Below are 72,089 nucleotides of genomic sequence, written 5' to 3' on the forward strand. Positions count from 1 at the left end.
CCATCACCATCCTCATCTGATTGTAAGTAGGCAATCTAGTATATTATGAGTGGCATTAATCTGTAATTGACCTCACATTAAAGGGACACTATAGTCCTCAGAACCACTGCAGCTTAATAAAGTGGTTCTGGTGTCTATAGTTTGTTCTTGCAGGCTTTTAAATGTAAACACACACTGTGTGCAGCACTGGCATTAGTTCATATGGCAGATCATATGGGTGGGGCATTGCGATGTCACTGAGAGGGTGGGTGAGAGGGGGGGGGGCAAATCTTTATTTTGCCTAGGGCGGCAAAAATCCTTGCACCGGCCCTGATTGCGTGTGTCTGTCAGTGGGTGGGTGTGTGTCTGTGTCATTGTATGTGTATGTCAGTGAGTGTGTGCGTGTCTGTCAGTGATTGAGTGTGTCTGTCAGATTGTGTCAAATCAGTGAGTGTGTGTGTGTATGTCAGTGTATCTGAGAGTGTGTGTCTGTCAGTTAAAGTGTGTGTTAGTCTTTAATAGGAAGAGGTGCGGCCTTGGCAGGAAGGGGTGAGGCAAATTTAAATAAGGGAGTGCCCGAGTTCCGTCATGCCTAGGGCAGCACAGATCCAAAATACACCACTGCACAGCACACCCACATTTGTATGGATTTCACATCAGTCAGTTTATGCATGTCTGAGTCCTTTCCCTGCTCCCCTAGACATGTATCAGTATGCTTCAAAAAGTATTTTTTTATCAGGACAAAAAAACAAAACAATTTAAAGATCTGCTTGTGAGTATCCTATTCTTTCATATCTTAATTTGTTAATTTGTACCTGAGACGGTTCAGATTTTCACAACCTCTCACCGAGCAACATGAGTACCATTAACATTTAGTGGGTAACTTTAAGGTTTTGACTGCCAAAAAGATAACAAATTCATTAAATAGAAAACTGTTGCAAGTCTAATTGTGTGCACTTGGAACACTAATGGATAAGGATCACCACTGCACTGGCTGTGAATGGATATTTAATTTTCTGTGTCCATAGCCATCATTTAGCAGTAACTGCTCTCATTTTTCGAAAATGCAAAAATATGCAAATATTATGCAATAATATGCAAAGATTCTTATGGATTCCAGCAGTGAGTGCTACCCAACTGGCAGTCCCAGGGTTAACAAGGGCATATCATAATTAATAGTTAAAGAATTTAAAAAAAAAAGAACCGCACCATGCCCAAGAATTGAGGAGGAATTAATTTGTGTGCAGTGAAGAACAATAAACCTTGCTGCGTGGAAAAGCTCTGGAGATTATAACCATGTACACACTGAGGAAATGTCTTTATATAATCAAGCATCATCTCTACTTTCCTGGATGTTTTTTATTTCTTTTTTTTTTCTTGTTTGCCTTTTTCTTAACTGCCCTGGCATTTCAGAGATTTTTGGAACCACCCTTTAGATACCAATAAATTACTTGTTCGAAGAACCAAATGCTATCTTGAATGGAGTCCTTTGAGCCTCGCCAGCAAACAGGCAGTTAACCTTCTATCACCCGCTATAATGGCCTTGGTCTGGGAAACTGGTGTACCGAAAGGGTCCACCGTGCCTTTCATCTCTCTTAATGAATCCTAGCTCAGTTATTTACCAATGTTAGATTGCTCTTGACTTCACCTTTTCTTTGCACTTTAAAGAGTCTCAAGAGGGATCCACGGCAGACTCAACCGGACAGTGGATACATTTGGAAACCATTTTATTCCTCAATTACCAAGTGAGGCGTATGGAAAAGATTTGCACTCCCTCTGATTTCGCAAAGCAATTAGGCCGCCTTAGAAGCTTGGGAAGAAGTGACAGAATCCGTACATGCAATGGTTAATAGAGCAATTAAGTAGCTTGCTCCATATCCCAGTATACTTTATGTGCTGGCAAACACAGTAACATGTCGGAGGATTTATTATCTGTGTGCAAATTAGCTTTGCTATTTCTTTAATAATGCACTGAATGAAAAGGGGGGGGGGATGCAAGGCAAATAATAATGCACAATTTCTAGACAGAGTGTTCAAAAGGAGATGATTTAGGCAGATGTTCATTAACATGGAAGAGAAAGAACATGCAATCGGTATCTATTATTAAGAAATAATGACAATTAGCATGGCGTATTAAGTAATAAGGAAGTTGAAATGTAGTGTACAAAGTCATTTAAATGCTGGGGCATCAGACATCCCAGCTCCTGCAATCAAACTGTGTGTTTTCATCCAGATGAAACCAGAAAATGAATGTTAAAATTGAATTGACATTAAGGAAGGGGAAATTGAGAAAGTCGTAAGTTTTCGTGCTCTTGATTTTGTGATATCAGGAATATGCTTAATGCAGAATATGCTGCAGTCATAAATTACACAACAGCAATATCGCATGTCGCCACGGATAGCACTTGATCAGTCACTTGGTATTGGCTTTTTTAATTATTATTTATTTAGCACCAACATAGTCTACAGCGCTGTACATTAGTTAAGGATACATACACATAAAAATGACAAACCAAAGTCAGCAATCAGGGACAAGTGATGACCAACTGCTCGGACAAGCTTATGCTATTATATTACTTGCAGTTGTACTATCTTATAGGTCTTTATATACTCACATGGCATAACAGCATATATATATATATATCTATATATATATATATATATATATATATAATATACATAACTGAGTTCAACATTCCAAGTTCTGCATTACTAGACAGGTAGAAATGTCGAAATGTTACTCAGCACTGCAAGCACGGAGGGTCCATTGAACACTGTTAACATTTCTACTTACCAGGTTAAAATGTTCACTCACCAGTGACTAGAGGAGAAAGAAAATATTTGAGTACTGTATTTGTCAATATGTTCACCTTGAAAATCTTTGCCCACTAAACATTTCCCTCATTCCTCAAACATTTTCATTGACCTTGCCTGCACATACTTCAGAGAGATACTCATCTCTTGTATCTCGATTTTAAATTGAAGAACGGGTAAATACATCTCTCCTTAACATTTAAAGAGGAAGTGTTACTCCCTGGATTTTATGACAACGAAGCAGCTAAGTAGTAGTTGGATTTGATTGTGCAAGCAGGTTTTAACCACTTAAAATAGATTTATTTTCATTTTGGTTTACAGGCCCTGCTAGAAACACTGGATACAGCTTGTAAATTAGTTAACCCCTGCAGTGCCATATGTGTTGCGCAAGCACATGCACAGTACTATTGAAACAATGTTGAGAATGAATTGACTGGCACAGAATTTCTCCATTGAGGATGTCCATGAGACACGAGTCATCATGGGTGGGCAAAGGTGCTAATATATATATATGTATATATATATTGTATTGGCTGCCATTGTTCCTTTGGCCCTGTTAAATGCTGCAATAAAGGGTGCTTCTATGTACTGGGTAAAATTAAAGGGACATTCCAGGATGACATAATCAGCCATTTAGTAGGCATTACGTAAATAATGCACCTTATTAGTAGTAGACGTAGAAGTAGTAATTGTTAAATAATATAAAAGGTACCTACATCTGAATAGTACTCTTTGTAGCAATACATTTGAGGCAATTGGAAACAGCTAGTATCGCAAGAAGTCTTTACAAAAGTCATGCATCTGGCTTCAGGTAAAAAAAAAAAAAAAAAAAGTATTTCTAAATTAATTTCTGTATATTAGGAAAAGGCTAGCAGGAAAATAGGAAGGAAAATGGTAAGGCCAAAACAGAAAAGGCTAAACAGAAAGGAGAAATATATGATGATCCTAGGAAGTGAAGGGTTGAAAATGTTGGGAGAAGCTAAGAGGAGGAAAAATAGGCCAAAATAGATGGGAAAAAAGACAAAATCGGTACAGGAAAGAAAAGGCCACGGAGATAGAATGGCCAAAAACATATTACTACCCTTAAATCTTATGTTGATTTCCCATATGTCATAATGAACCCTAAGAACTTCTTAGATGTTCCTAAACCAATATTTCACTAAATCGAACCCAGTATTAGTACCATTATTCATATACATCATACCGGTTAAATAATACACCACAGGTCCACAGACAGGGGTTTAGCAGGTGCCCAGAATGCAAATATCTGACAAAAAATATATATGCTTGTGTTGTAGATCAATTCTTAAGATCTTCTATGACTTTGTATTTTAAACAGCAATAATCAAAACGTTGCTGAGATAGTATTTCATCCATGTCATGAGCCACATGCAATTTCAGATCCATCTAGACTCGTAGCATATACCAGAATATATTCAATATTGACTATGTATCAGCGGGAAAGCTGACTATTAACACTGAGCATTACTATTACCATCAAGTAGACAAAATATCTGCACGTTTTATATTACACTATAACGATATTCTTTTTTTTTATTATTGTTATATTATCTTTTGAATGTAACCTATTAATTTGTGGATAATGTACGTTACTTATTTTTATATTAACCTTGCACTTTTACTGTTTAGTAACATATTATGTAAAACCTATACATGTAGCTATCTTACCATCAGTGCAAAAAAAATAAAAACATTCTTCCAAAGCATCTTTCAGAAGGTAAAAGCTACAAATTCCTTCTCATCCTGGGAGAATCGGACAATGACTTACTGTGTTTGGAAGGACTGACAGCTATTTATCAAGGGCAATTTAAGAGATATATGATGTATGCTGAGGATTATATGTAAAGACGCTAATGTGTTTACCTATTGAACATATTCCATCTAAACTGCAACTGTTATGGACGCTGCCAGAGCCAACTATTTGTATGGATTTCACATTCTGTAAATAGAAGAAAGCTGAAAACAGTTTAAATAAATTAATTCACTGCATGGGAGAGTTGTGAAAAAACCATCTGCTGTGTACATATTTTTCACTTACCTTGGGCAATAAAAAATTGCTATTTATAATAAAATACAAAAAAACATTTAATTAAAATAGGCTTACTCATCTGACTTGCCATTTGTCTTTATTTTTAAATTTGTTATTGCTGTATTTTTGATAAACATAATAAAATCAGCAGATACTGATCAAATTTATAATTTTGATTAACTGTTTTATGCATACCACCCAGAATTGTTTAATCTTAGCATATCTATCTATCTGGGTTACATTATAGCTAGCTCCCAATATGTTTGTGGTGAGACAAACACAAATGCAATAAAACTCCCCACAATCAAAATACAAAAAAATATATACTATTTTGACTTATCTGCATATCTCAAGTTGGACTTTGGAAAGTCCTGCATGGCACGAAAATTGGAGAAACCATGTTTCCACAACCATCCCAGAGTTGCAAGCTTGACATGCAAATTAGCACATACATGCATTGTGTTTGACTTTGCCCTTTTCTGCAGGTACCTTTAACAATAGTCACTGTAGATGATTATGGTGTTATGTTCCTAAAGGATCAGTGATTAGAAATCAGCCACGGACTGTACAGTTTCAACCTTGTGAGTCTCATCAGCAAGGTGCTGGATCTGCTCTGGAAGTTGAAGCCTCTCTGAGAGTGTATAGCTAGGTGCCAAAAAGATTGTGATGAGATACATCATGGCAGACTCAGATTTTGCATATCCGTCCTTCCAGATAGTGGTTAGAGTTAGAATAATCAAGGTCAAAGGAATGAACTCTTAGCCTCAGAAAGAAACCATACTCAGTTATATTATTTTACATCTTGATACTGCGGTTGTCGTTGAGTTTTCAACAATTTACCCAAAAGAAAAACTGTATTACTTTGAAATTAAATGTATTACATTGAGCTGTAAATGACACTTTAACATCTATCAGTTATCAGTACACAGTTTGAACTGGGTCACAATTTTCTAAAATGTTGGTGAGAAAATTTGAAGTTTCGCTATTTTGGCCCAAAAAGTGCAATTCCCTTGCCAATTCTTAACAACATTAATTCAAGTAGGATTTTTTTTCCATTTTTGGGGAATTATTGGAAATGGCTACAATAGTTTTTTTTTTTTTCTTCATTTGGATCAACAGCATAAAAAAATGGGTTTAAAGGTTGAACATGATGGACTTTAGTCTTTTTTCAACCTAAACAACTCTGTAACACTATCAGGGTTACTTCAAATAGACTTTTAAATTTAAGATCAGAGTAGCTGAACGGAGAGTAAAGCGGACTTCGAGAATATTCTCATTTTGTCTGTTTTAAACTTAAATTTGAAATTCACTTTGAATTTATCTTGAATTCTCATGTTATTGAATAAGTCTGTATAATTAAAGAGAGCACATTTGAGAGGGTCAGCATCACTACAATTAACTCATTTTAATAGGCATATGGAGGATTTGCGGTCTGTGACTTTAAGCAATTAGTATTTGTTAATATTATTAATAATTCATGTTAGTGGATTTTGGAGATAAAATATATTTTAAGTTATGCACAAATTGCAATGAATAGTCTATTTATAACCAAAATACAATTAATTACTGTGAAAATTCAGAAAAATTCAATATGGGCCTTGATTTAATGTTTTTGGATAAGCTTTTCAAATTATTTTATATTTTTTGTACAAACTTTTCAAATGTGTTTTCTCAAAATATGACAATATAAAAAAAATATGTCATATGTAAAAATATATAAACACATTTTTAATATTTGTTTAAATTTTTTTTTTAAATATTAAATAATTAAAAAAAAAGTGTATCCAAAACAATAAAATAATTTTAAAAGTTCTTCTAAAAAGTTCTTTTTTTATTTAAAGGGTATCTCCAGTGCTAGGAAAACAATCCGTTTTCCTGGCACTGGAGGGTCCCTCTCCCTCCCACCCCCCAATCCCCAGTTACTGAAGGGGCGAAAACCCCTTTAGTCACTTACCTGAGGCAGCGGCGATGTCCCTCGCCGCTCTCTCCTCCTCCGCGACGCTCCTCCTCTCCATCGCGTCGGCCGGTGGGCGAGACTGATCCCGCCCACCGGCCGAGGAGACCTAATGCGCAGCAATGCCGCGCATGCGCATTCGCGCTCCCCATAGGAAAGCATTGAAAAATAATTTCAATGCTTTCCTATGGGGAAATGAGCGACGCTGGAGGTCTTCACACAGCGTGAGGACGTCCAGCGACGCTCTAGCACAGGTTTCCTGCGCTATGATGCAGGAAGTGACCTCTAGTGGCTGTCTAGTAGACAGCCACTAGAGATGGAGTTAACCCTGCAATGTAATTATTGCAGTTTATAAAAAAACTGCAATAATTACACTTGCAGGGTTAGGAGTAGTGGGAGTTAGCACCCAGACCACTCCAATGGGCAGAAGTGGTCTGGGTGCCTGGAGTGTCCCTTTAAATCAATGATATGATCATATGACTGTTGAAAATGAATTTGTATACATATTATATAAACAAATACAATTCAGTCAGTTCATTTATACATAAATTGATATCACTCATCAATTTTGAACATATGGCTCAATCGAGTGCTACTCAATGGTCAGAATATCTTACCGTCTATTGGTGGCGAGGAACTCACCCCATAACATTCTGTTCCACTCTTTGAAAAATACATAAAAATGGTGCGAAAACGTGGTCTTTTACTAAACAGATATGCAAGTTGTCCAACTCCAGTGAATTTGCTTCATGTGAACGATGTGCTGTTAACATAGAAAATGCCACTTTCTAATGGATTGGTTTAATTACAGACTTCAGAGCCTGAGATATGAATATTATGATAGAAAGGTTATTCACAAGAGAAGTCATATGCTAGAAGGATACTTCAGAATAATTGCTTTAATAGAAAGATAATTATATATGTATAACATTCTCATATTTTCAGCTAATCCTTTATGGTCGTCAGAGAAAGCTAGTTTTCCCCGCAGACGTGGCATTTCCATTACATCTAAAGAAGAGTATTGCTGTGTGGGAACAAGAAAGAAGAATGAGGTGGAGTCAACTCAGACCAAGGCTAAATACGATTATTTATCAACACTGATTACATGTATAGTAGATAATGGATTTATTAATGTCTTTACTTATATTCCTGCATTTTGAATGAATGTTGGGGGTGATCAATCGACAATGCTCAGTAGATATTTTCTTAGCTCTTTAATTAATTGGCAATTGAACAAATTCTTCATCTTATTCCCCCAGTGCACACATGAAGTACCTACTGGAATAAGAGGAAGAAAAAGTAACAAAAGAAGATTTAATAACTTATCGCTTGAGTTCCAAATACACCTGTAGACAACACGGTTACTTGGTAGCTGTCTACTATCTATAAGTCAGTCTATTACAAAGTTGCTGGTGATTTGCACATGGAGAGAACATTGATAATAGAGTTATTTTAAGCATAAAAACAACCACTACTGTAAAATCTTACCTAAAGCACCACATACTGGTTACTGGCATTGCCCAGTACCATCACTAAACTGTCCTTACTGAGATGACTTAAAATATATACAGATACAATTGCTGCAGTTATGTGCGTCTGCAAACTGTACATGTTTTAAGAAACCTATATGAGAGAAACTGTACAGCAGCTGCTCTCATGGATTGGGACAATTTGATTCATTCATGATATTGCATGGATAGAATACACCATAGTATATTAACCCCTTAAGGACACATGACATGTGTGACATGTCATGATTCCCTTATATTACAGAAGTAAAGAAGTAAGTTACCTGGCAAGAACATAGAAACTTCTATTATCATGCCAAATAGTTTCAGTCATGTCTCTTAAATAAACTACATAAAATTGATGGACTACATATATACCCATTGTACAGCGCTACGGAATCTGATGGCGCTATATAAATAATAAAATAATAATAAAATAATAAAACCATAAAACCTCCCCTGGGCTAGGGTTTAAAGGGAAACTCCAGTGCCAGAAAAACGATCCGTTTTTCTGGCACTGGAGGGACCCTCTCCCTCCCACCCACCAATCCCCGGTTACTAAAGGGGTGAAAACCCCTTCAGTCACTTACCTGGGACAGCGGCGATGTCCCTCGCCGCTGTCTCCGCCTCCGCGACGCTCCTCCTAGTGATTACGTCGGCCGGTGGGCGAGACTAATCTCGCTCACCGGCCGAGGAGACCTAATGCGCATGCGCGGAAATGCCGCGCATGCGCATTACGTCTCCCCATAGGAAAGCATTGAAAAATCATTTCAATGCTTTCCTATGGGGTTTTAAGCGACGCTGGAGGTCCTCACACAGCGTGAGGACGTCCAGCGACGCTCTAGCACAGGAAACCTGTGCTAGAAACAAGGAAGTGACCTCTAGTGGCTGTCTAATAGACAGCCACTAGAGGTGGAGTTAACCCTGCAATGTAAATATTGCAGTTTATGAAAAACTGCAATAATTACACTTGCAGGGTTAAGGGTAGTGGGAGTTGGCACCCAGACCACTCCAATGAGCAGAAGTGGTCTGGGTGCCTGGAGTGTCCCTTTAAGGAAAATGCACACAGATCATGTGACATATAAGAGGGTCACCGGGGTTGACTCAGAATTGCAGGACACGTCCTGGCTCCTTCTTAAATTGTAAATTAATTAAAGAGTTAAAGGAAATTCAGAGCACAGGTACATTATTTTTTTAAATCTTTGTTACATATATTACCGATTTATCTCCATTATACGCTATAAAAAGAATCACCTCCATAACAGTGTAAGCCTTTAATCATGATTTAACCCAGGCTTCCCCAAACTCCGGCCCTCCAGATGTTGCTGAACTACAACTCCCATGATTCTATGAATGAAATAGATAGGCTGAGAATCATGGGAGTTGTAGTTCAGCAACATCTGGAGGGCCGGAGTTTGGGGAAGCCTGATTTAACCCTTCCCTTACAATTTTGTTCTCTCGTTTACTTTTTTTTCTGCAAGGCTTGCTGATTGACCCACAGCAATAAAACTGCGATCTACAGATGCATCTCTGGAGTTTTGCCTTTTCATCCAAAAATATTAAATCACCCCATTACTATAATAATAATAATAAAAAATAAAAAAAAAGTAAAGTGTTGCACTTATCAGTCTTGGCAAGCTACACTATTTATTTCGGAGTGTAAAAAAGTGTTTAGAAAATGAGATGTTTCTGTAGCCAAACATCTATACTTCATGTTCACTGGAGTTACAGGGAGATTAGGATTGAATTTGCAGATATGAACCCCTAGCCTAATCAGATGGAGGCTTTCACCATATTGGTTTTCTGATCTCATTTTATAGTCCTTGTGCGAAGTACAAATGTTTAAATTCCTTGCAGTATATTAAACATTTGTGGTCCCTCTGCTGCATCATTAGTCTAGTTATCAAGCATCCCTTCAATAAAGTAATTGTTTCTCACATTATATTTATGCATTTCACACTCTAGTTCTATAATGTAATTCTTAACCTAGTAACTTTCCTTTTTCGAAAAATTCTTCCTTCGTATAATTTGTCACATCCATAGATATATTTGTATGCTTTTATCATATCTCTTCACCGGCATTGCACACCGTTCCATTGGCCAGTGATCTATAAAGTGAATTTAGCACCTTTCTTTCTGTTGCATATATCACATGCTATACAACTAATTAGCACCCTACTTTCTTTATCACTACCTATGCTGCATAAATTATATTCTAATTAACACAAACAACTCTTAATTGTCTTTCCTATAGTATTTATCTATTGTGCATTTCTTATAGAGGGTAAGTAGATATAAGAGACCAATATGTATGTTACCAACTCCTAAGCCACCACCTTGGTTACATTACCATAGGGGTCTCACATAAATTTGGGTGGCTTTTGACTTATCCTGCATAGTGCATTTATCCATAAATATTGTAATCACATACACTAACAGGTTATAAAATTTGAAATATAGAATTGGAAACAATGCCTGTGACCTTATTATCTAAGCAAAATGGTCTGTAAGTTTACAATCTCAAACAGAATATGGACAAATTAACGCAAAGCAGCAGCTGAGATCTGAAAGCTGAAGTTAAAGGAATAATTTAGTGTTAGGAATACAAAGATGTATTTCTACTACTAATGTGTACCCCCTGCCTCCTACTCCCCTCCCCCCCTCTACCCCAGTCCTCACTAGCATTTTAAAGGGTTACTCACTTACCCGATTCCAGCAGTGAGGTCCCTAGGTACTGGGTCGCGGTCCGCTTCCTCCGAAGTCATCCACTTGGGGTACCTAATGCACATGCGCGGCAATTGCCACAAGCTCATTAGGAATTCCCCATAGGAAAGCATTGTGGCAATGCATTAATACGGGGTTTTCTCTGATGCTGGACGTCCTCCTGCAGAGCGTGAGGACGTTTAATGCAATTTCTGGGAGACAGCCAACAGAGGCAGCCTTAGTACTGCAATGTAAACATTGTAGTTTCTCTTAAGCTGCAATGTTTTACATTGCAGGACTAAGGGGGGACAAGGACACTGCACCCAGACCACTTCAATGAGATGAAGTGGTCTGGGTGCCTATAGTGTCCCTTTAAACATGGAAAACATGTAAACAATTATGGAACTTTCGAGAGGATAATTTGAAAACATTCTTCATTATCTGCATATAGAACTCTTAGACATGCTGACATCACCCATCGGTTTTGTATTGGGCTGTCAGACCCTTACAGGCAGGCCTGCTTATGTCTGGTTTTCTAGGGGTGTCATTGGGTAACAGCATCAAGGCGTGTAATCAGGAGTCTTTAAAGTGGATATTGCTACCCAAATATGTATATCTATAGGTTTACGGTATTGGACAAGGCATGATCTCTCACTGAGTCGGGGGTTGAAGACAGAGGGGTAAAATTAGCAGAGCCTAGAACGTAATAGGGTAGAGTCAGGTTCCTCTTCAAAATTCAAAGCCCCTTCATTTTTAAACTTCCCCAGCTGCCACTGTATAACAGGGTTATTCTCAAAGATTAGACAACAATGTCATAAAACAGTTGATATTCATTATGTAATATTACAATGGAGTGTTTATTTTTAGCTATAGGCAAGTCTGACAGGGAGAGAGTTTAGGCTACATAATAGAGGTTTGCAGGCAGAATAGAAGACACAGCTAAATATTAGTAACGTATGTATACGTAAAGGTAGAATACATACTAAATACTTCAGCACCAGTTGTAGGCTAATCTCTTTCTAATATCACAGTTCTAACTAAACTAAATTGTCCTGAAGCAGTAAAAAAAGAAATGTATTTATGTGTTTAGTATTTCAATGGTAAATCTTATGACAGGGGAAGGTTTATGTTTTTTAAATTTCAGCGATGGTTAAAGTGAGAGGAAGGCACCTACACGTTTTCAGTGTTCTTGCAAGCAGTTTGAAGACTTTCCAGATTGTTAGAGTGTGAGATCTTCTATGGGGCATTTAAGTCCTACCAGTCAGTGCCAACAAGTCAACAACCTAGGGACCAACATGTAACAGCACAGTGACAGCAGATGGCAGCATTGAGGAACAGTTTTTAAATGACCAATGTTTTCTCCTAGACTGAAATTGAGATTCCGTTAATTTTGATGTCGCATTTGAGAGTCACAAGGCACACAAACACCAATGAAACACACAAATTCACTGCATTTGTCTTCTTTTTTTGTGTGCTGCACAACAGTACCAGTTTAAACAGTTTATCCCTTCAAAACACAGAAACTGTCTGAACTTGTCTTAAAAGACTTTTGCTTGTGTTACTACAAATTACAATTGTATACACTACAATATATAGTACAGATTAACAGAAAAAGGGGGCTAAATTATTGTAATCGTCTCGCACTTCTTGTCTGGAGCAAAAGTCAAGACCAATCCATTAATACATAACCGTCTGTGTGCCCCTGTAATTTACTTTGTGTTTAGATCAGATCTCCTTATTTTTGTGACCTTTAAACTCATCTTTCTAGTTACAATCAAAAACTCATATAACTCTTTGAGACAGCCTTACATTAGCCAGCCTTCAAATGAAAGATAACAATTAATATGCATATGAAAAAAGTTTATTGGAAAAAAAGCTGCTTTAACATAGAATCAATCAATTTTTAAACATTTAAATAATAAAATGAGTAATCAAAAACAATTAGTGAATAAAAGGAAAAACAGTATGACAAGGAAAAAATGTTAAAGAAAATAATACTGAATAAAAATGGCCAACAGATGGTGCTATTGTAACAGGATATGTAAAAATAAAACCATTTCTCAACCATTTGAATATGTTGCTCATTTAGGTCGTTACTAATGTAATAATAATTCACAATATATAAATATTCCATTTTTCTAAATATTTGTTTTCTGCTTACATTTAGTATTTTTTATCTTACCCTTTAACGTGATCATTTCAGTCTTTTATTAAAAGTAAAGACATTTTTCCATTTCATGCGTGGACAGTTCATCCCAAAGCCTTATCACATTAATGTTCTTAGGGTGCCAGAGCTTCTTATTAATTAAGCATAATGTGGTTGCCTGCAGGATTGGGCATTTAGTTAAGAAAACTGTTGCACTGGGATACATTTAAGGCCTCGGGAAAGGCCATTGAGGTACTAACTGTTCATTAGATTCAATTTGTCAAGAGAAAACAAGTGGTTGGATAACATGTAATACAGCGTTTTTATTAGATCTATGTAGATGTGTGCCTCTAGGAGAACCTTGTCCTCCTCCTAGTCATATATGTATCCTTCATTAAAACCTAATTGAAGAGGATTTGGTACCATCCCTCTGGTCATTTAAGGGTCAGAATTTTGTGTTCCTGCTACCATGTGTTGTATTTAGAAAATTAAGGTTATGAATTAGTTATATCATTTTTTTTTATTGGCTTTGCAATTAAGGACAGTACATTTCACCACTTATTTATTTGTACAGATGAAAAAAACAAATAATAATAAAGAATTGCAACAGTTTATTCCCCTCCGGAAACAGCTTCAAATGAGCTCAATTCTCCCACGGGCATTTTCAAATCAGTTTGCAATGAAACTATTAAGACAAGGGTTTGAAACTTGTATCCATAGCAGCCTGCTTTAAATTCACACATACCTTTAGGCGGCTTCAGCATCTAATTTAATACAACAAAATTAATGCTCATCTATGGGTTAAAATGAGATTCTGTTCTAGAGATTTCAGCCAGCTTGCAAGTAACCAACCTAGACTAACACCTAATGTTAATGGTACATCAGGAGTTAAAAAAAACATTGGGAAATGTTGACAATTTCTGGTAGACTATGTCTAATTTCTTGCCAGTATATTATAATGTACCTATGCCAGGCATTTCTCTGATACATACATAGAGCTGTCACTATAGAGATGAATACCCAATAATAGACAGCCAAGCAAGGAGAGAGACACAGGCAAATAATACACATAGATAGATCTTTCGATTTAGAAGTTTGTACTGTTGATCTCTTTGCACCTGGTTATTCATTTTTTGTTTGTTCGTTTGTTTGTAATCAACATTGTACATTGCTGCAGTATATGTTTGTTCTATAGTAGTAATAATATGAAGAAGAGGGATAAAAAGAAGAGATTTTTATGGTTATGTTACGGTAAATATTAGCAATTGCTTTTCGTGTGTATGGTGTGTAAAATTAGAGAGCAGCTGCTTCAATGAAATATTGGTTATGTTAGAATGATTACAAATAAATAATAAATCATTTAAAAAAAATAAAAATAAAAAAAGACGTTAGCATGCAATACCCATAAAAAGAAAAAGGTAATTACTAGAAAGTTGCATTGTAAAGCACTGTTAAAAAAGGCATGTTGGCAGTTTATATAAAAAAAAAAAATTTACACTTTAATCAACACATTTTTTTCACATTTATTAAAATGGTGTGAGTGAAAAACTAAAATAATGTACTGATATCTAAAGTTCTAAAACATTTCTTCAGTTACATAATGATTGCTATACTCTTAGAATGATGACCAAAGTGATATCTAAATAACTACGTTTATCTGTAGAAGGATGAATAAGTGCGAATACAGTACCAACACTAATATAGTACTAACATCTTGTTGTAAATGGTATCAGGGCAGACCCGTCATATGCGTGCACATGGAGTGCGCCAGGTATACTCTGGTATCCACTAATGGAATAGCGGTCTGTCCTTTCTGTCTCCTGTTTAGATCTCTATGGTCATGACTATCTCTGATAGTCTGATGACTCTCTCTCTGGTATGTTACTCCAGCTGTAACTTTGTAATTGGTTTGTGCTGCACACACCTATTTGTGCCTTTAAATGAATACCCACGCTGGTTTTGCTTTTGAAAGATAATACCTACATGGGCAAAGTTTATATTAATAAATATTCAGAAAATCTGCTTAGGTGACACGATGTTAATATCCCATTCAAAGTGTTTTAAAAATAGTCAGTGCTCTTATAACAGAAATTATATATATATAATATTTATATGCTCTGTAGAATTTGGTTACATTATATAAATGCCAGTAAAGATAATATACACAGACAAATAGAGTCCAATGTTTTAACTGTTAAAATGCATGAAGACATTCTATTCTAGAAGCACAGTCAGTATCATCTTAATAACCCTAATAGGGTGACGGTAGATAACTACATTCAGGCCTGCCATGCTATAGAATTGGGGTAGACACATAGATAATAACGGAGAGAAAATTCTGGGAATTATAAAACCAAAACAGCTAGTGGACCCAGGCAGACTAGTCAAGCTGAAAAGGGATAATGTAGGCTGTACAGGACCCAGGAACACAGTCACAAACTATATTAATCCTGATGTAGAATTTAACTTTTATCTCACAACTTTGTTAATTTGTGAAAAATTAATATTGATGAGCTGACAACCAAACAATACAGTTAGGGCAAAATAGCAAAGGTGGAACTTTTTTCAAAGTTTATTAATTTGGGCTACATTTTGCTATTTGGTTGTCAACAGGACATAGTCTTAAATTAGAGTAGCAAAGGTTTAAAAATAATACCATATTTCTTTACGGATAGGGTAGTGGACACTGGACTAGCCTTTCAGCTTAATGATAGAGGTTAACAAAGTGAAGGAGTTTAAGCATGCGTGGGATAGGCATAAGGCTATCCTAGCTATAAGATAAGGCCAGGAACTAATTAAAGTATTTAGAAAATTGGGCAGACTAGATGAGCCGAATGGTTCTTATCTGCCGTCACATTCTATGTTTCTTAGTTTAGTGAATAAACCGATAAGGACTCATAACACACTAGCTTCTGACTCTATAGCTCTGCAGTAATCATGACAAGCAAATACTTCCTATGAAAATATGATTGGATAGGAGTAACGCCATCCCACCCAACTCCACTCTCTTTAAAATATATACTGCCCAATATGCGGTGTATGGAATCTCTACTGGCATGTACATAAGCAGTAGGCAGTAAATCAGGGCACTCACAGGCACTGAATTGTTGCAAAGTGGAACAGAACCCTGTGTTACAAGTGATCAAAGTTTCAGTTCCCCCTGGGGTCTTGCGAATGGTGAATTTATTTACCGTATTTTTTGCTCTAAAATACACACTTTTTTTCCTCCTCAAAAGTGAGGGGAAATGTCTGTGCGTCTTATGGAGTGAATGTGCTCCTCTCTCTACCCCCCTTGGTCCCCGGTAGGTCTTCTACCTTTATTGTAGCGTGGCCGAGCGGAGCAGTGCGCACCGCGGTACAGGAGATTAATTTTCCTGTACCCGGCCGGACTGAAAGGGAGTGCTCTCTCAGTGAGCACTTCCTCTCAGTCCGGCCAGGTACAGAAAACAGAAGTCCCTGTACCGACCGCGGTGCGCACTGCTTCGCTCAGCCACGCTACAATAAAGATAGGAGACCTACTGGGGACCAAGGGGGGGAGAGGGGCACTAAGGGACGGGTGGAGGGGTGGTAAGGAGCACTATGGGACAGGGGGTGGGTGGAAGAACACTATGGGACAGGGGAGGGGAGTGGGTGGTAAGGAACACATTTTTTCTCTAGTTTTCCTACTCTAAAAACTAGGTGCGTCTTATGGTCAGGTGCGTCTTATAGAGTGAAAAATACGGTAAGTAACAAAAATGTTACAAATCACTGATTGACATTTTGATCACCAGGGTCATATATATATATATATATATATATATATATATATATATAGTGTGCATGGTGTTTGTAGTAACCCTTTAAGGAGACATCCACTTTATATGTTAAACCACATACGACTGATTTACCATTCTCTGCAATTATGTTATTAACATATACACCATTAAAGGTATTTACAGCTAACGAAATTGCAATCATCATCATAGTAAGTGCTTCCAACAATGAAAAGCTGGAGAACTAATAACAAAAGTTATTCACCCCCTCCTGCATTTTCTAAAATCAATATTGACTTAATGGCATGTTCCACCTGTGAAACACAGCCTTCACCTCCATTAGCAAGTTACTTTTGCCAGCAATTAATAACTGCTTGAATACACTATACCCAGCATGATTTAATAAAAGCTTAAATTAATATATAACTTAGAGTTCTCACATCAGATAGTACGAACCATGAAAAGCATACATCCATCAACTGGGTTTATTATGCCAGATAAATGAGTCTGCAATATAAAATTCTAGTTTGGAATTCTACTGTAAAATGATTCAAATATTGCATGCCCACCGTATAAAGATTATTAACTCACACATGTTAACTGGGGGGGTTCTATGTTTTCATATGCACGGCAGTGGAAACCCCCTTCACATGTAATAAATTAATGTGCAAAATAAAAATATTTGCAGAACATTTCACAATTGTTTAAACATATTTACACACACTATTCTACACTATAATTCTTATAGCAAGATCGGAGTCTTGTAATGGGTTGTTTACTAAACTCCAAATTGTGGCATATAAAATACAAATGGCACAGCTGGGGCTAACTTAAAAGAACACTGTAATGTCAAGAGCACAAACATGTATTCTTGACACTATAGTGCCTGTTTAGGTTTCTGGCCCTCCTGGGATCGCTATGATAAGTTGATTTTGCTCACCTTATTTCACCACTTCTAGTTCCGCCTGGTCCCACCTCTGTGGCTCCGAACATCAATCTTGATGATCTCAGCCAATCCAATGCTTTCCCATAGGAAAGCATTGGGAGCCTATTGTGCATGCGCGGCAAAACACCACACTGCTCCAATCAGTGAATCAATGCATCTCTACGGAGAGCTTTAACCCCTTAAGGACCAAACTTCTGGAATAAAATGGAATCATGACGTGTCACACACGTCATGTGTCCTTAAGGGGTTAAGTGTCTCCATTCAAAGCGTGGGGACGCTGTACGACAGCACTGACACAGGACGCCCCTCTATTGGGGAGTCTGAGTGACTGACACTAGAGGTGTTACTAGGCAATAATGCAAACACTGAAAAGGCAGCGTTTACACTGAAATGCATGCAGGGACAGACTATAACCACCAGAACCACTGCATTAAGATGTAGTTGTTATGGTTACTATAGTGTCCCCTTAAACAAATAACAGCAGAGTTGGAGAATTATCTTGTTTATATCAGTGGTTCTTTCCTAACCAGTTGGTTGGGACCCAGAACTCGCCAAGACGTTTCAGTGAGTACCCAATAGTTATAGCAGACACATCATAATGCTCAGGCAACAGCCCACTATACATTGTTTAGAGCTGCAGCATCCTTTTCATGTGCACCAGTTTGATAGCAAAAAGGGTCTAAAAATGTATTCATTCTTTATTTTGCTAGAACTGTGTTACAGTGGAGGAAAGGGACACTGAGTGAATTTTACAGTCGAAGAATGGGAAGCCATGTACGGAATTTGGGTCCCTGTCAAAAAGAAAAAAAAAAAAAAAACTTTTAAGATACCTGGCTTAGAATGCCAGGATTATTCACTAAACATCAAAACGTAGCAAATAAAAATCTGAATGTCAAAGTTAAGGCTGAAATAGCCAAGGGATTTAGCAAATAGACCCCAGAGAGTACAACATTTATATAGTAAAACACTGAACTGTGGAGAAATGAAATCTGGAAGACAAAAATCAGGCTGAAAATGCTTCTTTTTTTTTCTTCAAAATTCTGTAAGTCAGCTACATTCCCAGCTTGCCTAATTTAGCCTAGATTTTGTCAGTCTTATTTAATTCTCTAAAAATTCTGTGTTCTGTATAACCCTGTGAGTCTTTACGTTCGAAAAACTGTTACCTAGAGATACAATAGAATGTCTGATTATAGGGCACACACTCACAGCAATGCCACATCAAACAGCCAGGCTCTGCTTGTGCTTAATGCGTTCTGCGTGACTACAGTTAATTAAATGGAGCCCTGCCACATGTATTCTATAATCGCCCTTTAAAGGCTGTGTCCTAATTACTCTGAGAGCGAATTCCCCTCGCTCTTACAGGATGCCCCGATTAGATTTCTTGGGTTAAAATCTTTAAAAAAAAAAATTGCAGCACAGCTGAGTTCCCACACAAGACCCTAACTTTTTTTTTTTTTATATAATGTGAAATACACCCTCCCATCCCTTCCGAGTTTTGACTTCTTAAAAAAAAAAAAAAAATAATAATAATGTACATCTGCCATGCTGACTTGCTCTAGCAGCCAAAGGGTTAATGGGCGACCCATCCCTTGCTTTAATTAGCAGGAGCTTAGATGGCTGCTTAGGAACTGGATATTCATCTGTACTATCAATTAAAACGACTTCTCCTAATACTGCCAACGTCGTGTCCCCTCCTCCTCTCTCTCACCCCCCCTTCCCACCTTCTCTCTCTCCCTCTCCAGAAAAACAAAAATCCCCCCAAGAACAGGAGTCCTTCCACCTGATATATCCATCATCCCATAGCTCTGCTTCCCCCTGCCCGCCCCTTGTCTGAGGCTCTCTTCTCTCCTTGGTCATTTTATTATTCCGCCTGAACAATCAGAAAGGGGATTGGATTGGGAGGGGCTTGAGCAGCCTCAGTGCTGGGCTTTAGCTCTGTCAGTAACACATGTCAGAGTAGAGAGAGCATAGACTCGCAGGCAGAAGCAAGCCTGGCCTCCCACGTTATTCCGCCTTGCCATCTGCACTAGGGTATTTTATTTTTTTGCCATTTTTTTTTTTACTATTATCTATTTTCTTTCTTTATTTTACTTCTTCCACTCTTGGTTTTTGTTTTGGGTTTTTTTTTTTTTTTTTACCTTCATTTTACAGCAATTAAAGATCATCATTGCCCCTAGCCTAGATTGCCCTGCTAGCCCCCCAATCTTCATCCCACAGGTCTGCCTGCTAAGGGAAGGTATCAAGGAGTTGCTACAATCTGAATCAAACTTGCTGCAGCAGTGGTGCTGTGTGTAGCAGGGTGAAGCAGAGGGAGGGTCTGCTCCTGTGGAACTGGCTGTATCTGGGATCCCACAGCAACTGTCTGCAGTAAGGAGAGCTACAGGACCTTTGAATTACACATTAAACACAGAGCCACAGGCTTTTCTCATCAGCTTTAGATCAGCAAAGGTAAGGCTTCCTAATCGTATTTGTATCAGTTCAGGGAAGATTCCAGTACTCTCTTGCTATGGAAGTGAACTGCTTCTGTTCTCTTCTCCCATACTGTCTATTATAAAAAGGCTGTTTGTACTTGGTTCTGTAGAGTAATCACAGAATAGCTCAGTAAATTCTGTCCTGTGGGTTTTCCATTATAATTATCTTATTATTGTTATTGCAGTTGTTGCTATTTTGTAGATACTCCCAAACCCACATTCATGCAACAATCTCCCCTCTCCCAGACTCATTCCTGTTAGGGGTACCAAGCGTAAAATTAGGCTGTGGATCTCAACCTCATCTACCTTTTGTTAAATAGTCTCCATCCTATTACTGTAATCCCTCCAGATTAGAGCTTTGGAAGGGGTTAACCTGAGGTCTGTCTTTAGTAAAATGTCCTATAAAAAATATTTACAAGCCCTGCTTTTACTAAAAGATATTTTTGTGTACTCTCCACCCCTTCCTCTTTTCTTCTCATTTCCTATGGAAAATGAATTGGGAACAAGTTACCCTCCTCCCTTTCTGATACAGCACAAAACTGGAAAGGGTCCCCCCCCCCATCCCCCTTTTTCCCCTTCTTTTTGGACACAGTGGCAGTAAGATCAAAGTGTAACTCTGCTAGCCTTTTGTGTCTCAGAACTGGGAATCCAGTGACTTGGCTAATTAAAATAAAGCTTTGAATTAAGGATCTAGTTTTTCAATTACAAATTGCACTCCCCCACCTCTCTTCAGAGATCTCCATTAAACACCAGAGACACTGCTTTTAAAATAGGTTACTTCGCCTCTAGCTGTCTTCCCTATATTCACTGACTATATAATTTATGTAGCAACCCTATTAAACTTAAAAGCTTCAGCCTCTCAACTCCAATGAAACATGATGATACCCTGACTACAGTTATCTGGAGAGCTGTTTTGGGTCACCTTTTCAGGATTCATCTTGAGTAGATCTAATCAGTATTAGGGTATTGCTTGTTCTTAAAAGCTTTCCTTGATGTGGTTATAAGATGCCATGAACAGTGTAAAGTTTCCTTATTTTTCTATTTACCTTTCATGCTAGCCTGGGTAGGTCACAATCCGCCTTTAAGACATTTTGAAGCTTTTCCTTTTTATTGCAATAACTGAAAACATTTGATAGACTCTGGGCAGGAAATGTAGATTCATTTAGGGTCTGGAGATGAAATTGTTACAAAAAGCAATTTGTTGAGTAATGCATCAGATAAATCAATTTACATAAAGGTATGATGCGTTTGGGTACACACAGATAATGGCTTTTAGAGTGGTTCTGTTTCCCAAGTCCTGGTGTTTGGTTACAGCTTAATTGGTAGAATTCTGATTATGGCAGATTGTGGTTTATGTATTGTCCTTGTGGATGTAAGGGGGAATGATCAGACAGTGTTGCCACCAACTTCATGTTGTCTACAAACTTACTTGTTTTTTGTTTAAAGAACATTATGTGCAGTTAATATATTGAACATATGACACAATGTGCTTATTTGTGTTCACCGTAGTTTAATTTTGTATAATGATCCTTGCTGAATTTTTCTGTATTTTCATTGTCCTGGTGGTTTTGAAAGATTAAATACAAAAAAATATTTGCTGCTGCAGAACCTCTTGGAAGGTACATTCTTATTGGCATTGAATGCTCATGAGTAACATTTTAAAATGTTCATATCCCTTTACACCAAAGAGCTTCTGCAGCAGGTGTGATAATTATCCTGCTGGCCCTTGACAGACAAACTAAAACCTGTGTAAATTACAGCTGCATTAGTCCAGTCCTCCCTTTACATTAAAACCAGTCAGCCCATCTTGATGTATGTTCAAATATAGAGAAAATCCAGTTTGTTGACTGAGAGACTTAAATTTTAGGCTGCGGACTGAATTGTATCTTTTACTGACTTTTATCAGGAAATGGAAGCCTTTTGAGGGCGTATATCCATAGCATTTAAATTGCTGATCAAGGACAGATTAGTTAGACAAAAGTGGAGTGTGTTTGTATAGCAAGTTAACAGGGCGTCCTAAAGTTCAGCTCTATTTATTTGGACCTAATTCCAAAGCAACCATCCATTGATCGCCTGGAAAAAAAAAAGAGATTTTAGCTGATCCAACAATAACAATGAATTGATTAGAACAGGGGCCATAACAATGAACAAGCGTTTGAAATTTGAAAAACCTGTCCTGCAAGTTTACACTCTGTCCTCATTCTGTGCATGAGGATTGGTGACTACTTGCCTTTCATGAAATGAGATCTGCTTTGAAGAAGAGACCCAAGTGGTCTTGATAATGTACGCTCTAATAGTTTTATGTAGATCCAAAAACTAACAACTATTAGACTCTTTTATCACAGTCGTGTTTACTTGGATAACATCAGATGTTTATCATTGCAGCCAATCTTATGTAGTAGGTACAGTATGGACTTTTAGGTCCCTCTATTGCATTTCAAAAATAGGCTCCTTACTTGACTTAAGATAATGTCCTAGGTTATCACAAGTGGTATCTTTTAGGTGGCACCATCTAAGTGAGAATCGCTGACCCTAAACAATGTAAACAAGGACTTACTGTCTCCAGGCCATTAATTATCTCAGGTCCACCAGTCGCTACTGTATGTTGGACACTTCAATTGAGGGTCGAGATGTCCTAAGTGAAGTTTCCTTTTTTTTTCCTTCCTTTTTTGTCTTTCTAGACCATGGTGAATCCAGGTAGTAGTGCCCAGCCTCCTCCACCTGTCACTGCCAGTACCCTTTCCTGGAAAAGATGTGCTGGATGCGGGGGCAAGATAGCAGACCGGTTCTTGCTGTATGCCATGGACAGCTACTGGCACAGCAGATGTCTAAAATGTTCCTGCTGTCAGGCTCAACTTGGGGAAATTGGGACTTCCTGTTACACCAAGAGTGGGATGATTCTCTGCAGAAATGACTACATCAGGTGTGTGTCTCCTAAAAACTTCTCCCTTCAATTTATTCGTAGAATGCTAACATCCTTCTGTTCTAGGTTCTCAAGCCTAAATAGGTCAATTCAAAATACATATATGTATATTTGAATGTAGCCAGATGTTTGTTCATTGGTAATATTTCATGTTTGTGTATTGCTAGTGTATTTTTAAATGGGTTATGGCGCAAGGTTAAAAACTATAAAACTATTTTTTGTTTTGGGTGCTTCAGTAAAGTGAAACTTTTTTGTGTGTGTGTATGAATGATATATATATATATATATATGCGTGGCAATAACCTTGAAATTGGCAAGCTGGTTTTGAAATATTTTCTAATTTGGAAAATGTATTTATTTCCCTGGGTATAAGCTGCCAAAGTAGTAACCAGCTAATTGAGCAAGGTGTTAGCATGAATTAATTATACGCATCTCATGCCTCTGTCCACATGCCTTAAAGTAATTGAAAGAGTGCCTATAGGATCTGTTCAGGTAAACTAAAGCTCCTTTACTCATTAAACTGAAAGGCATTTGAAGGATTACATATTTAATTTGAGTAAATGGTTTAATAACTCTGATGCACCTGGATAATACTTTTAAGGAATGGTCTGTTTCAAATTTCGTAATGTCTCCATAAATAAACATCTGGCCATCAAGTCAAAATACACAGAATTTGTCTTTGTTTTAATGTGTTTTCCTATTGATTATTTCAATATGTTTATGTTTCTTAAATATTTTGGAGGAGTCGTGTGTTGTCATGTATTTTTTTTTTTTCTCACACATGGTTTTTGTTTTAGATAACTTTTGTAAGGTGTGTGTGTGTGTGTTTTGTGTTTAAATTTACCAACAGTACGAAAGGCAGAGCTTGGCTCTCAATAGTTTGAGAGTGATGAAGTCAAATGACTTCTGATAATGTAACCTTTGTTCTAGTAAACTCTAGTGTTCTCAGTCAGTTAAAAGTAACGTCTAAAGGGACGAATTATTGGAGATATCTTGGTGAGGTAAATGTGTACTTGTGGGATGCTTTTTATTTTATTTTTTTCTTTCACCAAAAAAACAAAAAAAAATCTCACACTAAGCATAGCCATACCTGTGTATTCTGTTGTTTTGGGCACGGCAGAATTTTTAAATAAACCAAACCGAACATCACTGACCGTGTATTTATATGAAATGTAATGACATTGACAGGTACTTAACAAATCCTGACAAAATCTGACAAATCGTCTCCAACGGCAATGCATTACTTGTGCTTATTTTTGATAATTTGTGCTCGTTTTCTTAGCCTATTCACTAAAATATCTCTTTATTTTCCTATGGACACCACACATATGTATATTCTCATGGTAATGCTGGTGACAGGGTCAATTCATATTTTTTTTTTTTAAAAATACTAATTTTAGTAATTCTCTCCAGCATGTTAGATGACTTATATTAGACCACAGACTAAACACTTTAGAGCTTAGTAATGCTTGTTCTCTAATCACTCAATGTGGAGTATCTGTTAATATTGTTTTCTTGTCTTACTTATGGTGACAATTTACTTACAGATGGCAATAAGTGGCATTATGCGTGTAGGGCAGCAGATATGTTAATGCAGCTTTATCCCAACCTTTTTCAATAAGCCCCTATCATTAAATGTCAGATATTGTCGCCCTAGCCTTATGCACATACTTGACTTTGACATGTGAAGTTTATTCGATTACATCACATATTATGCATCTTTTTTTCCCCTTCATTTTCTGAATATCAACAAATGTTCAGAATGTTACGGTAGCAAATGTACGAAGCTCGGACTCTGTTTTACAACAAACACAGATTTCGATCAAATACCAGTTTTTATGCTAATTGCTCATTTCTTAAAAAGCGAGTGTGCGTAGCCCATGCATGTATTGGAATTGCAATCTAACACCTCTGCATAGGGCAGGTGAGGGCTTTTGGAACTGTTGCACCTAGCATCTACGTTGAAGAAGGAAAGTACAAAGGTAGAGGGCTGGGCAAATGTTCCTAGACATTCTGTATGTGGATATGATTGTGTCTTTGAAAAACACCTTCTAACAGGCCCCGTAAAGTGCTCACGCTCTTCCCTTCATTTCAAGAAGGAAAAGGAGGGGGGAATCCACCTCTCTTCCATTAATGAAAGTGCTTTTGGTGGGAGACTGACATACAGCTTACAATCATAGATTGGAGATAAAACAGCCTGACAGTGAATACACACAATTAAAAGCTTTAATTAGTGACTCCTCCATTTTCTTTTACTCCTGATAGGTTTTATCTAATGAGATCTGGGCCCTGGCTTAGATCTGCTAGGAATGACGTGTCCGAAATGAATGAGAGCTGCATCGCAAACAAAACATTTAATTAACAAAATTGGCCTGTAAGAGAGGGGATTATTAACCAAGGCTGAAGCTGTGGACTCTTAAAGGGCCAGGGCTTGAACGCGAGGATCCATTTAAAGGATTTACAGCAAGATAATCAGTGATGTGATTAAACAAGCAAAAAATCATAGAATCGGCACATTTCCAAATGTTCTGCCTTTGTAATGGCAACTTATGTAGCCCGATAATGGCACTGCGCTGATGCAAATGGCAATTTACCTGGCTCGCTCTCTCTCTCTCTCTATATCTATATCTATATCTATATCTATATCTATATCTATATCTATATCTATATCTATATCTATATCTATATCTATATCTATATCTATATCTATATCTATATCTATATCTATATCTATATCTATATCTATATCTATATCTATATCATCTATCAGAGCCAGATCGTTTTGATGGCTCTTTACTGTAGCCATTGATTCTCCCTGACTGATAAAACAATTGTATAAAGGTATCTTAAGTTGATGTCAAAAACATTTTGGCAGTGGGGACAATGAGCTCTCCAAGCCGCTACACCGCTGTTGCCTGGAGGTGTCCAGAGTGCGATGCTGTGGATTAGGTTAAAATTTACTTTTAAAAATAGGATATTGCATGTTGTGGCAACAAATAAGTTTGTTTGCTTGCAGGAGTTTAATGTTGGAAATTAAAAATGAACCTCAAAAAATTAATCTTTTAATTTTGCATCAATAGAGGGGCCTCTCCTTGTAGCAAATAACTCCAGGCTCAGCGATAATACAGGCTTTCAATAAATGATTCTATGCACAGCAAAGTTAATTGCATATTAGTGAAACTTGAAACCTTTGCTATATCGGTAGCAATTAATATAAGGTGATCATTTCACATGTAGAACTAAATCTGTACTGGGGGGGGGAGGGGACTGCCCTCCAGCCCTCCAGCCCTGGCGATAATTTAAAAGGAAATTATACTTCATTTGATAATCCCTTGAGTACTAGATCAATATGGATTGGAAATTGTTATGGCACTCACTGGGTTAAAGCCAGTTTTGTTAGGTACCTATTGAATCCCTTATACATTAATTGCATGAGGAATAATACGAGGCAGTGTTATTTTTTTTTCTTGTTTTTTTTTCTCTGTGGTTTACTGTGAGTATAGAAGACACCATGCAGAGAGTTAATTTCGCTAGTAATCAACATCAAGCTGCTATATTCTGGGAACGCTGTCCCTTTAATTGAACAGGGTAGGTAATTAAATGGCGTTTTTCCAATAGGACGTGCTAGGTAAATCTAATAGTTGGTTATTTAATATCACTTTGAAGTCTGCCCACTCAAGCACAATGACAGCACAGGAGCATGTGAACTATTAGCTAGGAGAGAGGGGGAAAAAAAACTAGATCTCAAAAATTAATTAAATCGCATGCAATTTAGGGGGAACGTTTATCTTGATTTGTCATAACAGAATTAATTCAAGGCCTCCAATTCACTTGGGGGCAGATCTGTTACTCTGAATTAACCAAGCGTAATTTGGCAGAATTTTTTTTTTTTTTCTTCTTCTTCCTTTCCCATCTCCAATTTAGCTCCAGCCATTCTGTACAAGTATCAATAGCTTGTAGTACATTTAAAGGTGCATTGGTTTCCAGATAGTATGAAGTACCTTTTTAATGGACTTGGCTCGTGGCATAGTTCTAGCATTTAATACACTCCTTGCTAATAACAGAAAATCTGTTGTCACCATGGGATGAGTGCATAAATGTATAGGGGCAGACTTTTTTTATAGATCCCTTTACAGGTATTGGTGTACAGTACTTAAAGGGCACAGCCAGTTCCTGTATGCGTTTTCTTTTTTGTGCGTTGGTTTTTTATTTTTTATTTTTTTTTATTCTGCATTAGCCTAAAAGCTCAACTCTAACCAAATCTTAACCTTTGCCAGAATTCCTTTTCTCATGTTCAAGGTGGTGGTGCAGTGACAGCTTTTTTATTTTTATTTAATTTAAAGGACCAAATCTATTTGAAGTTAATAAAAAAAAAAAAATGTGAATTGCTGTGGCAGGATAGATATGATTTATTAGACTCATTTCAGGCCATTTTTTTATTTTTTTTAACCATATGCTGTGACGTTGTAGACCAGAAATTACTTTCCACGTGCTATACCTTTCTTGCATGTAGGATTGTGTATTCCTGTAGGCTGTTGTATCGTATAACAGGACAGTGTTCTAGGCAGATTAGATCTAATAACTTCCACCAAGTTTAAAAAGTTAAATGAAATATTTACATTCTGCCTATTTCTTATGTCTGATCCACTGCTCGGAACAATGATCTGTCTGTCATTGTAAATGGATTCTCAATATTAGGCACATATAGCTGTTTTGTGATTGATTGTGTTCCCCTAATGCTAAAATATTAACGATCTTCTCCAGTCTGAAGATCTTAGCAGGGGAAACTGAAACCATTTCTCTGTCATCACAATTAAGAAGTCCCCTGGCTTTAATTAGTCTGACCTGGGATGTATCTCCCCCCACCCCATTGCTAGAGTTGAAGAGGAGAAGGAAAGAAAGCCCATTAAAGTCCAGGCTGAGACTGATAGCTACTTAATTGAGCACCTAAAGCCTCAAGCCTTTTAAATCAAACAGTGTCCTGTTCAATCCCCTGGTTAGATAATTAACTCTCCAGCCTCGCAGAAACTATGTAAAACAAGTTTAGAAAAAGGCTACAGTTACATACTCGCCTTCATTCTTGGCTCGATGTGAAAAGCAATTACTTCTCTTAATTACAAGGGTTTACATTCACTGAGATTTTTCAATTTTAGGAAAATGATATAATTGAATATTCGGCCTATACAAACTGATGGGAGCATTCCCATGAAAGCAAATTGCCAATCTTACAGAAGGGAGCGTGAGAAAAGGAAATGCAAACATATCTTCCTGGACAACATTAGGGAAATTGGGTTTGACCTACAAATGACCTAAATGCACAAGACTGATAACCAACATCTAGGCAATTAAGTGAGAACAATGGATAGTATTGTACTTTCTATTCTGTATGGTCTTGGGTGGTTATTTAAAAAGGAAGGTACATAATGACTACCAAATGAAAATCAGAATTTCTGATTATATATTCTCATTTTATTACATAAGATGCAGGCAAAATGTATCGATTTTATCCAGCATGTTTAAAAAAAAAAAAAAAAGTGTTTTTTGGGGGGGGAGGAGGGGAGCGGTTTAGGCCTCTTTTTTAAAAAAAAACAAAAAACAACCCGATACCCGTTTGGGATCTTGTTAGCCCTGAGCTGGTACCCTAGGTATAAAGTACGCCACTTAATTAGATCCATCTTATTTGAACTGCAACTCCTATTAATCTCCATACGATAGCACATGTGCATAAATATACCTGTCCCTAGTCCACCTTGAGCCTTGTTATGATCCTTTGTCACAGTTGGGCTTTATTGCTGTGAATGGGACTTTGTTACTGAAGGTGGGTGAAAGTTCGAAATCATTAGATATTCTTAGTTTTGTCTGTTGCTCTACTAGTTGGTTCACGTTTTGCTTTCTATATCCTAATTGAAGCAAAGTCCTTTCCATCCAGTGATGTGACGCAAGTTATTTATTTTGATAAACTGGGATATTTATTAGCATAATGAATTTCAGAGGTTAGTAAAGCAATTTACGCATGATCCTACAATCCGGTTAGAAATAAAAGGGGTTTCAGTAGTTCTGGGAACCTAAAAGACCATACTATTCTTCTGGTGGTCTGGAGCACGATGTAAAGTATCCAAACCTGGATTGATAAGACACTACCCTTTTGAAAAAAAAAAACAGAAGGTCAACATCTGAATAAAACACTCCACGTTCCTCTACTTATAGAAATGTTCTAGAACAGGCATAGGCAAACTTCGGCACTCCAGATGTTTTGGGACTACACCTCCCATGATGCTTTGCCAGCATTATGGGTGTAAGAGCATTATAGGGGATGTAGTCCACAACATCTAGAGTGCCGAAGGTTGCCTATTATTTTTTTTATTTTTTTATTTATATAGCGCCATCAGATTCCGTAGCACTGTACAATGGGCCTATCCCTGTTCTAGAACATGAAACGAGAGCTAGAGGCCTGCATGCCAAATATGGCCTACAAGAGTTCTATTTCTACAGCTCCCAGCATGCATGGTAATTAACTTCTACTGTATTTCAGAATTGATTAGGGCTTGCCTACCAGCATGTGATTTTTATCTCTTGTACAACCTACCCCATTAAAAAGTTGGGACAGCTTGTCTGCAGAGTGGCATTGCTCTGTAAAACTTTAAAAAAAGCTTGTTCTATTTTTCAGCATTATAAAGGAGAATGTGTATTTGTTGTTTTAGAAGCACTGCTGAAATGGGTAGCTGGAAGGGAATCCAGCTTGCCTACCACTCTATTGCTTGATGAAAAATGGTACGTCCGACCAGAGATCTGTCAAGGCAGGGATGTCAAACTCTGTCCTCGAGGCCTGTGATCCTGCCAGAGTTGTAGGATTTCTCTAATTAGCATGTAAATAACCAATTAAAACTGTATCACTAATGTTTCTCAGGAGGACAGGAGTTCAATACCCTATTTTAAGTGGTTTTTCTTGTGTTTGGAAACTTTTTTTACATGTACAATTCCGTATTTACACGAATCTCTTCTAAATAGACGTATTCATGTTTCAATTATAGTGTGACAGCATTTTTTTTTTATTACTCCTTGTATGATATATCTGCATGAAGAAAATTGACCGTGGCCTTGTGAGTCAGGACAGGCTGCATACACTTAATGTGGCTTACCAACCAAATCCATGTAATGTTATACATATGGGCCCAATGACTCAATTAAGTGAGACTCAGGCAGTTGTTGAACAAAAGATTACACTTTAATGGCTTAATGAAATCTGAATGATGTATAGTTACTGAGCTCTGACAGCCAACTTTTGTCCAGTCCATTTCCTTTAGCATTATGTTAATGCACCAGCACTGAAACGGTTACATTTTGCTTTGTTGGTGAATACAAATTAATGTATGGGAAAGAAGTTTAGAAAACAATTCTCTGACATGAACATAATAGCAGTCAGTAGCTATTGTGTTGGGCCCAAGCAGAGGAGTACGGAGGCACAACAGGGTCCTTAATAGGAGGCGGAACTCGCGCCAAGCCTGGCTTTCATACGCCCCCATGTTTCTGGAGTTTCAAATATTTACATATAGACGCATTTTGTTCTTACTTTCTTACAATTCGGCTGTTGTAACAAAACGGCATTTTGCCAACACACTTTATGGCCCAGTATATATATTTTTGTATAATGTTGAGGGCAAATTTCACATGAAATGCTTTTTCAAATAAACTAGATTTTTCTTTTTAATTATATCGGAGAGAGACATAAATGTATGTAGATGTCGAGAGATCCGTAACCGCCATAAAGAGGCATATTTAATATATTTGTGCTAATTCTCTTTAATAACACCAATGTTCATGTATAGAAATAATTAGACTTTTTAAAAAAAATGTATTCTTTTGGTAACTCTCTCTGTAGAAATCAGATAATATATGCTAAAGCGTTAAATGGCAATCCTTTCTTTATTTCATTACAGATAAGTCTGAGTCCAGGATAGACCCTTTCTAAAGTATATAGACTGTCTAGCCTGATTTCTAAGTAACATGAACACTGCTGTCTCTAAATCCCGGTCCCCCGGGACCACTAAATGGTTTTTGTATACATCTTCTTAAGCACAGGTGGTTTTAATTGGCAATAAAATTAGTCGAACTTGCCCAACTAAAATGTATTCTTTAAGTGATGCATGTTATGCATACTTCCCAGAATGCAAAATAATGTAAAAAATAAATAAATAAAGCTGCGTGGCTAATTGCCTTTTCAAAAATTGGCTTTTTTTTTTTTTTTTTAATATAAAAATTCTCACAGAATAAATCAAACAATGACCTTGTATAGACGTCAAAAATACAATGTTAGATCTACTATTTTTATTATTATTTTTTTATATTTTTAAAGCTACTTTCTCCAGAAATTTAATAAAATTAACCTCGAAACACCTTAACCATCAGGCTTGGCATAGTACAGGCACAGTTATTGCAGGATTACTGAAGAACAAGGACTCCCTTTAAAATTCCGTGAAAGTTGGCAGGTATATCAGGTTTACCTGATAATGCTGTTCTATTGTTTAATGCTAAAACACAAGTCCTCATGGGATGCAGATGCATCTAGGACTTTGAGTATGACACTATGCACTCAGTTAATCTTTTTAATTGTGCAGTCTGTATGATCAGGAAATTCTGAAACTCTGGGAATTCACAAAGAGCAAACCTGCTACCTCTTCTGGGCTTGTGTTGGAGTATTTTCATCCAATTTTGCCATTGGATGCTACATCTCACCCGATGCTTAGCAAGGCTTAGGATTATGGGAGATGCAGTTTGTAAACATCATCTGGGGAAGGAAGGATAGCACAGCCTAATTCTTATAGTAATTCTAATGACTGCCATTGCAATACCCCCTGTATATTATTCACACATCCCTACCAAGTATTGGAGTCTGAGCGAGACAGACAACGTGTGCCTAGCTTCCCTGCCCCCCCCCCCCCCCCCCCCACACACACACACACACACACCTCCCTGAGCATTCTGCAGGAACGTGTCAGCGTGCGATCCCGGACCTCAGACTAATTAGTTTTGAAATGGAGTTTTGATTGAACTCTCCAAATCGATGCCGCAGCAAAATTTGTTTCTCAGGCTTCCTATTAAAAGCCATCTTAAGGGGCAGTTTTTACTACTCTCCCTGTCGTTCAGTCGATACATTTAATAACAACTTACAGGCTATTTTCAATAAAGTGGCGACAGCAAATTAGTAGTTTGAACATGACAAGCCTACTGCAAGATCACATTCAGAAAACTCTGAGCAATTTAGGTTGGGTTTTTTTTTTTCTAAGGAGGAAGCATATTGCAAGATAGCAAATGTTTGGATTTCTTTTAACCCTTTCAGTACTGCAGTGTAAAGTAAATCTGGGGAGAACTTCTACCAGTATAGTGCAACAAACCAAATGATGCCTCCATCCTAGACTTGTTCACTTGTCTGAGAGAGGCCAGCTTATAAAGAGTGCTGAGCAGCACTGCTTCAGAATGTTTATATCTGACCTTATAGAAAAAAGGTAAACAACCTAATAGGGAGTACAGAAGAGAAAGGGTTAAAGGGGTGGCAAAAGGGCATAACCCTGCATAAAGCACAGAATGAAGAGAATGAAGGTACGACCACCCCGTATCCAAACGGGCTGATCCCCTTCAGGCCACCCCAAGATAACGTCTTGAACAAGAAAATAATAATAAACTTTATTTTAAAAAACAAAACAAAAAACTGGTTTATATATCTGACCTTTAGTGTGTGGTTGTTTTTTTTTTTTGTGTTTTTTTTATTAAAAAAGTTAAATGGAGGACATTGGCAATCAAATGCTCTGTATTGGATAGTCTCTCTCTTTTAGTATTTCATTACCTGAGTCCTGAGTAACCTCAGACAGGTATGTGTGATATTCCCCTTGAACTATGCCTGTGAGACATGCCCAATGGGACTCTTTATTGGCAATGGCTAAGCACTGTTTGAGTCTGAGTTGATTCTCGAGGCCTACTTTTGAGCCCCAAATGGTGTTTGCTCACATCGTGGACTCTGCAATAATTTCCTTATTTCCCATGCTTTTACCAAATGCTCGAGTTTCGTTTGACAGGCCTTAATTTAACTTGAAATGTTTCCTTCAAAACTAGAAATATGGCCGCCACAACAAGCAGATTTTTTTTTTTTTTTTTTCTGTCAAAACGACCGAACACAAACTTATAATTCAAAAGTTTTTAGTTTTTGTTTTTTTTGAGAAAGGAAAATGAAACCTATGTCACTGTATTATCTTCATGTTAAATGTCTGTTTGAATCAGTGCCATATAAGATTTCTGTTAGTCACCTCAATATTACTAATTTAATGCTTACCTTATTTGGGTTTAAAATATCTTCTTCACACATCTATCATGATACATCAAGTTATTGCATTAATAGTCAATTAAGGCATTCAGTGGAACTCTTCCACCCAAATAAGTTTTAAGAGTAGCTTTGGGCATTACTTAACCTGCAGAGTTGGGACCTGGCTCTTAAAGGATTAAAAGGGTACAAACGTAGCTGAGTAAAATAAACCTTTCATAACCCTTTGTGCTCCAGAGTAGTAAAAAGCAATTGTTGTGCCTCTGGCTCTAAAACATCCATCATTTAAGGGGAAAAATTATAAAGGAAAAAGAAATGCAAATCTTTATTGACAGTAACTGAAGAGTGAGCATAGTCAGGAAGAGAAGTCCACTCCTATTTTGATAACCTTTGTCACTCAGTTTACTGTGAACTACATTTCCCACGATGCTTTGCATACTCCCGTTCTATAAAATTACATTTTAAGTAACGTCCTTTAATTGTTGCGCTCTCAAGTATTTTATGAGAAGTCATTTTAATGCAATGATGAAGATGCAAAATGGGAGTATTGCATTTATTTAATTTTTTTTTCCCTGAAATGACCAGCTTGTGTGAAACCCTCCACCCCCACTTAGACATGATTAATGGAGACTCTGCCGAAGACTCCAAAATTATGTTCATGTAATAGAAAAGAGGCAAGATACTGCAGTATTCTGTAATATAGTATGTGAACTCGCAAGTACAAATCATATTTTAGACATGGTTACTTTATAATTACATGAACAGAGTACAGTAGTCAAATGCTGCTCAGATGACCTTTAATCCCCCTTTATTTTTCCCTTTTTTTTTTGTTTCGCTTGATACATTGATTCAAGATTAGTCCTTCCTTAACTCTATTCTCCAGGTGATAAAGGGAATTGCCTAAATTTTATCAGCATCTTATCAAAAGCCCCAGCGTTGAAACCAAATTAATCTATTTTTAAAGATACATTTACTGCATTTCCCTTCTTTTCTGGATAATGATTAAATGTAGTACGAAAATTATGTATGTACATTTTTTTTTTCCCCCTCCTCGTTGCTTTTCCTATTGAGCACCCCCAACCCCCCCACGGCAGATGTTGTGGTCTCATTTGATTGCATAGGAAAACTGCAGTGATACAGCAAACAGCGAGAGAGATATGATGACAAATGGGTCCAGATCCCGCTAAATTACTTTCTGCTCAAATCGAAATTTCATTCAGTTTGTTGCTAGCAGAGATGAAGTAATCTAAATTGTGGACTCAGGAGCAGATAGAGGGAAGTCGGAGCAAGCATTTCATTATCGAGAGAGAGGAGGTTTGGATGAAAGAGATGAGCAGAGGCAAATCTAGAGTGTTGACACTATGATTGAAAAGGTTAACCCATACACATTATATATCAACCTGGATAGCAGCGAGTTTCTAATGGAAACTCTGCTCTGATGGAGGTTTTGCTGGGGTTTCAATACACAGAGCATGATGTCTCCTTAGATATACAATCAAATCCTCTTAACCCTTTTGATGACTCACATCTCCAGATATGATTAAAGTACAAAAGGAGTTCTTCATATAATTTCAAGGACACAATGCATTTAAACTTGCCATGAAGTGTATCATATAAAATTATAGTCCTCTCTGTATGTATGCATGTGTGTGTGTGCGTGCGTGTGTATGGTGTTGGGCGCTTTTAACTATAAGCTTTCAAAAGTACCACTGCTTTTATATAGTACTTCTCTATAAAATGAATATATGAATCATATTTTATGTAATGTAACCCAGGACATCCTTGAAAACGAGAGACGTCTCAAAGTATCTTTCCTGGTAAAAAATTAAATACATCCCTTTTTTTCTGGGTTATTTTATAACCTAGGACTTGTTGGGAATAGATATGGGAAGCGCAACCCCGCAAATATGAGGTCAAGGATAGAAAAAGAGCGGAGTTGGAGATTTTATTTTTTAATTTTTTGGTGTGTGTGATTCTTGCTATTTTTAACTAAAATGTGCAATGACCTTGTCAGTTCCCTAATGAGCTACCCTGTTAATTACTACTACTAATTATCTATTATATTGTGCCTTGTAATTCACGGATTGATTTTAGATTTTAATGTTTTGTTCTTTTCTTCCTCTCTTGAAGAATCCAAAAAATAAACTTTTTAGTTCATCAATTTAAATATTGTAACTGTGATGTCTATATATTTTTATGATGGAAAGAGTGTTTTTTTTTTTTTTTTAATGTATTTTTCATTTTTTTTTTTTTTTTTACTGTAGGTTATTTGGAAACAGCGGCGCTTGTAGTGCTTGTGGTCAGTCGATTCCAGCCAGTGAACTTGTCATGAGAGCACAAGGCAATGTCTATCATCTTAAGGTACAATGGGGGAAAAAAAAATTATATATAAAAAATAAAATACTTTCACCGAATTCCCACCCTTTGCTGCTAAAGCAAATTACCGAATCCTCAGCCTTTGCTTTTGTTATGGTGTAGTGGTTGAACCTTGTTCTGTGAACTAGTATTGGAAATATTTAGTGTTTGTTCAATGTAGTGAAGGGACAATCCAAACACGCACCACCTTTGTGCAGGGATCATGGTGCAAGTAGAGTATGGTTTGAGATAACCGCTTGCCTCCCACTTTTGTAAAACCCTTATATAGCGTTTGCCAGACATTGGGGGGATTGTCCATAACCTTAAGTCCTCTACCCTGTCTGACCAAGCTCGCAAAAATGGTTTAACAATAACTGTAGGAACCTCATCCATGGCTTCCTACCACCGTAACAACCGCAATAAACTGTGGGATTTTGATGGTTTGTTTCCCTTTAAATAAACAATTAAATATAGAATTGTTTAATTTTTTCCTATTGGAGATAAAACTAACACTTCACAAATAGCATTAAAAAGTCAGGTATTTAATTAGTGTTTCCCCTCTCCCCTCCCCCCCCCCCTTTCTTTCTTTCTTCTATATAGTGTTTCACATGCTCTACTTGTCGGAATCGCCTTGTCCCCGGAGACCGGTTTCACTACATCAATGGCAGTTTATTCTGTGAACATGATAGACCTACAGCTCTCATCAATGGTCATTTGAATTCACTCCAGAGCAATCCACTACTGCCAGACCAGAAGGTGAATACGCAGCTCTTTATTAATAAGCTTTCAATAGGCCTAATTTGAAACCATTATTCTTCACCTTTAAAGTATGTGGGTACTTCTTTCATGCGTATCTATTCATGATGAATAAACTGGTTCTCTCTGTGTTTTATAGAATACGCTCATTAATTAGTTGGCTAGTTCCCCTACACTAGCCTTGGTAGCCTTTTGCCTGGTCTGTGGCTTGTCCTGGTGTTTGTGTGTTTGTGCCTCCCAGTGTATTATAGGCTCTGATTCCCTGCCCCGCCTTCTCACGGAATAAATACAGTAATCGGTGTATACAGGGCTGGATTAAGCTAAAGCTCTCTGTGTTTTGCTAGGTGTGTTTTGTGTGTCTGCTTTTCAGTGTGTCTCCATGTTGGTGTGCATGTGTTTATCAGTCTTCTGACACACATAGTTGGTTTAACATGTAAACGTGAAACTACACTACACAGGTAATGTATTTACACCCAGGCACATACAACCTCTGCCATGCAGATAGGTAAAACTACAAACCTATTTACAAATAACTCTTTGTAAATAGGAAAAACAAATAACTATGCCTATAGTTCTGTTAACCTTTATTTACACATACATATAACTGTGCACACATATATTGGCTTAGACATCTAACCCTACATACACCTAATCCCTTTAATATATACACAAATGGTGGGGGTCATAGAATACACGCAGGATGCCTAAACTGACTGAACAATAATATGAAGATGATCTACTAAATTAGTGTAACTCTCTGGGCCTGTGTATAGTTAATTCTGTGCTCTAAGCACAATTATCCTCGAAGCCCAATGTAGTAGTTGTGGTAAGAGCAGTCTGTGAGTGCAATTCCCAAATTTCTTGACAAAACAGTGATGGAAACCGTACCCAAAAACTCTTTGGACCATAACCATTCCATAGTGGCTGTGGTGCTTGGGTGTCTCTCTTAAACTGGATCTGGTTGGAAGGCCAACAAACTATTACACAGCTGAGCCTGTAGGGAGCAACAACCATGAAGTGCATGCAGAGTTTCACTGTCATTTGTCACCCTCCATTCCTTAGGAAACTACCCAGACGAACAGCTGACCAATCCTCTGCTCCTATTCTCTAAATCAATCATTAAATATATAAGTGGATTGAAAGTAAGCAGCTAATTGGGAAGAAGGACCTGAAATATGTTTTTTTAGACTTCATAACTAGGTCCACCATAATCTTTGACTCGGGGCCCTTAATCTAGCACTATATGTAGAGTTCTGTATTTATCTGAACGTTATGTTTATATATCTCACTGAATTTTGTATTGATATATATAGTTGGGAAAGTCTCGTTCATCAGTTTCAATCTTTCACACATCTGTTCCTACTGTTGATCAAAACAAAAAAGCAAAAAAACACTTTAAAGCAATTTTCAGTTGTGTGGCAAAATTAAAAAATTCAGTTTGCAAGGGTGTATAAGCCACAGTCCGCTATTAAGAACAGAAACTTCAGGTTAGCGAACCTCTTTGAATGTAACTGGGCCCATAGCCTCCATCCAAACATTCTTTTTAAACAGGCATACAAATCTGTTGTTTCAACTTATTTAAATATATCTGACCCTTTCAGATATCCTGTGAGTCAATTTCATGTATAGACACATTCTCTTATCAGTCAGATAACTCGGTGGTTAATACTCTGACAAGCAAGGTCAAATTATCATACGGACTTCAATAAAATGTGTACCAAAAAGAAATGCCATCAAAACCAGGAAATACTTTCTGAATGTGCTTGTCCCTAATATTATTTATTACTATTCTGCTTATTTCCACAAAACATATATCCAAAACGTATGTAATTGTCTATTAATCTGTGATGAGGAGCATGCATGTAAATATATGTACTAAACTAAAGTGGTCTAGGACATAAATATTTCATTAAATATCTTGCCTGCTGAAAGGGTTTAAAAGGTCAGATGACCTTTTATAACCACCTTCTCATGCTTTAGTGTTTAGTATAATGTAGTTGGAAGTGATGAGTCCTATTTAATCAACACTAAAAGGGTTAACTCTTTGTAGACTAGAGATGCTATAAAGCTTTGAGTGCCAGTAACTGTGTTGGCAAAAAAGAGACAAGTTTTAATTTTTATTTTGTTTCTTTTTGTATCCTGTTAGTTGTTGTTATTTATCCCAGATACCTCTGACCATTTCCATAGCAAATGTGTCCATGTATTCTGCAAATGTATTGTCGCATTTGTATCCAAAATGAACACATGGAATTTAAAGAGTTTGTGTTGAAGATAGGAAATTGTGTTATCTTTGGCATTCCTGCTCTCATATTCACTATGACCCACTTATCTCCTAATGGGTGTATGGCAAGGTTAAGGTAAGTATTTTATCATCTATGCACCATGCCTGCAGAAATGACTGCAAATGGATAGATTGGGAAAACAAAAAGCTTGTGTAAAGTATGATTGTTAAGGACCCATCCCATAATACCATCACTGTAGTGTACAGTTGTAGCTCATACCTAAAAGAACAATGATGAACCCTAAGCCTGGGCTTCACTGGTGGTGTGCCGATGGTGATGTAACATCATGGGGTGCTACAGGCAGCCTTTTCCAGGAACATTTTTATCTATTCCCTGCTATTTGTACAGTAGAATGTCCACTGAGAATTTTTTTTTTTTTTTTCAATTGCCACATTGTCAAGGGGTAAAAATTGAAAAAGGGCACTTATAAAAGAATGAATGGGAAGTTTTAGAAAATAGTTTTTATTTTTTTATTAATGCTACTTAAAGTTAATGGTCTCTGTTTCTAAATTAAAAAAAATAATAATAAAAAAAATATATATAATATAGTGTTGTTGTTGCTTTAACGTGTCTGTAAGACCTAAAATACAAATTTGGCGTTATTCTAAATGGAAATGAGCCTGGCATGCTATCTGTCGCAACCCTCGCTTCGCTGTGTAGTATTTCCTTTTAATACAATGCTAACTGCCTGTTTTGTTTTTATTAAAATATGCTTTGCATACATACCAGTAATTAAAATCTGGTTTGCCAAGTGTTGCTTCATAATTGTACATCTTTATAACTACACACAATGCTTTTCTTAAATGCAATATAATTATTTTTTTTTTTTTATGTAAACGGATGTGACACAAACATTGTGATCAACAGGTGCACAGTTCTGCAGCAACTAAATTGTTTAAGATCTGTTTTCATTTTCCTAATAAGACTTATTGCTAGTCCAGTGAGTGCATTTTGATAACTGCTTTCTAATTTGTAACAATTACTGTCAGCCCTCTCTAAAGTCTGTTCATTCTACACTGGTTCAGAGAGGGGGAAAAAAAAAGGCACGACTCTTGCATATAATTTTATTCACATCATATTTCATGCTGATTATGTATTGATGACATTGATTCATTTACTCTTTACAGCTCCACTTGCACGGATAGTAAATCTTATTGACCACATATGAATTTTAATTTCAAATTGGTGATAGATTTTTCCATCAGCTCTGATAGCATATTTGACTTTTTCATCATTAACCCAGGCAATCACGCTGTACTGAGTTATTGCATTGAAACAAAAAGTGCATACTTCGGTTGTTGCCACTCTATAGATTTGCAATAGAAACTTCATTAATGTCTTGCGAGTTAACAGAATTAGTTTTTTTTTTTTTTTTTTTTTTTTTTTTTTACTGTAATGTAAAAAAATCTTTTGTTGTGAAAGATTCCTGAGTTAGTGATAAGGTATTATAAAAAAATTAACTGTATGCAGGACCATTCTTGGTGTGCATTAAGACATTACAATAAAAACAAAATTAAAGAAACTGTTAGGTATATGATCTGTAGTACTGTAGACCCTTAAAAGTACATTATTAAAAAGAATCCCTTTTAAATTGGTGTTATAAAGCCAGTCATGGCAAAATGCAAGCGCAAAGTGAGCCTGTTATTTTATTATTTGTATAGCGCCATCAGATTCCGTAGCGTTGTACTGTGACAAGTTCACTTTAAACCATGCTGACACACTTGCTTCATTGTCGTCACATGCTCTGTAGTTGCTAGTTCCTGTAACTGAGATCAAGAGAACCATTTGTAGAAGGGTTTTGTTCTCCTGACACTCACTTTTCTGCATACAGGTCTACAACATCGTCCTTACCCCAAATGACAAACGATTGATAGGTGACAAGGAGGGGCCTATACCAAAACTAAAGTTTTTCTTAAATTTAGAATAGGAATTTTATGGATTTTTACTTGGGCAGGGATGTACCTTCACTAGTACAATTTAATAATATTCCACAAGCAAATACTCCTGTAACTTCAGGATATAATATTATGTTGATGCAAAGAGACTCTTTATTTTGAGGGGGGGGGGGGAGGAGGATTCTTCAATGCCCCTTTCCAAGCCTCACCCATTGGTGGTATAAATCAGTCCATGGGCCACCAGTGGGGACAGCCTTGCTCTGTCAGATGTTTTTGCACATTTAGTTGCTCGTGTGCTCCTTGCAACCCTTTGAGTGCCGTAGTTATACCCGCCATATCACCGCACTATGTACTAAACATGGGTTAAGGAGATGTATGATAGTTTGTCCATTATTTCAGTCTACCAGACTTCACACAGTGCCATTGGCCTCCTGTTTCCCTGGGAATGCTGCTCCAAAGGTAGTGATTGTAGGAATTGAGTGCAGAATAAAATGGCATAAACTTTAGCTTTCTGTGGGATTTAAAGGGACAGTTATAGTATCAGCATGTACACTTGTGTAATGATAATTAAAATGTGAATTTAAACACGCATTTCTATTTTTAGTCTCCTTTATCACTTCTTTGTAAGATGAATGTTATCCCTCAAATTCTATTGGGGGGGTCTCATTATTGCATCTCTGGCGGGCCTTGTTTCAAAAAGGACCTTTCCTGTCCATCTGCCAATACTTTTGTTTTATTTCAACCTCATGCAAAGTCATGTTTCTTGCTGTGAAGGTTCCATCTAAACTATTTCTAGCCTCTTATCTGCTGCTACATTCTAATACAGATAAGGTATTTTTGAGGGCTGTGGGTTCTTTGTTTTTATTTATTTTGTAAACCATTAAGTATTAACTGGGCTGCATTGCCCAGTTTGTTTTATATTTATAATTGTTACTCCATTTTCCTTTTTTAGCTCACGCTTGTAAATGCTATTAACTGCGATGTGGTGCAGGGATAACCAGAAACCTCTCTGCTTTACTTGTATGTAATCAGAACTTTATCTTGCCAAGATGCCCAATGTTCAAATATATTGTGCAGTTTTTCATAACTAAATGCAGAGACTAGGCTCACATTTGATTATACAAGTTTAAAAGAACACTACAGCGTTAGGAATGCAAACCAGTGTTCTTAAAAGGACACTATAGTTACCAGAACAACTACAGGTTATGTAGCTGTTCTGGTGAGTCTAGTCATTCCCTGCAGGCTTTTTGCAATAAACTCTGTATTTTCAGAGAAAAGGCAGTGTTTACATTGCAGCCTAAGGATACTTTCCATGACCACTCCTCAGACGGCTACTAGAAGTGCTTCCTGGGGTAGTGCAGCACAATGTGAAGCACTGCCATTCCATGTCTCCTCCCTTTGCATGCAGACACTGAACTTTCCTCATGAATTGAATCAGTGCATCTCTGAGGATATGCTGATTGGCCAGGGTTGCGTTTGACTCCTGCACCTCTTTTACACAGTGTCACCAAGGGGACAAAATGGTTCAATCTAAAACTCCTCATAGAAGAGCATTGGGAATCTGATGCTCAGCGAGCAAATGTGCACATCTCAAACCTTCCTCATTGGAAAGCATTGTATTTGGTGCTTTCATGTGTACTTCCACATCACGTGACAGGTTTTTTTTTTTGTTTTTTTTTATTTGATCAGTGCTGCAGAAGACCTTCTATTGTCTGTCATGAAGATGGACACCAGAGGTGAATTTAGCCATGCAAATGCTATTTCTATGATTAAATCAAACCTAAAAAGGTTAAAACTACAGGGTCACTTCACCCAGACTACTTCATTGAGCTGATGTCTTTAATTAAAGTAGCAAATAGATAGAAATGAAGAATATATAGATATAGATCTCTATCAGAAATAATATTTGTAAAAGGAAACCGAACAGCTAACTCTTAGCATTTAGAATATGACATTACCTCTAAAGTGACACATCTTCTTAAATATTAATACAGATGTCCTGAATTAGTAAATTTTTTTTTCTTGACTTGCTGCTAAATTGCCATTAGTTTGACATTTTGTTAAAGGTTTATAACGTGTGGACAAGGAAATTATTTTTATTTTTTTGGTAATGTTTCATTGCTGTCACTGCGCATGACTTCTTCATAGCACAAATTTTTGAGAGAGCACTGTGACATCAAAGCTTTTATTTTTATTTTTGTGTGTGTGTGTAGAAATCCAATGTGTGCATTAATAGCTTTTCTTTATATTTCTGTTTTCCCCAGCACAGTGTTTTTAGAACAGCCAATTTAATAACACTCCCACTAGCATTAACTGACGAAGTAGAAATATAGACCCAATTACAAATATATGTTGGAGTTGCAATGAAGACCTATAATAAATTTCACAATGTTATGAGGCTTGTAGGGCATCTATAACAAAGTAACCAGAAAGGAAACAATGTGGAATGAGCACTGATGTTAACTGCAGTTCTTCTTCTAGTTGGGAGTTGAAGTCCATTAATTAATGGAGGAAGGTGCGTAGATTGCTTAACACTGCAGTACTTATAGTATATATGCAGTGTATTTAAAAATATTTTTTTTCAGAGGATTGTGTGAAAGGTAGACTGTCATAATTATTACTTTTTATATTTTTAAACTTATTCGGCATTGAACTAATAATGAAACATCTCGAGCAAGATAAATAAAATTAAAGGCACCATTTCAGATGAGGTAGGAGGAAAGTAAATGTTTCAATGAAAGGGTAGTTAACTGTGATTGCTTACAAGCAAAGTTTGCTGCTAAACTGTTAAATGATGGAAAACATGAAAAACAAGATATTTCATGAATAGTTTTATATTTTCTGGTGAAAAATGTGCTTTATGCTGTTGTATGAACTTCCATTTTTCGTGGTAAATGGAAAATAATTGCATGGAATACATCTTTTAGCATCTTATAAAATTACATTAGTGAACTACATATACCATTATGTACAACAAGCCTTCAGACTAGGTTACATAGAAAAGTTTAACATATCCCCACACTCCGAGCTTCAACTCATGGGAATTAAAACTCTAATTCCTCACCATGTTAATTAGCTAGAGTGAGAAATGTAATTTGACTGTCCAGAACAACTTGATTAGAGAACAGCTAGTGAGTATATTTAATAAATGAGCATCAAATGTCTTCTGGGGTAGGCCATATTCCAAGATGAGAACCTATATATAATTTGTTAAAGACAAATGTATGAGGTAGAATTGTGACCATTTGGTTATGACCACCTACTGTCATGCATTTGGCTTTAGCGCAATAGCCACACAGGAAGTGTGGTGTTGAACTTTTGTGTACAAATGCAGCTAAGCAGCTGTGGTGAAATGTCCTATATATGGCCACATAAAAAAAATAAATAAAAAATAGGTCCATCTAGTTTTTCTATTATCCATCTATGTCTTTTATTCTTTACTAATATTTCAGTGCTTCAGCTACAGTATCTGTAGTATATGTTTTATACAAATAGAAAAGAGGGTTCCCTCAAAGTTTGACAATACAGTTAATCATATGTTTTCGTTACCCAGAGTTTTTTTTTAGTTACTCCGGTTTTAGCATTAGAAAGCAGTCAACTTTGACCACATGGCGAGTGAAGCCTGTAAAGGGATGGGAGTGGGTGATCAAGATGGTGCTGCCTACAAAGTAAAAGGGCATGTTTTGAGGGAGGAAACTAAGTAAAAGAGCTAAATGGTACTTAACGGAACAAAGGATTGAAACTTTTGGGGGGGCAATTTAGAAAAAAAAATGTATTTGGTGGTATACAAAGAAAAGGCTGCTTTGTGTGTCTGGAGTGTTCCTTTTAATATTGCTTACTAGTCTTACTAATTGTTTTATAGACAAAGTAGATACCGGTTACACACACACATCATGCATCTGTTCCACTCACAAGAGCCATCAAAAGAACATTGGTTAAGTTACGTGGGCAACTAATACAAGGCTATCTAATGTTCTGTGTTCAAACCACCAAACAGGAATATCTTATTAAATATATGCATTTTGAACAAAAAATATTTTAAAATTAATATTAGGATGGCATTTTCTTCTTTGTATCTTTATTTTTTTTATGTAAATAATAATATTTTGCTTGGCATTTTGCTTGGAGATACATGTATGCAGATATTGGAATACTGCCAATGAAAAATCGGGTAACACGTACATTAATCTGTAGGTAGATTTATTGCATTCCAAAGTGTTTACTTATTAATTAAATTCTTTGTTATCCTGTTTGACAAAGAGGTGGTGGCAATGCTGAGGAAATTGGGCTCACCTGCACAATCAATCAACATTTAGTGCATAATGTTGGTGATTCCAGATAGCATTAACCCTTTTAGATCAGGTGTGTGCAGCACATTACATTCAAGCAGTGTTTTCAAAGGTGTGTGTGTGTGTGTGTGTGTGTGTATCTCCTTTTTACTTGCATACACACGCGCATTCTCTTTCAGTATGACTATATATGCAGGATCTTCTAATTTACAGATCACTCAACAAATCCCTAGTTGTTCGATAATTAGTTGTCTTGGTCTGTAGTAGAAGACATTTGATGCTCATTTATTAAATATACTCACTAGCTGTTCTCTAATCTTTTTGTTCTGGACAGTCAAATTACCTTTCTCACTCTAGCTAATTAAAATGGTGAGGAATTGGAGTTTTAATTCCCATGAGTTGAAGCTCGGAGTGTGGGGATGGGGATATGTTAAACTTTTCTATGTAACCTAGTCCGAAGGCTTGTTGTACATAATGGTATATGTAGTTCACTAATGTAATTTTATGAGATGCATTCCATGCAATTATTTTCCATTTACTACAAAAAAATGTAAGTTCATACAACAGCATAAAGCACATTTTTCACCAGAAAATGTTCATAAATAAAAATGGACATTAAAAATATACGCTATGATATATTAAAATTCATGCTTTTAGTAGCTGAAACTGACCATTATCCACCTCTCTTTTATTTCACTCCTCCTGGCCTGGTTCTGGCCACATTACGGACCTCTGGAAAAATGATTTGTGTCAGTGTCCTCTGTGTGTATAATTTATTAATTTTGTGACTTTTAAACTTCAGATTAATAGATCATACACTCCTCCTTATAGCACAATATTCACAATGTCATATTGACTTTAAAAATATTATTTTCTACTTTTAATCAAGCTTTTTTTTTTTTTTTTTCCACTATAGGATTAAAGGGACACTAGAGTCACCAGAACAACTACAGCTTAATGTAGTTGTTCTGGTGAGTATAATAGCTCCCTTCAGGCATTTTCATGTAAACCCTGCCTTTTCAGAGAAAAGGCAGTGTTTACATTGCACCTAGGAACACCTCCAAGTGGCCACTCCTTAGATGGCCACTGGAGGTACTTCTTGGCTCAGGGCTGCACTGTAAACAGCCCTGCCGTTCAGCGTCCTCAATTGATTCAATGCATCTCTATGCGGAGGTCTTGATGGTCTAAAATGGCATTTGGCCCTGCCCCGTGCTGATTTTAGCCAATCCAATGCTAAAAAGCACCCATTTTGATGTCACAAAGGGGCGGAGCCAGGACCGGCGCGGCACTGGTAATGAGGTGAATTTTAAACTTTTATATGGGAGTTAAGGGGGGGTCAAGCTACCTAAATGGTGGGTTTAGCACTATAGGGTCAGGAATACATGTTTGTGTTCCTGACCCTATAGTGATCCTTTAACTTAAATATCAATGTATACACATTTCGTTTAGAATTTAAAGGATCACTATAGGGTCACAAACCTGTATTCCTGACATTATAGTGTTAAAACCACCATCTAGCCCCCCCTGGGCCCCTCATGCCTCCATAAATATAGCAAAATCTTACTTGTATTCAAGCCAGAAGCTGTAGCTCTGCATGCTGTTAGACTCAAAAAAACTAACCATCTGCTGACATCAGCAGAAGTGGTAGCCTGATCCAATCACAATGCTTCCCCATAAGATTGACTGAGACTGACAAGGAGGCAGATCAGGGGCAGAGCCTGCACAATTCAAACACAGCCCTGGCCAATCAGCATCTCCTCATAGAAATGAATCTCAATGAGGAAAGTTCAGTGTCTGCATGCAGAGGGGGGGAGATATTGAATGTTTGGATGCATTTTAGGCAGCCATGACCCAGGAAGGATCTCTAACAGCTTTCTGAGGAGTGGCCAGTGAAGTTATCACTAGGCTGTAATGTAAGCCTGAAGGTAACTCACCAGAACAAATTCAATAAGCTGTAGTTGTTCTGGTGACCTATACTGTCCCTTTTTAAATCAAAAGAAATTACTTTCTTGAGGAAGGGGTACTTAGGAATTTGTTTTGAGACCTGCAGGGTTACTTTTACATAAAAGGTTGAGAAACATGCCTCTGTGGTAATCTATGTGCAAATGTATGACATTTTTGACTTAAATAGTGTATGCTTTTATTTATTGTACTTAACTCATGCTTTGAGCAATCTTAATATTAAAAATAATTTACAGAGTCAATAGCATCATTGGACTAACCTAGATTAAATAATTCAGTCTATGAATCCAGCACCAGCAAAGTATACTGGCACTGGTTGTTCGGTGTGCACCTGCTGCTTCTCTGAGAAATTTTTGATTTTATACTTGTGGAGAAGCATTGGATTGGCCAATCACAGCAATTGCTGCATATCTATTATATATTCTCAATGCCTCTCTGAGAAGTCAAGATTAACTCCTGAATCCTGATGCCTTCTGTGTGAGCAAATTTGAGACTGTACTGGCGCAGGACCTTTAACTTGGATTTTAACTTTTTTTTTTTATTTAAGAGTGCAGTAATAATAAAAGGTGTGGGTGTGTGTGATATATATATATTTTTTTTTATTTATTTTTTTTTATCATCACTGTCCTGACCTTAAATGACAATTTGATCCTGCCCTATGGAGATATCTATTGAGGTATAGGATGGATTTTAATGAAAAAATAAACGAGATATATTGACCAGCGCTTACTCTCTTCAGAGTTGCAGTTTATTAATAACATGCTTCTCTCTTTCTCATTTTGTTTTAGGTCTGTTAAAAGGTCAGAGTAATATAGAATGCGTGCCTTCATCTCAAATTCTGTTCATCGCAGATGGATCCCATGTCTCCAGTATACAAGTCACCTTGTAGCTAGCATCAGTGCCAGCTTCATGCCATTGCACCTTCTCTGTTCTTGATTGCCCCTCACATGTATTGGTGTATGAAGATGAACATTAAAGGACTTCATGAACCTTGGGCTAACGGGAGACACTTGGGGGGGAAAAACAACACATTGAGAGCTTCACCAGAGGACTACTTTGGGAGGGGAAAATGACTAATGAAGCTAACTTTGCAAGAAGCGTTCAAAACGGCTTTCTTACCCTCATTACCAATTAACAGGGCACTGGCCAGAGTTTGCACCCTGTGTTTTGACAACATTCTGTTTTGCTCTTTGTATATTTAAGTGTTGTAAGGAAGTATGTTCCAATCAAGCTGAACATAAACTAAAGGAAAGTTGTAGCTTTTGTGGTACTCTATCACAAACCCTTTTATTGTATCTCTGTAAAATACAATGTACGTATGCATGTACGTGTTTATTTTTATTTTTTCCTACTTTTTATCTTTATTTTTCTCTTTATTTTGGTTTTATGTTGCTACTTCCTATGGCAAGAAAGAAGGGAAGAGGCAGGAGAGAATCTGCTATTGTGTAGAAATTTTCACCTACTTGCTGGTTGAAGAAAAATCTTTTATTTGTGATATTTTCAGAGACATTTGCTCTAGTATGGTGTATTTAAATAATAAAATATTAAAATGCTATCGTTTAAATATGGTTTCTAGAACTTTTTGAATTGATGTTAGAGGGTCAGGTGACATTCAACATTAAATTTTATACACCCTATATTACAAAATTTAGGACAAAACTATACATGAAGAATTAGCCGACTTGGAGAATTTAAAATTCTGCAAAATTTGCGGCTGCACAACAATTTGTGTTAAGTGCTCAAAATTTTAAATCCTATTGGATTTCTCAAATGTCTTTTTATATAATTTTTATTTGTATTAGATTTTTTTGTTTTTTGAGAGACTCAAAGAATGGCCAGCTTTTTCTGTCCAATAACTGTTTTAAATAGTAGCATATCCATGATTATATATATATATATATATATATTATAATATAATTTTTTTTTTTTTTTTTTTTTTTTTGGTAATTGCAGGAAGCCTGCAATTTGGATTCCACAGACTTTTGCAACATATTTTAACCATTTTAGAACATGTACAATATTTCATTTTGTAAACTTAAAGAAAATAATGTGTAACCACAAGTCTGTATGGATGCTATTAAGTGTGGCAACCACAATGTACGCATGTAAAAAACATTTTCACTGACCTCGAGGATTGAGTTTTTCTGCTGACAGGATGACCGCAAACCACGTGCAATTCTCCTATCACACGTACCAGCATTATATGACACATAGAAAACAATTTTTTGTGATTTTTGACTTTACAGTTTTGGTAAGTAGTAAACACAATTTTTTAGTCAGCCATATACTGATGCCAAAAAGATGTAAAAATGGTATAGACTGCCAGACAGAAAAAATATATACAGTATTTTTTTTTTAAAGGGGTACTCCAAGCATCTTAACTAGTACAGCCCCCTGTAGTAATAATGATGTAAGATGTATCCGGGACACGTATCCTGCTAATGGGCAATGTTCTGTTTTGCAGAAGCCGGATGCCGATTCTGCCGGCCATTCGTTGACAATAATTACAAATGTGTGCATAGGAATATTCACAGAATTGACATAAGTAAGCCCGGAACTACAGTTCAAATCACTGAAGTGGTCATGGTGTTTTCAGTAACTGTTTAAAAATTCCATGAAAGGGTGACTGTATAATCAATTTTTCTAAAGATAAGATTTACAGCTTACCAACATTAAATCATTAAACATTGCAGAATCAAATCTTCTATAACCTCCCGCGTTAAAGGGGCAGTTTGCGCAGTGTAAAGGGTTTCAGACAAAACTAGTCTTTTACTATTTAAAGACTCATCCATAAGTGACCAAATATTAAAAGAAGGGGGGGGGGACACACACTTAAATTGGTCTTGAATTCTTCAAAAACTTACCATAGCTTCCAGCGCTACAAATGGGCAACTTTTTTTTTTAGAGAGAGATATGCAGCCAGGGAAGGAATGTATGTAACACCTTATACTTATTATAACAGCCAGACCAACATATTAACATTTTATTTACACAAACATTGTAAATACTAATACAATATCCTGAACTCCTGGAGGGAGGCATTTGGGTTACAGACATGTTTGCTAAGACCGCAATTATTGCACGGACTAATCAAGGGTGGAAAATAAATCTACTTCAAGCACAAATGATTGATCAAAAGCACAAATGTGTTTTGTAGTGAAAACCATTTGTAACTGCACACATTGTTTTATAAATGTTATGTAGGAGTGTGTGTATAATATAGTTTATCACTTTTTTTTTTCCCACCATAACTTTCTTGGTTTGTACTTCACAAGTACCTCCAAGCATCACCAGCAAGCCAGTAACCAACCTCATGCTGATGAGTTGCATTAACAACGAAACAGCTGTCCATGAGTGGTTCACTGGCTTTGCTGTATACAGCAGACACATACTCAAGGAATCCATGTATAAAGTGGAATTATAGGGCAAAAAATGTGGTTCTCATGTGGAACTCATTTGCATAAAATTTTCTGAGATTTATGTGGGAAAATCAAGTCTTATGGCTTGACTGGTGTGTGTATTTGTGTTTAGCAATGTATTCACTATCTCTCTCTCTATACACACACACACACACACATCTCCCAAGTTTTGTTTTTAAAGGAATTTGAAATGGTTGTGTAACAAGCGTATTCTGAATATTAGTTCAGGAAGTAGGAAGGAAAAAAACAAACAAACCACAAAACTTGCATATTTCCATGTGATCAATGAAAGCTCTTCCCTGATTTGAAATCTACTGTTTTGTGTTTTTCCATCTGTCAAAGTACATCTGTTGTAATTTGTTATTTTACTCTATAACATTTATTTTTTCTGTAAACCGTGCTAGCCAATTTAAAACCTGCTATTGGCCATTTTGGCTTTGTGGTAAGTACTAGAAAAAGGGGGGTTATGCAAATAAGGTGTCAGGTCCGCTTTCATATTGCACCAGCATTGTGTTATGTATAAAATTGGTACTTCAACCTTTACCCACTGATACATTTGTTTTCTGCCGTTTCTGTAGAATGCTAAATCAATCCTTATTTCCCAATTTTTTTTTTTTTTTTATTATTTTTTTTTTTTAAGGATTTTATGCTAGATTTTTTTTTTTTATTTTCCTGATTCATTACATTCATAAAAAAAAGAAAAATGCAGTAATATTACTAGGCAAGAAAATACAAGAAAACCTGAGACTTTGATTCACTAAAGTGAATTTCAAATGTAAGGTCAAAACAGCCAAAATGGAAAAAAAGTATTATGTTTCCAGTTTGGCTACATTGGCCATAAATGTTAAATTTACTTTGAATTCTCAGTTTAGTGAATAACCCTTTTTTTTTTTTTTTTTACATTAGAAGAAAGAAAAAAAAATCAACAAAATACAATGAGAAAGTAAAATGCCACAAGAGGTATAGCAAGGAAAAGTGCAAAAAAAAGGGGCCACTATAACCAATGCAAGTACTAGTTGTACAACACGAAGTTAAAGATTTAAAATTAATGAATACAGAATATATAGACAAAATATACACCTTTTACACAAAAACCAGTGGATAAAACTTGAGTGGGTATATATACACAAATGAATAAAAATAAATACCCAAAAATATGTGGGAGTATGAAGATTCCTCTGTATCTTCAGGAGAAGCACAAAATATAATAGAAAATCTCCCCATATATGTACGTTGGATGTAGACAGGAGGATCAATGTAATCTTCTTTATCCCAGCATTTTAACTTTAAGGGAAAGAAGATAAAAGAACATAGTGTACCACTTTAAAAATATAGTAAACACTTTATTGTCTGCACTTACAACATGCAAGAAGGTTAAAAGCCCATCAGGTATTGTTGTGAACTTCTTGGTAGATCTCCCAGTCGGAAATGCAGGAAACCAAATTGAAGAAACACGAACAAAATAAATTGGAACTTAAATAAAATCAAAAGTCCGTTAAATAAAGGATGCCCCTGACGAAGTCGTAGGACGAAACGCGTAGGGCGGCAAAGAACACTTTATTTAACGGACTTTTGATTTTATTTAAGTTCCAATTTATTTTGTTCGTGTTTCTTCAATTTGGTTTCCTGCATTTCCGACTGGGAGATCTACCAAGAAGTTCACAACAATACCTGATGGGCTTTTAACCTTCTTGCATGTTGTAAGTGCAGACAATAAAGTGTTTACTATATTTTTAAAGTGGTACACTATGTTCTTTTATCTTCTTTCCCTTAAAGTTAAAATGCTGGGATAAAGAAGATTACATTGATCCTCCTGTCTACATCCAACGTACATATATGGGGAGATTTTCTATTATATTTAATGAATACAGAATGAAAGATTGGAAGGTGTTGGAGTGGCATTTGATTTGGAATTCAGACGAAGATATTTTGCAAGCATTTTAATGAGGAAATATTGCAATAGTATTATGGTATAGTCTGGGAGATAATTGCTGTTGGTTATTACTAATTGCTACATTTTATTACATTGCCAAATTAATGTAGGAATTTCATCAAATATGCTCTTTCTTGGCACATGATGCCATTTCATGAAGCCCTATGTGAGGCTTACAAGCATGTGTGTTTATACCGGTAATAAAGGGAGCAATATCCTGTTAAGCCACAGTTCATAGGAGTGTGTCTGTGCCAGTGATCTTGGATAGAAGACTCATTGGCAGAACCCACTAACTAGCATACCTTACTGGCTTACACTGCAGCACTGAGTTAAAAGGTATTATTTCATTGGATACAATGAAAAGACTTAGTTATCTAATAAGTTACAGTTCTGAGATTTTGAAGACCTTTTTCCAGGGTTTTCTATTGGGGTACTTAAAGGGTTACTTTTGACAAGGGTCACCTCTCCGAAGTATTATGCCCTACTGGGCATTGTGGACAAGGTGCCCCTTCTCAATGCTCTGTAAAAACCTAGAAATAAAAGGTTTTGCTTACCTAAAAGCCAGCGCTGGGGCAAAGCTCACCATTTATTTTTTTTCTGCTTAACATCATATCATCACTGGGGCCACGTGTGGTCAAATTGTGGTGGAATCTCGGTAAAAATAAATTTAGTAGGCTGAGATTACCACGTGGCATGTGTACGTGCATATGCTGACGTATCGATCAGTTGGTTGCACGAGGCAAGATACGATCAGTAGTGTACGGAGCATGTGCAAGAATACAGGATATAGTATTCCCCCTCCTCCATTGTGCTGGACAAGCCATGCGGTCAAACAGGAAGTTAATTCTTATTTGTGTTGATTGGTCAAGGGAATGTGCGGGTGGAGCTTAATATGGGAGGAGTTATATGCCTATATAAGGAGCCTGCACTATTGTCCGGGGCTCAGAACTTGCTGTATTTTGGTGACATTAGTCCCTCTGAGTCCCGATCGGTGATCCAATAAAGAATCTCTTCCTTCCTGAAGAAACCTGTGTCCATCTCTCTGTGCTTGGCTTCCGTCAGTTTCTCCGGTATCATTTGGTGCATTGGCCGGGAAGCTCATTGTTCAACGGTAGCTGAGAGGCAGAGGCGTGAGACGGTCTATCTTTGCCCACGTTCTCTACGGCTGCACCCCTGAACTTCTGCGTGGACCTCCCTTCGTCTCGGCGCCACTGGTCTGTTGTCCAGGAGATCATCGGCCTCTACGTGAGAAGTGCTGGGGTGTCCCCGTCGATGAGTGTGAACTCAGGTTCAGGAACGAGGAGGTAAGACAACTGCTGTTTTAGACGGCAGGACCCGCTAGGGGTATACCGATTGTGCGGTAGGCCCAAAGGGGTTTTTGAATCTGTATCTGCCCCCTCTGTCGGAGGGAAGGAGCGAAGGCGCACCGCTCGATCGAACGCTCTTTAGTCAGACCGTTTGATTTGGTTAGTCAGGCGGGGTCCTGGTGTAAATAGCCCTAGCCGGACACCGGTGTCTTGTCTAGACTAGCGTTCTAGGGTGTATATTACGTTCGCTAGGTCGGAGGGACCGGGAGACTAAGCGGCGCCTGTGTAAATTCGGTTCGCTAGTTCTCATCCTATCTGGGCTAAGTGGGAAGGCGTGTAAATTTGGAACCCACTAGACTTTTGATAGTACGACTAAGAGGCGCCTGTGTAAATTCGGTTCTCTAGCTCGTTGTATAGTGCGACTAAGAGGCGCCTGTGTAAATTCGGTTCTCTAGCTCGCTATATATGTGGTGATTGGGCAGTGTGGCTAACCAAAACGGGTGTATATAGTTTTAGGTAGTCCATTCAAGGTACTGGCCAATAGTTTAGTTGGGAATTGTAAATGTGTTAACGATTGTTTTAGTAAAGTGTATATCTTGTTAGATAGCGCGAGCTCAGCCGTCTAGCGAGAGTGTTAATAGTGTGTTGCTGTATTATAGTGCACGGTACCATAACCCTGTATATTTACTGACATTGTATAATAAGTACTAATCATTGTCGTCAATTGCATGTTTTAACACCATAACCACTAATAATTGTATTGTGACCTTAACTTGTACTTTGACCTATGCTAACCGTACTGTAACCGCTATTTGTAAAAGACGATGTTACTGGGGTGTGTTATAGACGGGTAATTCGTATATAGAGAATTATAGCGTGGGTGACTGTATAGTTACGCCAAAGGGCATAATATTGATTATATAGTGACTGGTGTAACAGCTGTGTGTGTACGGGAATTCCCTGAGTGTTTATTGTTATTGTGTACGTTTCACTTGGTAACCGTACCACGTGGTGCTGTTGCCAGAGGAAACGGGTGTGACTGTTGAATAGTACGCGTGTATAGTAATCGTTGTCGACGACGTTCCATTGTTAAATATGGGTGCGTCGCAGTCAACGATTCCGGATCCCTTAGGATGTATGGTTAAGAATTTTAAAAAGGGATTCAAGGTTTGTGATTTTGGGGTTAAGATGTCTTCTGTGCGTTTAGTTACTTTGTGCACTAGGGAGTGGCCTACTTTGGTTGCGGCATGGCCGCCACGTGGCAGTTTGGATCCAACTCTGGTACAGCGCTTACACGTGGCTGTATCAGGTAGGCCTGAACTTTACGGCCAGTTTCCTTATATTGACTGTTGGAGACAGGCCGTAAATGACTCGCCAAAATGGCTCCAGACATGCCACGAGGAGCAGTGTCGCCTCATGGTAGCTAGGACTTGTTCGTCCACTAGGACTGGTGTTAGGCCCATTTTGGACACGCCCCCTGAGTCCGAGATCCCTTTGCCGCCCCCTTACTTTCCGTTAAGAGGAAGTGACGCAAACGCAGGAAGTCCTGCACCCCTCCCCTCATTACCCTCATCCACTTCCGCTTCCTCCTCCAGTACAGGATCCACACCCCCTCGTACTAAATCACCCCTTCCGGAACCAGAACCCACCCCCATTAGAAACGAATATCCTGATTTGGCGCCACTTCAGACTTCCGGTCAAGCTTCATCTAGCTCGGCTCGAAGTGTTTTATTTACGACCTTTTCCCAAAACCAACCTCCCACATCCCCATACCCTATCTCTCCCCGACCGGAACCCATGACTGACGCTTCCCTACGTAGCCCCATCCAAACCCGACAGTTGACTGGTGCCCAACAATTAAAGCATTATCAGATGCCTCTTCGCCTAAATCCCGGGTCAGCTTATATCGATGCCGCAGGTCAAATGGCACACGCTGACCCAGTCTTCGTATATGTCCCATTTACCACTACCGACCTTTTAAACTGGAAGACCCATAATTCCTCGTATACTGAGAAACCACAAGCTATGACTGATCTGTTCACCTCAATAGTACAGACGCATAATCCGACATGGGCTGATTGCCAGCAGTTACTAATGACTTTATTTAACAATGAGGAAAGGACAAGAATAAATCAAGCAGCCATAAAAGCACTAGAGGATAGAGCCCGTGCTTTGAACCAAGCTAATCCAGCAGCATGGGCCGCAACACACTATCCCAACACTGATCCCGATTGGAACGTAAATGGTGCTGATATGGTTCAACTCAGAGCCTATAGAGACGCTATAATTGCTGGCATGAAAGCCGGAGGAAAGAAAGCCATTAACATGTCGAAGACAGTTGAGGTGATTCAGAAAAGCGATGAAGCGCCCAGTGTCTTTTATGACCGATTATTGGAGGCATACCGCTTGTATACCCCCTTTAATCCGGAAGACGCAGATAATTCCCGAATGGTTAACTCCGCCTTTGTCAGCCAAGCTTACGGAGATATTAAGCGCAAGCTACAAAAGTTAGAAGGGTTTGCAGGTATGTCCATCACCCAACTAATGGAGGTAGCAAATAAGGTTTATATGAACAGGGATACAGAAAATAAGAAAGAGGAAGAGCGCAAGATGCGTAAAAAGGCTGATATGCTAGCGGTAGCAATCGCAGGCGTAGATAAACGGGGCCCAGATAGAGGCAATAATAGATGGAGTAGGGAGCCTTTGAGTAGGGATCAATGCGCGTATTGCAAGGAAGAAGGGCATTGGAGGAACGAATGTCCGCAAAGAGAGCAGTACGAGAGAGACCAACCCAGGGCAGGCTACGGAAACTTTAGAGGCAGAGCGAGAGGTAGAGGAGGCCCCGGAGGGAGTAATGGTTATAGAGGGAGTAATGGGAACAGAGGAAGTGTTAGGGAAGACAGGTATATTCCAGCAGCGCAAAGGTCCCGCGATAGAGAAGGTAGGGACTTCGTAGGATTGGCTGACACGGTCATGGAGGACTATTGATACCGACCGGGCTCCATCCCCCTTGGTCGAGCGGAGCCTATGGTCGATGTATCAATAGGGGGGAAAAGGAGTGCGTTCATGATCGACACTGGTGCTGAACATTCAGTGGTGACTAATCTAGTTGCTCCTCCATCTGGAAGGACTATTACTGTGATAGGAGCAACTGGAAGAAGTGCTGAAAGACCGATTCTTAAAAGTCGACTCTGTACATTGGGAGGCCACGTAGTAAAACATCAATTCCTTTATATGCCTGAATGTCCAGTCCAATTGCTGGGACGTGATATGCTATCAAAATTACAAGCGCAGATTACGTTCCTACCAAATGGAACAACATCTTTGAAGTTTAATGGACCTTCAGGTATTATGACTTTATCCGTACCAAAGGAAGAAGAGTGGCGACTTTATACAGTGTTGACTAGCCAAAACCCTAGGAGTGATGAGACATTGTTTAACATACCAGGAGTTTGGGCAGAGAAGAACCCACCAGGACTGGCCCGCAATATTCCACCTATAAAAATTGAACTGAAACTTGGGGTTTATCCAGTGAGCCTAAGACAATACCACATCCCACAGAAGGCTAAGAAGAACATCCAATCCTATCTGGATAAGTTCATACGGTATGGTATCCTAAAATTCTGTACTTCCCCCTGGAACACCCCATTGCTGCCTGTTCAAAAGCCCGGTACAGATGAGTATCGACCTGTGCAGGACTTAAGAGCAGTCAATGATGCGGTTGTTAGTATACATCCAGTCGTACCCAATCCATATAACCTGCTTGCTTTAATTCCGGGCGGGGCTACTTACTTCACAGTCTTAGATCTCAAAGATGCCTTCTTTTGCCTCCGAATTGCCGCAGAAAGTCAATGTATTTTCGCTTTCCAATGGGAGAACGCTGTAACGGGCTCAAAACGCCAAATGACTTGGACAAGACTGCCCCAAGGGTTTAAAAATTCACCTACCCTATTTGGTTCAGCCCTAAGTCAAGACTTATTGGATTTCGAGTCTATCCCAGGAGAATGTGTATTGTTACAATATGTAGATGACTTGTTGATAGCAGCAGTTACAAAAGAAAAATGTCAGCAAGCAACGCACGATCTACTACATATTCTCTGGAAGGCAGGATACAAGGTGTCTAGAAAGAAGGCTCAGTTGTGTTTGCCAACTGTCAAGTATCTGGGATTCCATATCTCTGAAGGTCAAAGGATTATGGGGCCAGAGAGAAAAGAAGCTGTCTGCCAAATACCAATACCCAAGAATAGAAGACAAGTGCGAGAATTCTTGGGGGCAGCGGGCTTCTGTAGGATATGGATTCCCAGCTATGCGATACTAGCAAAACCTCTGTACGCAGCTATCAAAGGTACAGAGCACGACCCCTTCTTATGGACCCAAGAACAGCAAACGGCATTTGAAGATGTGAAGAAGGCTTTGATGAGTGCCCCAGCATTAGGTCTACCTGATCACACACGACCATTCTACTTATATGTACACGAGCAAAGAAGAATGGCTGTGGGAGTATTGACACAGTACTTGGGATCATGGCAAAGACCTGTTGCCTACATGTCAAAGCAACTGGATGCAGTGGCCAGCGGACTTCCACCTTGTCTAAGAGCCGTAGCTGCAGCCGCCCTGCTAGTAGCTGAAGCCAATAAACTCACTCTGGGTCAAGAACTTTATGTACGAGTCCCACATGCAGTACAGACGTTGTTGGATTACAAAGGAAATCATTGGTTTAGTAACAGCCGTATGACTAAGTATCAAGCAATGTTGTGTGAAAACCCAAGAGTGCATTTAGAGACTGTAAACACCTTAAATCCAGCTACCCTTTTGCCACAACCTACTGAAAGTCAACATGATTGTTTGGAAGTAATGGATGAAGTATTCTCAAGTAGACCAGATCTTCGTGATTTTCCCATCCAGAACCCCGATGTTCAATATTATACCGACGGCAGTAGTTATGTAAAAGAAGGGATCCGCTATGCAGGATATGCAGTGACAACAATAGACAAGGTGATAGAAGCTCGGCCACTGGCGAAAGGAACATCAGCACAAAAGGCAGAATTAATAGCACTAACACGAGCGTTACAATTGGCTGAAGGTTTAAGAGTGAATATCTATACGGACTCTAAGTATGCGTTCTTAACCACTCATGCCCACGGAGCTTTGTATAAAGAAAGAGGACTACTGAATTCAGAAGGCAAAGAAATCAAATACGCAGCTGAAATCCTACAACTATTGGAAGCAGTGTGGGAGCCGAAAGAAGTCGGTATTATACATTGTCGAGCGCATCTGAGAGGAGATGGTGATGTAACCAAGGGAAATCGGATGGCAGATAGTGCAGCTAAGCGTGCTGCTGAATCAGGAAGACAGGAGTATGTGGGGCATATAGCTGCTCTTATACCAACTCCACTGTCCCAATGGACTCCAGTTTATACAGCTCAAGAAGAGGAGTGGTTAAAGACTGAACCGGGAAAGTATTTGGAGAACAAGTGGTATCAGCTAGAAGATGGAAGAATAGTTATACCAGCATCACTAGCGGTAGAAATTGTCCAGAACTATCATAACGGGACACATTCTGGGAGAGACAGTACTGAAGAATCTCTCAGGAAACATTTCTACATACCAAGATTGTCCAACTTGACTCAGGCCATTGTACGCAGATGTGTAACGTGTGCTAAGAATAATGCAAGACAAGGACCAGTAAAGCCACCAGGAGTCCAGTTTATGGGGGGACTCCCCATGTCCGATCTACAAATAGACTTTACAGTGATGCCTAAATCGGGTGGACATCGTTACCTGCTGGTAATTGTGTGCACCTATTCAGGCTGGGTAGAAGCATGTCCTACTCGTACAGAGAAAGCAGGAGAAGTTGTGAGATTCCTGCTACGAGAAATAATACCCCGATATGGACTACCCTGTTCTATAGGATCGGACAATGGTCCAGCTTTTGTTCACCAGTGCCTACAACAACTGACTCATATGCTTGGTATAAAGTGGAGGCTTCATACTGCATATAGACCCCAGAGTTCTGGTAAGGTAGAGAGAATGAATAGAACTATAAAGAACCAGTTGGCTAAAATGTGTCAGGAAACCCAACTTAAGTGGAACGTTCTCTTACCTATAGCTCTATTGCGAATCCGCAGTACCCCTACCAGAAGGATGGGCCTCTCTCCTTTTGAAATTATGTATGGGCGACCACCTCCCGTACTTGGTAACTTAAGGGGGGACTTGAGTCAGTTGGGAGAAGGAATTACCCGGCAGCAGGTTGTAGAGTTGGGTAAGACTATGGAGGAGGTACAGAAATGGGTACAAGATAGATTACCTGTGAATATTTATCCCCCTGTTCATAATTATCATCCAGGAGACCAAGTGTGGATTAAAGAGTGGAATAATGTACCGTTAGGGCCCAAGTGGAGAGGTCCTTATGTTGTTCTTTTGTCTACCCCTACAGCGATAAAAGTAGCAGAAGTGACTCCGTGGATACATCACTCCAGGGTTAAACCAGCAGCAGTCGATTCTTGGCAAGTTACAGCAGATCCAGAGAATCCCTGCAAGATCCGGTTGAAACGCACTACTCAGTCGGAGTAACGAGGAATTATTGTGGATTACAAATTTTATTGTTACAGGTGTAAGTGAGAAGGCCATAATAAAGCCTGTCCTCTTACCATCACATAGTGTATAAGCCAGGAAAGTCCCGAAGGGACACCTGTGAAGACGAGCAGAACTCCATTCCCTGCAGCCCTCACATCCTGGAAGCTGAGGTTCCATCGCACGGACGAAGACTGAGGATGACGGCGAAAGATGTGCTTTTGATTGTGTTTATTTACATGTGTTTTTATATTCAGGAAGGTAGAGGTACCGACACTCCTAGCTGTGAGGTATGCATTAAGACTACGAGAACAGGTAACCATATTTCCCAAACCCTAATTTGGCATTCACAATACGAATGTAAAGGAGATGTATCAAGATGTAGATACTTAAATATAGACTATAGTGTGTGCCATTTAGGAGTAGGAGAACCTAAGTGCTTCAGTCCGGAGTATCAGCCTCGTACAATTTGGTTGACTCTCAGGAATGGAGATCCTCAGGGGACCCTAATTAATAAGACGGTGTTAGAATCCGTACATTCTTCGGGTGTTCTGCTATTTGATGCGTGTAAAGCGATATCGAGTGGTAGAAAGCCGTGGAATGTATGTGGGGATCTTAGATGGGAGAGGACGTATGGGTCTAATGATAAATATATTTGTCCCAGTAGTAAAAATAAATATGTAAGTCCTAGATGCCCAAATAAAGACTATAACTTTTGCCCATATTGGTCTTGTGTGGGGTGGGCGACTTGGGGACAGACAGTAGATAAAGACATGATAGTGACTAAGTTGCCGACTAGCCCTTATTGTAAGTCTATGGAATGTAACCCAGTCCATATACTTATTAATAACCCCGACAAGTTCCTAGATAAGTATGGCAATTTATTTGGGTTTCAGATATACGGGACGGGTTTAGATCCTGGGACATTATTGTTTATAGGAATAGAGACTGATACGGTATCCTCCCAGACTCATCAAGTATACCACTCCTTTTATGAAGAGATGAGTATAGATAATAAGATCCCCCATAACGCTAAAAACCTGTTCATCGATTTAGCTGAAAGTATTGCCAGTAGTCTTAATGTTACCAACTGCTATGTGTGTGGAGGTACTAACATGGGAGACCAGTGGCCTTGGGAAGCAAAGGAGGTAATGTCCGGTTCTGAGGCAGTTGACCAACTAATATCTGCACCAGCCGATTATCATTTGAGTGTTAGAGGTAAATCTGAGTGGAGATTAAAGACCTCTATCATAGGTTATGTTTGCATAGCAAGGAAAGGAATAATGTATAATACTTCTGTAGGAGAATTAACTTGTCTAGGGCAAAAAGCTTATGATGATGATACAAAGAATACAACTTGGTGGTCGGCTTCAAATGTCTCAGAACCATCTAACCCGTTTGCTAGATACGCCAATTTAAAGGATGTGTGGTTTGATCTATCCATCACATCTACCTGGAGAGCCCCAGCAAATTTGTACTGGATCTGTGGTAAGAAAGCCTATTCGGAGCTGCCACAGGACTGGGAAGGGGCATGTGTGTTGGGTATGCTCAAACCATCCTTCTTCTTGTTACCGATTGAAACAGGTGAGACTTTAGGTGTTAAAGTATATGATGTGAATCATAGAAAGAAAAGGGGACCCTTAGAGATAGGTACCTGGGAAGATAATGAATGGCCTCCCCAGCGTATTATAGACTATTATGGGCCAGCCACGTGGGCTGAGGATGGTACCTTTGGTTATAGAACCCCTATTTATATGCTCAACCGTATTATAAGATTACAGGCGGTGGTTGAGATTATCACTAACGAAACATCACAAGCGCTCAACCTTCTAGTGAAACATAACACCAGGATGAGGACAGCAGTCTACCAAAATAGATTAGCCTTGGATTACCTTTTGGCAGTAGAGGGAGGTGTATGTGGGAAGTTTAACCTAAGCAATTGCTGTCTTCAAATAGATGACGAAGGGCAAGCAATAGCTTACTGAGCTTACTAGCCATATGGTTAAACTAGCGCATGTGCCTACTCAGGTATGGAAAGGGTACAATCCAAGTAGTTGGTTTGGTAGCTGGTATGAGTGGTTTGGAGGGCTTAAGGCAGTGGTAGGTGGAGTCCTACTGATTTTACTGTTGTGTCTACTCCTGCCGTGTCTTATACCCTTAGTAGTTAGGTCTGTGCAAAGCCTGATAGGAAGTATAGCAGAGAGGAAGGCTGCTGCACAGATAATGGCGATATATAAATATAAGGCTCTAGATCAGGGAGAACCAATGCAGGAAGATGAATGTTGAAGATTCACATCATAAGATAAGTCTGGTCTGGTTCAAGGTAACTTGCGGTGTAAGCAAAACTAAGGTTATGTGATGCCTCAAGTAATTGTAAAATATCAAGAGGCATCAAAGGGGGGAATGTGGTGGAATCTCGGTAAAAATAAATTTAGTAGGCCGAGATTACCACGTGGCATGTGTACGTGCATATGCTGACGTATCGATCAGTTGGTTGCACGAGGCAAGATACGATCAGTAGTGTACGGAGCATGTGCAAGAATACAGGATATAGTATTCCCCCTCCTCCATTGTGCTGGACAAGCCATGCGGTCAAACAGGAAGTTAATTCTTATTTGTGTTGATTGGTCAAGGGAATGTGCGGGTGGAGCTTAATATGGGAGGAGTTATATGCCTATATAAGGAGCCTGCACTATTGTCCGGGGCTCAGAACTTGCTGTATTTTGGTGACATTAGTCCCTCTGAGTCCCGATCGGTGATCCAATAAAGAATCTCTTCCTTCCTGAAGAAACCTGTGTCCATCTCTCTGTGCTTGGCTTCCGTCAGTTTCTCCGGTATCAAAATCACAGGCTTCTCATTGAGACAATTGACTCTTTATTCATAGGTCAGGTGTCACGGCAGATTGACACCTTCTCACAAGTAGTTTAGTTAATATATATAGCACTGTCAATATAGGTGTTTAATGTAAATACACAGGAGCCAAGAATATTACCAGCAGGGAACAGATTCATTAGACAAAATATAATTCGCTTCTTCAAGTTATTATGTAATTGCACCCCACAGTGTCCATTGTTTAGGCATAATAGGCAACATATGTTCTCTCTTACAGTGCCACATACATGCTTCAGACTTGTGTAGTCTGTAGTCTTCCAATGATATCTAAATTCTTTGTTACTAGAAAAGGTATCAGCCTCTACAGACATTAAAGTGGATATGAGTTTATTATCTGGATCTTTCTGTTACTAGACATATCATGTTCAAAATTACTCTACACTTGTTCATGAAGCCCAAATATGCTTTTTAAGATGCCATTGTTCTTAATGCTGGAGAAGTGGAGAAGATGGCCAACTTCTTCTCACATTTTGTAAATATCTAACGTATGCTAAATTATCTCTACTGGGGTAAGTTTAAACCCTCCACTAGATCATCTCAGGGACATGCTTTTTCCATCCCATCTGCTTGCTACATGCATGTCCAAAGGGGCCATAAAGTGGCCAATCAAAGAGTTTTAGTTGAGCATCGGAAGGTGTTCAACTTGGCACCGGCCAATATGGCACGAATGTGCATTGTAATACAATCAAATAATGACAAGAAGATATATCCCGATAATCTTAAAACAGGCTGCACATTAAGTTCCAATATTTTATGTTGCATGTCTGAGCAGCAATAAGGGGAATATCAAATTCTATGTACTCATTTTTCATCCTTGCTTCGTTGCAGCTTAATTATTTAATTTGGACGGAAATTATTCTATTATTATACGTTGTTAATTAAATAGCCACCTTAGTTAGCAGCACATGCATAAGTAATTGTATCCTTATAGTCCGTGCCACGTATGTTAACTGGAATCTATTATGATAAATAGGTCAATGTTGATTTAATGCACTGTAACTATTACTTATTTATAAACAAAAACTGTAATTATCCTGTGCTTTGTACCAGTATCTGGAAAATTAATTTTCTGAGAAATGTTCACCGTGGTGAACTTTCTCTTCCCCTACAGCAAGGCATGAGTGGCACAGTGGAAAGATAAGTAAGCCTGTAGAAAGATTAATTGAGAGTTTAGAGAGATAAGGATGGCAATTGGAACCACATGGAGAAATTGATTCTAGTCTTCAAAGTCAAAAGCATTGGTAAGGACTTCTATGACGACATGAGGTTCCTGATTTGATAGTATTTTAATCTCATGGTGGGATGGCAGTCATAACAAGTAAAGCCCTCTACTCATATTTTCATGCCGAATACTCAAATATCCACATAATACTTTTAAAATCTGCTCATCTGACCTCAGCTCTGCCTATCTTTTTTTTGTTTGTTCGTGTGTGTACATACACACGCAAACACGGCAACGCACACACACGCTTTTTTACGTGAAAATTTCAAACAAGCAAATGTAAACATGTTGTTTTAGAAAGGAAAATAAGGTTAAACATTGGCACAGTGGTAAGCTGCATTCAGTTAAATGGTGTCGGCTATTCCTAAAGGTTAAGGAAGAATGATGGAACTAGGGTTTCAATAATGTTCTATGGACAATGTTCGTAGAACATGGCCCAAACTGAAAAATATTTACCAAAACATTTTTAAGCAGTTTTGCATTTACAAATTGACTTGCAACGTTGATACATCACAACGCTTTTATAGCCGGAACCATTCACTCTCTTGCATCAAAATGTGGTGCCTAATTGCCAACCAGAGATTATTCAAAAGTTCACACTCAGGACATTGACCACAGTCACTTCTGGCTACTTTCTGCTAGTTTTGTCTTTTATACATATATATATAAAAAACGCAAAAAAAACAAAACAAATTTCCCCTGCACCCACGCCTTAACTGCTTCAATGCCGGGCGCATAAGCCTGATCTCCAATAACACAACATCCAAATAGAATGGCTGCTCACCAGTCTATTTAAAAAAACAAAAATTTATTTGATAGAGTTGAAAATAATGACCAACGTTTCAGTCTTTCTTCAGGGTCAATAACATGACAACATATATATATATATATATATATTTTTTTTTTTTATTATTCTTTTTGCAATATACCACTGGTGTCCCAAAGTTGGACATGGGCCTTAACCCCTTAAGGACCAAACTTTCTTGAATAAAAGGGAATCATGACATGTCACACATGTCATGTTTCCTTAAGGGGTTAAACTAGCACTCACCTGGTGTAACTTGCAATTTATTCAACATGTCCTGTTACAACAGATAATCTTTACTTCAGGCTCTCTGCCTTGATTCTTTCCAGGGCCAGATGGATAATAAGAAAACCAGTGAAATAGTTAATTAGGGCATAAATACATGCATTTGTGCTTTAATAAAGCTGCCCATATTAGCTTATTCCGGATTAGATTTTTTTTATTTTTTATTTATAGATCTGAAACCAAACTATTCATACAAAGTGATCTGCACAGTAACTATACTGGCATGAAATGTGCATTAATCTTAATCTAGTATCCTATCAGGAATATTCACATGGCCACAGCATTCTAAGTACTGCCATTAACAAGTAGTAAGTATCTTTAAAAGTATTTAGTGTTGTAAGGGTGGAAGTTCAGATAAAGCTTTAAATGAACCTTTATAATGTATCCCCAGCTTTAAGTAACTGCTACTCAGTTAATGGTAACATTTAAAAGCTTTCTTTCTCTTTTGCAAACCTATAAGATTACAGATGTCACTCATGTTCATATAATCCACAGGCAGGCGATGAAGGTTTTGCTTTGATGTGCTAAATTGGAGAAGGGCTAATGGAACTATTAATATACAATGGTGCATATTTAAGTAGTTAGTAAAACCATTTTCCTTTTTTTTTTTTCTACCCACATGGATTTAAATGTTTAGTTCTATTTAGTGTAGATTCAGAGGGTTATAAAGCACATTTGGCTTCCACTGCTGCTGGCTTCACATAGAATTCTTTTGGAAGGCCTTCTACACATATGGAGTCTAGTTTAACAGATGTCGGAAGCTGTCAGGCCACATACAGGTGTATGTCACAACTCTGCAGAGTTCTGGAACTGGCCCCAACCCGATTCTTTAAAGAAGACGTATTAGGGTTACCCTCATACATATGTCAAAAACATACTCAGGGTTAATTACTTACATACTACACGCTTGATATACGATATACACTTTGCAGTAAAACCGTTCCAGGGATCGATACTTCACAATTGAGAATAGTGTACTATGTAGTCCTGCAAATTAAAGACCCAGATATTCTCTTGGGTGCAATAATGTAGTAAGTTAAATATGTTGGGTGTATGAGTGGGAGGTTTATGTAGACATATCAATTGAGATATAGACAAACATATGAAGTACAGCTAAAACCACACCAATTATTAACATGCAACATAGTTTTGGAACCCAAACAAACCTGAATCCAATGATAAAACACTGGGTTTCATAGGCTATTGCTTAAATACCAGAGGAAGTGTATGACAGCTTTTGTTTCTTACAAGAACCACGTATTGTATATGGCATAGGTGTAGCACAATGCTCCCCCCACCGGACAACCAAAAACCCTGTTCTCCAATATGCTCTCCACTTACCATCATTGCTACCACACACAGAGTCCACAACCTCCTCCCTCAACATACACAACACCCAGTCACCAAACAACACAGCCGCCCCCATACACACAACACACAGCCACATTCAGGAATCCCTCCACACACACATCTAGCCACCACATGTAACCATCATACATAGTCACATATCTCAGCCTTCTCCACACACATAACACTGAACTACCCACACAACACTCAGCCACCCTCATTCTCAGAACAGAGCTTTATGAAGATATCACAACTGACATCCCGCCTAAGACCCCCAATCTTAATTCAGTTTTTATTCTTCCGATTGGAGAAGGAAGTGCTGCTACTGTAAACCATTATATTTTTGGTAATCAGGTTCTAAGCAGTTAGAACAGATACAACTTGCTAGTCAGGAAACATCTGTCTAAACTCGTTTTGACATATCTGAGGTTTGTTTTTGACACAGAAGATACTTTTTATTCTAATGGCCCACTTGCATAGCCTTAAAGATAAAGAAAAAAACAGGCACTGTCATGGAGACTCTTTTAGCTAACCCAACGTTTGGGCCCCAAATATGGCCCTTTGTCATGTCATGACCTTGGACCTACTGTGTCCTACAAAATTGGAATGAATGTGACAAGTCAATGTTAAACAGACACTATAGTCACCAAAACAAAATTGGAATGAATGTAACAAGTCAACGTTAAACAGACATTATAGTCACCAAAACAACTTTAGCTTAATGAAGCAGTTTTGGTGTATAGATCATACCCCTGCAATCTGGCCACTAAATTCTCTGCCATTTTGTAGTTAAATCACGTTGTTTATGCCACCATAGTCACACCTCCCTGCATGTGACTTACACAGCCTTCCTAAACACTTCCTGTATAGAGTCACCTGATGTTTAAACTTCCGTTTTTGCAAATACTGTTTAATTTAGAATTTCTTATATCCTGCCTGTTAATAGCTTGCTAGACTCTGCTGGAGCCTCATGTATGTAATTAAAGTTAAATTTAAAGAACAAAAGATACAACTTTTAAAGTATGTTACATTTGATCAGTGCCGGCCCGTCCATAGGACGGACTGGGGCAATGGCCCCAGGCGGCACTTTAACAAAAATGTTGCCGCCCCGGACCACCTCTGCCTCCGGTCTGCAGCTCGTCCGTGTGCAGAGCTGCAGACCATATGATGGAAGGCTCCCAGAGCATTGACGCTGGTTACCATGGCAACGCTCTAATCAGAGCTCTTGAAAACCTGGTCTGCATCTCACACCTGGCGGAGCTATAGACCAGTTATGTAAATGTGGGAAGGCTGGTCATAGCCTTCCAACAGCCAGCCCCCAACTCACAGCCTGTCACCCCCACTGTCACCCTCATACCCTGCCTCCCCACTGTCACCCTGTTATTGTTACCCTCACAAGCTGCTTCTCACTGTCACCCTCAAACCCTGCCCCCCACTGTCATCTCCATACACTCCTATCTACTACTGTCACCCTCATATCCTGCCCCTATACTGTCATCACATCCTCCCCCCAACTGTCACCCTCACATCCTGCCCCCCACACTGTCACCCTCACCCTCTGCCTCCCACCACTGTCAGACTCGCATCCTGCCTCCCACCACTGTCACTCTCACACCCTGACCCCCACACTGTCACCACCACACACTGCCCCCCACACTGTCCCCTTCCTACATACTGCCCTCCTATGCTGTACCTTCCTACACACTGTTCCCTCTATACTGTCACCTTCTTACACAATCTTCCGCTATTCCAGCTAAGAGGTAAGAGGCAGGAATGGTGGATAATACCAATTTAATGTAAACATCTCACCCCCACCAGCATTTATCCAACTCTACGCACACTACATGCACTACACAGACACTACTACATACATAGATACTACATCCACTACACAGATACTGCATCCACCACACACACACCCTACATCTACTACACATACTGTCTCCAGTATACACACACAGACAATATATTCAATACACACACTGCATACAATACACACTACATCCATGACACAATAACAGACACATCCGCGGCACACAGACACTGCATTCACTACACACTGAATATGATATACACACTGCATCCATTACACAAACAGACATTGCATTCACTACACACACTGCATAACATAATGGATGTTGGCCTGCTTTTGGTGCAAGACGGGGGTGGAGGGCAGCATTTCATCCTTGGGCCCAGGCAGCACAATGTATTTTCCGGCCCTGCATCTGATTGATAATGAAACTATTTCAGGTGGGAGGTGTGGGTATGGCTGCGTAAACAAAAACAAAAGGGATTTGACTACTAAATGGCAACAAATTGAGAAGTGAGATTCGAGGGACATGACCTAAACACCAAAACTGTTTCATAAAGCTAAAGTGGTTTTGGTGACCATAGTGCCCCTTTAAGTACCTGTCAGCTCCACACAACTGTTAGACATACTAGCAAATGTGAGACATTCTGAATTTATATATTTTTTATCTAACGTTATATATGTTTTCATATAGTCCTTCTGCAAATGGGACCCGGCACGTCAGTTATGGTTACTCTTGCCAAGGATCTTTAAATGGTATTTTAATAACAGACATTTATTTGCAGGACATATGGATATCACTACAGACACAATGCATGTTGCCCTTTCTAACATGAAGTTCTGCTATTTCGTTTGTGAGAAGTGCACGATAAATACTTGTTGTTGCTATAAAAACCTTATTACTCAAATATGGGTGGCTGTGCAACTGCAAAAACAATCAACTTCAAACCCTATGATTTCCTAGTGGTAACAGCTGACTTCATTCGAAATTGTGGTCAATTTAACTGAAATATATTAGCAAAGATAGTTTACGTTCTCATGTTTTATGGGATAAAACGGATCAACAAACTAAGTGGATGTTGACATTTGTCACTGTAAACACAATAATAGTGCAACTATCTATTCAAGTATTTTCACTAAGGATACTGGGTGGCTTGATAGCCATGTTTGTAGATGATTATCCTTTATACAAACTGCTAGGAAGAGACTTGCGAGTGCTGCCCAGCGTGAAATCAATTAATCATGATTTTCTTTATTGAAGCCCATGGTGCATGACTTCTTGGTTCAATATCTCCACATGTTCTGTGCTAAAGTTTTACCTGTACACAAGCCACTATGAACAATCTAATTCGGTCTTCACGTCTCTTGTGCCTTTGGACATTCAGGTTGCTTCACATTCCTTCTCCACCTGGTTCTTTGGAATGGTCACTCCTGCTCATCTGTGCATGCTTTCCAACTCTCTGAAAGTGAGACCATATGAAGCTTTAGAGCAGGGATAGGCAACCTTTAGAAGTAGTGTGCCAAATCAAGATTTTGAAGTCCCTTGGCATGATGGTCCTTTTTTTGTTAAATTGAGGTGTGTATTATTATTATTATATTATTTATATAGCGCCAGAAAATGTTGTGGCGCTGTACAATTGCCATATTCTGCTTCTGTTATTTATGGGTGTTGCAGCTGCTTTGTAGTCTTGCATTTGTGTGTATGTGGGCTGTTATATTGTATATGTTCATGAGTAGTTTGTGGTATTGTGTATTATACCTATGAATGTGGGCTGTGCATGAGGGCTGCTTGTGTGTGGATGTTATGACACTGTGTGTGTTTGGTGGTGTGTGTGGGGGGGAGGGCTGCTTGTGATATTGCATTTGAGAAGCTGATTGTAGGGTTGTGTATGTGAATTGTCAGTGGTGTTGTGTTTGTGGAGACTGTGTGTGGGCTGTTTGTATTATTTGTAGGAGGAAGAGGCTTCTTCTGCAGCTCTATGTATATCTACTGTATATCAGTATGGGTGGCTTCTCTTGGGTCCAGTGGAGACCGGGCTGGTCAGGTACAGGTCAAGGGCAGGAGCTGCGATAGCTGCTGCGGGCTGCTCTTCTCCAGTGTGGATTCCCTTTCACAAGTGCTGAGAGGAGATCACTTCCAATAAATGCTGGAATGCGTAAATTGAGGATTGTCCCTCACTACCTGCAGTCACCACTTGGTTTTCACTAGCAGATAGCTGAAGCTCCACTAAGACTCCTGATAGGCCTTGAGTGCGTCCAAAAGCACCTTGAGCATCATGCATGGCACACATGCCATAGGTTGCTGACCCCTGCTTTAAAATGTTTCATGGTTCTCTGGCGAAGGAGCCACAGTTTACCCACAACACACTACATGGATATTATAATTCACCTTAACCAAAAGGCCAAAAACATTTCCTTTGGCAAGATGTCTCACATTTGTTTGTGGGTCATAGGAATGGTAGGAAATTCTTCATTTAGACCAAGCCTCAGTGGACTAAAAGATTTGAGAATGTGGAGAAGAGGCCAACAACTAAATAACATTAAAACATATCTCAGGACAGAAAATGGCCTCTCCCACAGAGCATAGGCAGGGCCAGATAAATAGCCCATTGGGCCTGGTGCTGACAACTATGATGGGCCTAATTATAGAATCTTATCGACAGAAAACTCTAAAACAGTCATACCATCCAAGGATCATGTATCTAGTAGAGGTGGTGCTGGAGGGCAACTCACACGACAGATCTATCAGAAAACACACACCTTATGCTAATCTCTCGCTTTCATCTTTCAAGCACGTGCATACCCCTAACAGCAGTATCCGGTGAAGCAGGATTTCGGTCAGTGGGGTAAAAGGGTGGGCAACTGATGTGAATCACGTAACCAGAACCGCCCAAAGGGACAAACATGCCCAAAAAGGGGGCATGTCTGCCTGAAGAATTAGATGGTGAGTCTGGTGTGAATGCTTGTCAGGCTGTCTGCCAATCATGCAGGATGACCTACGAAGGGTATACAGTGCAGACAGCACCCTGAGCTTGGCATAAATGCATCTAATAAAGCTCCAGCTCTATGCTTTCTAAGGACTGTCCCCTTGCACTTGCTTGTCCACTTCTCTCCTAACCTTCTTACTAGCAGGCAGAAGATTTTGTTATGCAGTCTGGGACAGAGAAAAAGTGTATGTAGTGAGTGTAGAAGAAAGGGAACATGCCACAGTGTTAGAGAGACTGAAGCAGCAAAAACATTTGCATAGTGCGCAAAGTCAGCTTTGCCTTAACTAATTTAATTGTAAGCAGTTTTGCTCCCCTACATCCCTCTTAAATTTCCATACTTAAGCAAGAGCATGTGAAGAGTAGTAAAAAAAAAAATATATATATATATATATATATATACACACACACACAC

At 38.4% G+C, this 72,089-nt stretch overlaps 1 protein-coding gene across 1 annotated transcript; it reads left to right on the plus strand.

Annotated features, from left to right (window-relative positions):
• Positions 1-19,771: 19,771 nt before the first annotated feature.
• Positions 19,772-48,661, plus strand: LMO4 (LIM domain only 4). Its single transcript, XM_063427310.1, has 5 exons — positions 19,772-20,300; positions 23,005-23,246; positions 35,823-35,919; positions 36,514-36,669; positions 47,886-48,661. The coding sequence occupies exons 2-5, from the start codon at positions 23,008-23,010 to the stop codon at positions 47,892-47,894; spliced, it is 501 nt and encodes a 166-aa protein (XP_063283380.1). The 5' UTR covers positions 19,772-20,300; positions 23,005-23,007; the 3' UTR covers positions 47,895-48,661.
• Positions 48,662-72,089: the final 23,428 nt, after the last annotated feature.

This window comes from Pelobates fuscus, chromosome 7, assembly GCF_036172605.1.
Source record: "Pelobates fuscus isolate aPelFus1 chromosome 7, aPelFus1.pri, whole genome shotgun sequence".
Classification (NCBI taxonomy): domain Eukaryota; kingdom Metazoa; phylum Chordata; class Amphibia; order Anura; family Pelobatidae; genus Pelobates; species Pelobates fuscus.

Coding starts and splice junctions, on each gene's coding strand:
- LMO4 (XM_063427310.1), top strand. CDS start 23,008: ATGGTGAATCCAGGTAGTAGTGCCCAGCCTCCTCCACCTGTCACTGCC. Junction 23,247..35,822: donor TGCAGAAATGACTACATCAG/GTGTGTGTCTCC, acceptor TTTTTACTGTAG/GTTATTTGGAAACAGCGGCG. Junction 35,920..36,513: donor GCAATGTCTATCATCTTAAG/GTACAATGGGGG, acceptor TCTTCTATATAG/TGTTTCACATGCTCTACTTG.